Source organism: Chenopodium album, chromosome 22 (assembly GCF_948465745.1).
Source record: "Chenopodium album chromosome 22, dcCheAlbu1.1, whole genome shotgun sequence".
Classification (NCBI taxonomy): Eukaryota; Viridiplantae; Streptophyta; class Magnoliopsida; order Caryophyllales; family Amaranthaceae; genus Chenopodium; species Chenopodium album.
Genome location: NC_137855.1, coordinates 12,631,528 through 12,693,232, shown reverse-complemented (window position 1 = coordinate 12,693,232; position 61,705 = coordinate 12,631,528). Strand labels below are relative to the sequence as shown.

At 33.4% G+C, this 61,705-nt stretch overlaps 2 protein-coding genes and 1 pseudogene across 3 annotated transcripts; 1 reads left to right on the top strand and 2 right to left on the bottom strand.

Moving 5' to 3' along the window:
• Positions 1 to 9,772: 9,772 nt before the first annotated feature.
• LOC145603597 (eukaryotic translation initiation factor 3 subunit B-like) lies at positions 9,773 to 14,534 on the bottom strand. The gene is made up of 11 exons (XM_081659527.1): positions 14,304 to 14,534; positions 13,981 to 14,215; positions 13,747 to 13,893; positions 12,986 to 13,114; positions 12,693 to 12,821; positions 12,526 to 12,609; positions 12,300 to 12,424; positions 12,026 to 12,218; positions 11,346 to 11,878; positions 11,125 to 11,233; positions 9,773 to 10,411 (listed from the first exon to the last, which is right to left on the bottom strand). Exons 1-11 carry the CDS (start codon positions 14,408 to 14,410, stop codon positions 10,082 to 10,084), a joined length of 2,121 nt encoding a protein of 706 aa, XP_081515653.1. The 5' UTR covers positions 14,411 to 14,534; the 3' UTR covers positions 9,773 to 10,081.
• Positions 14,535 to 24,843: 10,309 nt separating this feature from the next.
• Positions 24,844 to 36,103, bottom strand: LOC145604488 (protein FAR1-RELATED SEQUENCE 5-like; annotated as a pseudogene).
• Positions 36,104 to 43,271: 7,168 nt separating this feature from the next.
• Positions 43,272 to 60,789, top strand: LOC145605507 (autophagy protein 5-like). Of its 2 annotated transcripts, XM_081661572.1 has the most exons (8): positions 43,272 to 43,509; positions 52,769 to 52,893; positions 53,970 to 54,036; positions 54,612 to 54,701; positions 55,767 to 55,854; positions 57,303 to 57,443; positions 59,268 to 59,399; positions 60,095 to 60,789. In XM_081661572.1, exons 1-8 carry the CDS (start codon positions 43,396 to 43,398, stop codon positions 60,418 to 60,420), a joined length of 1,083 nt encoding a protein of 360 aa, XP_081517698.1. In that variant the 5' UTR covers positions 43,272 to 43,395; the 3' UTR covers positions 60,421 to 60,789. The 2 variants fall into 2 exon arrangements, with proteins under 2 accessions (XP_081517698.1, XP_081517699.1); XM_081661573.1 differs by lacking the exon at positions 57,303 to 57,443 and having other exon boundaries at positions 43,274 to 43,509; positions 60,095 to 60,786.
• The last annotated feature ends 916 nt before the right edge of the window (positions 60,790 to 61,705 follow it).

Genomic DNA, 61,705 nt, shown 5'->3' with positions numbered 1-61,705 from the left:
ACACAAATATATAGGAATATAAGAAATGAACAAAGGACATAAGCAGGAACATAGCATAAATGTTGAGAAGTTAAGGTTGGTTGTTTTTTTTTTTTTTTGTTTGACATATGCTTAATCAACGGAATAAAAAATTATAGACTATGGAGTAAGATCGGTAAACTACTCAAAGAAGCCTTACTATCCCCTATGATACAAACATTATACATAAAACTACATAACATCTTCCTTGCAACAAACAACCGGTTTTGATAAATCAAGGAGTTGTCGTCGAACGTGCTTCATCAAGGGATACCCCAAACTTAGCTTACCATTGTTGGCTTCATATCCCATATGCCATTGAACTTGGAGAATGGAAGGAAGAGAAGAGAACACACGGTTATTGGCTAACAAAACCACGAGTTCAAAAGAACACCAGTAGTCCTGAACGTTAGGCAAGTGGGGTAGGAAAAATTGACGACCTGACAACACGCAATGAGTCACTTTTAAAAATGACTCGGTACCCTTAACTGTGGGTACCTTTGGCCTTTTCTCGAAGGAAATGTTCATTTCCATACTAAAAACTCCCAAAAGAACCTTAATGGAGCTCCCATATCATGTTGGTGAGCAGGGTTAAGATGGATTCGACGACTTCAGGACTAATATTATCGCACGAAAAGAGTGTGCGTGGTGATGATGGGAATGTTGGTGATGGGGATGACAATGGAGAGCGGAGGAGACGGTGTGGCTTCCGAAAGCCCGATGCATAAATTAGGCGGCTATGGATATTGTTCATGGCGTATGAATAATGTTGAATTTTACCTTGTTGCCTCGCCATGGTTAAAGTTCCAAATTAAAGCTTTTGGGTGGAGGCTGAGATGGGCTTTCCGCCATTGGAGAAGGTGCTTAAGAGGAATAGTGTTAATTGGAGTTAGGATTAGACTCATGGAGGAGCTCTAAGCCATGAACGGCTGGTTGAGGAGTTGGAGAAAAAAACAAGGAAAGAGGAAGGTCGTGGAGTAAATAGGGTTTTGATTGGTAGTTTTTTTACTTTTTATTTTTTTTATTTTTAAATATGTTAAAATAAAATCGAGCGTTTAACTATTGAGGGCGTTCTATATGGTAAATCTATAATTTAATTAAAAAAAAAATCAAACTTAATTGTTAACTAAGAGAGGCGTTTTATATGATTCAATATATACAATGTTCTTCTACCAAAGGCGTTCTATTTAATTCTAGAGAACGCATGTCCAACTTGGCAGTTGTGTATTGTGCGTTACTTTTTCTTCTTTTTGTGGTAGTGAACCTACCTCATAAATTGGGTTTGTGTATTTCAATAATACTCTTGTTGTGCTTGTTAATGAGTTGGAGTTTCATTGGGTAGTTCTAGTTATGGAAGCTTTCGAAGTGTTGTTGTTATTTGTGTTTGGCTGTATAGGGTTCCCCTTGGGTTTAGGGAATGTAAGTTTAGGCAGTGCGTGGCTTGTTGAGTTGGTGGTCCTATTAGTTGCCTTTTCAGGATTGGACTATGTTTCCTTGGGAATTAGAAGTTTTTGGGTGAATGGGAGCTTTAGGATTGGATAATGTGTGTTTTCCCTCGGTAGTTTGGTTGTGTGGAATTTTGTGTTTGTTTTCCAGAGGGTAAAGTTAATTGTACAAGTGAAGAGTTTAGCCTGCATTTGGAATTTGCAAGAGGAGAGTGGTTTGCAAGAAGAGGTTTGTTTGCTTTACCTACTACTGCTTTTAGGTTAAGGGATGATTTGAGTATTCATTCAGTTACCATCATCCCATTGTTGGTGTTGGTGATGCCAAAGTCAGTCATCGCGCACTGTAAATTTAAATCTTGAAGAAGACTCCCATCTTTAATGTTTAGGCTTTAGGGTAAGCAAAGTCCTCTATTTTCTTGCACTCTGTGCGGGTAGACATTGTCGTGCCATGACAAACAGTGCTTTGTCACAACAATTTCTTAAATCTATTTTATCTTTTTACGCATTTTGACTTTTTATAGTAATAAAATGTATTGTCACGTAGCGTCACATCTGACGTGCCATGAAATACTATAATGTGCCAAAACAATTTATTTTGCTGTGTCGCCTCGTTTCTAGGGCTCCAAACCTCACCCCGGCCCTTACATTTCGTCTGTAAATACGAGACTGATTTCACAGTCTTTGGGCACCGAATAATAATCTATTTCTCTCTTATACTTTAGCCTAAATACTTGCCTTTCCATCTCTAACAATTCCTCCTAGAAGCACTCCTTGGAGTTCGTTCTTTACTCGGAGTTCTACACTTAAACCAAGTCATGAAAGGTAGAACTCTTTTAGGGTTTGGCCCTAAATCAACTTTACTTTCATTTGAATTAATTTTCATTTTATTATTGATTTTCCTAGAAGTTACTACCGTCTATTCATGATGTAGCAATTTTAAAAAGCATGGAACGTGAGTAATTTTATTTACTTAATTACTCTTATTTTTATTGCTGGTATCATGATTAGGTTTATTATTATGCTTTGATTTGACTAACGATATTATGGTTAAATTGCTTCCAATGTTAATGATGATTTTATTATGTTATTGATCACCATATTGCATGTTAAAGGGAATATGTAATTGAATATAACGACTGATGAGATAATTTGGACAACAAATTTAGGTTCCTTCTTAATCTTGTTAATTCAAGCGATCACGATATTCAGAATTATATATGTGTAGACACCCATTTGTGTCTCCCCAAAACCAAACCCAGTGATGAAAACCTTTCGCGTCGAACCATAATCGAATGAGGTGAAAGTGTGAAAAGTCAATTGTTGCGGTTAGTTTTTATTAAAATTCTTTCTTTTGGTTTTCGAAAACAACTCTATTTTATAAAAATAGCTAACCCGGTTTAGTTTGGTCCGTGACAAGGGTCCAATAATAGTGTAGTTGGATGGGGTTTGCAAAGAGCTTTCCAATGATATATTATAAGCCCAATTTCGATGAATAATGAGGAAGTTATGGCCAAAATATTAAACTGGGCCCGGTTTGTTCTTTACATGCGGCCCAATGATCTAGAGGAGGGCCCAATGTTAATTATTATTCCTAAAATTATTAGGATTAATTATAGTCTTCTAGAATTCTCAAGAAGGTTCTTTTAAATTCTAATAGAGGTAGGATTAATAATTATATTATGATGAAATTTACTTGGAATAAAATATTATTATTTTATTATTTTATTAAAATACAATTTTAGCTTCTGTACGGATTCCATAGATCAAATTTGGTTAAAGATTGGATTCCGCGTGGAAAGCACGTGAAAGCTAGGCTGTCGCCACGCGACAAGCCTTGTCACCACGCGACAGACTCTGTCGCCACGCGACAGAGTGGTTTTGCGGCGACAGCTTGTAGTTTTGTTCCTTATCAAATTCTATGCTTTTCCGGACTATTTTTATTATAAATAGGGTCCCGAAGCTCCGTTTTTATTCATTCACAATCACCCAATTCTCTCTATTCTCTCTTGAGAAATACATGCTTTCTTTCTCTCTCTTTCTAAACTACCTTTTTACAAATACAATTTCGCACTCACAAGATTGTGAAACACCTAGCTAAGTTTGAAGTTGCCTTCTCCCTAGACATGAAAGGTTGATAATTTCTCAGGGTTTGGTCCCAAATCCAATCTAAACTTCTAAACTTTTACTTTCAATTATTTAATTTAATTCTTTGATTTAATATTTTCATTGAAGTTTATTAACGCGTATATTATGTTATTAGAAAGAGGTACGAGGCTTCAAAGTAAGTAAATTAGCTTACTCCCTATTTTATTTCAATGTAGAAAGCATGCTTAGATTCGTTTAATTCCTAGTATCATATTAGGATGTTTTTATTGCTTTCTAGAATCATGTTTAGGGTGCCTCTTATTTCTAATAGCATGTTAGTACCATGTTAGGTTTAAAGGTTTAATCTTTATTGTTTAGTGACATGCTAGGATTTGTTATTAATCTTGTTAGTATCTTGCCTAGGATCTTGCTATTATATTTAAGCTTTATTATTAACATGATTTTTATTATGATTATTATTATGTTGCTTGATATTTCATTATATATTGCTTGATCACGCCTTTTATGCATGTTTAAAGGGAATTTGTGTTTGAAATCACGCTTAATAAGATAATTAATAATTGGTTTAGGCTAATGTGATTTTAATTCAAGTGATCGCCAATAATAGTTTTATTTGTGCATTAATATTCACCCAACATAGATTAAACAGTTTAGGGTTAATATAATGTTTGCATGTTAGTCAGAAAGCGCACATGAATACGAGTAGAATAAAGTAGAGGCCTATTTTATAGGGCGAGTCCTTTCTTTTGTAGATTGGATTAGTACCCTTATCCCCGAACCCTGTTTGGTTCAAGACCTTATGGAGTTGACGATCTCATGGATCGTTAAGGGGTGTAACCTTCACCCTGTGAACGGTTTACAAGTTCCTAAAACTTGTTGGCGACTCTTTTGCTCTCTTTTCTTTCCCATTGGACGCCACTATATTTAAGTGTATGATTACAGTGGGGTTCAAGCTTGGGGTTATGATGCTTGAAATATTCCCTACAATATGTGCAATAATATTCAACCAACTTATAGTCTAATCTAGTTTGGAGAAAATTGAATCTTTGTATTATGTGCTTTTGAAATTGCAAGAATTACTTTTCACTATAAGAATTGAGTATAGGCCAATTCGGGCGAATGTGACTCCCTGACTCACTTCATACCATCATCCCCGATCCTCCTTTCGTGGTTCTGGACCCTATGGAGTTTGTAAACTCATGGATTATGAATGAGGTGTAATTTTCATGGGTCAATCGTTATTGCCTACCATTGTCCCTTATTCGTGGTTGCCTTAAATGATCCGTGAACGGTTTATGAGTTCTTAAATACTTGTTTGCGGCTCCCTACTTCTCTCATCCCTAATCATATAATGTCAATTCCCACTTCATATGATTGCCAAGCATATTCACAACATGCTTAGGTAGGTGCGCTTTGAATGACGCCTACAACGCTAGCTTAATGTCCATCTTGAGGTTTTTGGTCCATTTGGCAACTCTCAGTCCACAATAAGGTTTTGGTTGGTTCTTAAGGTTGTCCCTGAGTAAATGTTATGGTGCGAGGCTTTTCTAGTCTTGTCATATGCTTTATTCTTCCTCCACGAGATGTTTCTTTGTTATTTGTATGTTTAGTTTAATTTTTTTTTTTTTTTTTTTGAAAGAAGTCTCAAAGGACACTAAATTTCATTAATTAAAGTCATATGACATCTACAATCGACAATTAAAAATAATGAAAACGAATTTAACAAAATCAAACAAGAATTAATCGAATTAAAATACGTGAATATAATAATTCGGCACTTTCTCGATTCGTTATCTCATATAACTTTTTGATTGGATCCGTCGTCGCTTCGCAATTTTGGTAGAAAGTAAATTCTTGTGCTGATTCCGTAACCCAAATCCGAGCCATAATCAATCGTAGCCCCGCACAACCGGAGATCAAATTATACACACATAAAGCCCTGTCTTTCGAAGGAGTTCGAAAAACCTTATTATCGAAGGAGATCAAGGAAACCTTGTCTTCCGAAGGAGATAAATCCTTTCTTTCGAGGAAGATTGTAAACTAACAAAAAACTTAAACAAAAATAAAGATTGGGGCTTTCCACCAGTGAAATCCGATGGAAGTCCCTTTAAAATTGACAATGGAGGCTAGAGTTTAGGAGGTATGTTTAGTTTGATTTTAGTTTGTTTTTACTTAGCTATTAGGTTGTAATATGTCTTTGTTCTTTATTTATGAAGTTCTTTGTATCAAAACGAAAAATTAAATAAAAAATAATCACTTATCCGACTCTCCCTAGCTTAGACATTTGTTTAGGGGGTGTTAAATACCGCCAACAATTTTTATCAAAATCGCCAACATTTAAGGTGAATGGACATTGTAGACACCTAAAAATGTCTCCCCAAAACCAAATCCGATGATGAACACTTTTCACCGCCGTTATTGGTCGGGTTGAGTATGTAATCTTTAGAGTGCTTAAATCCATGTTTCTATCCAATCTAATATACATATATAAAGGGGAGTTTTTTCCCGAGATTTTAGAGCGCCAAGTAGGATTTTTATTTTTAAAAAATTATTAGAGCACCACATAGGATTAATATTTTTAAAATGCTACAATAGGATTATGCCACCTAAGATTAGTTAACGTGCCACGTAGGATTATAAATTATAGTTATATCCAATAAATAATTCAAGTGCCACATAAGCATAATTGACCAATGAGATTTTAATGGTTACATTAATTAAATACGAAATATTATCTTTTGAGATTAGGAATTTTATCTAATATTTTAAAACAAAGATGGAGAAAATGATATATTACGTATAACTAATAAAATAACAAATGTAATCACATAAATATGAAAAATATTTTTTTAAAAAAAATAGATCGACCCGTGCATCGCACGGGCTTCATCTAGTACATTTCATAAACCAATCCATTTCCTAGCTCATTTCCCTAAACCATAACTTACTTTCCACTTTCAGTATCCACATCTCAAAACCGAGCTGAACTGATTTTATGGCTACAATGAGCTTTCCAACCATATATCATAAGCCCGATTCCGATTTGAAACGAATAAGATATGAGCCAAACACTAAACTCGGTCCAAAACCGACACCCTTCTACTAAAACGGTCATATCATAAAATCTACAAATTATTTTGACCTGATTCTAATTGGGTTGGAAAGTAGACTTGATAATCTTTCCAATGATATATTACATGTCTTATGCCGAGTTACGGATCAAAAATTATGATGATTTTAAAAACGCGCAAAAAACTGGAATTACCACGCAGCAGCAAAAATGTCGCGATGCGGCAAATGCTGACGTGTCACGGGGCATATTGCCGTGACACGGTGCCCCCTTTATGTAATTCTGCCTTTTTCTTCACACCGTGCCACGGGAATATTGCCGCGCCACGGGATTTTGCACCGTGCTACGGTACAATTTCCCGTGTCACGGTGCTCAGGGACACGGAAATGTTTCGCGTACTTTTTTTTTCTACTGTGACACGGTGTACTGTACCGTGCCACGGTGGATACTGCCGTGTCACGGTACGTGTGCAGTGTCACAGAATCTTCTCGTGTCTTTTTCGCGTAAACCCTTCACGCGTTTTTACCCCCGTAGGTCAAATATTTCCCGCGTCACTCTAATTTTCCCCGCGTCACACTAATTTCCCCCATGACACGGTAGAACATGTCGTGTCGCGGTAGAATCTACCGTGTTGCGGTGCAATTTTTTAGGGTTTTTATCTTTTTAGGGTTTCGTGTGTTCCCCCAGCTCATTTTCCCTATAAATACCCCCCTCCTTTCTGCAGTTCGGGGCACTAAATCATTCTCTCTTACTCTCTTTTACACCAAAAATCATTCTCTCTTTCTCTCTCTCATATTCTAAGCCTTAAACTTATATTCTTAAAAGCTATTCTTCCCTTAAGCACTCCAAGGAGTCCATACTTATTACTTAACCCGAGGTTCCGTCCTTAAACCAAGGCGTGAAAGGTACAAATAACTGAGGGTTTGGACCAAATCAACTCTACTTTTATTTAATTTAATTATATCAATTTGATTTATTTTTTATTGAAGTTACTAACAATTTATTCATGATGTAGCAATTTAAGGGAACGCGCGGAATGTGAGTAATTAATTTAATTACTTATTGTCTTCAAAAAAAAAAATTTAATTACTTATTTTATTTTATATTGCTAGTATCATGATTAGGGTTATTATTTGATTTGACTAACGCTATTATTGTTGAATTGCTTCCAATATTAATGTTTATTCTATTACTCCCTCCGTCCCTTTATTACATGCCTATTTCTCATTTTGCACGGGAATTAAGAAAGCTAAAGATTCCTTAAAACTAAAAATTGAGATAAAAATATGCATGTGGGGTTAGAGAGAGATAGAGAGAAGGAAAAAAGTTGTTGAGAATTAGGAGAGAAAAAGTATTGGGAATTGATGTAAAGTACCAAAAAAAAAATGATGACAAATCATCAAAACAAGAATAATATTGGCAAAAAGTACAACCTATAAATAGAAATAGGCACTTAATTTTGGTCACCCCAAAAAGGAATACAGGCATGTAATAAAGGGACGGAGGGAGTATTATTTATTGATCACGATATTGCATGTTTAAAGGGAATATGTAATTGAAAATCACGCCTAATAAGATAATTTGGACAATCGGTTTAGATTCCTTTTTAATCTTGTTATTCAATCAAGTGATCACTAATATTTTATAATTATATGTTGCATTAATATTCAACCAATTTAGCTTAATAATAGTTTGGAGCAAATTGAATATTTTATTTGCATGCCTTTGAGATCGCAGGAATTACTTTTCACAATAAGAATCGAGTAGAGGCTAATACAGGCGAATGTGACTCCATGACTTACTTCGTACCATCATCCTCGATCCTCCTTTCGTGGTTCCGAACCATATGGAGTTAGTAATCTCATGGATTATGAATGGGGTGTAACCTTCACGGGTCAATCGTTGTTGCCTATCGTTGTCCCTTTTCGTGGTTGCCTTATAATGATCCGTGAACGGTTTACAAGTTCCTTAAAAACCTGTTGGCGGCTCCCTACTTTCCTTGTCCCTATTCGTTGTCCCTAATTGTATATGTCAATTCCCACTTCCTATGAGTGCCAAACATATTCACCACATGCTTAACGTAGGCGCGCTTCGAACGACGCCTACAGACATCAATACCCTTACTAAACACCCCACCACATCTTCCTCTTTCTCTTTTATTTTTTCTCTCATCACACATAAGGACCATGACCACCACTTTCCAACCACCATATATCAACCACAGCACTACAGCAGCCAACCGGAGGCAAAGAGAAGTGGCGGTCATACGTTGGTTGTGGAAGGACAACGGCAAAGAGGAATGCAGGTGATGAACCGGCATCACGGTAGTCGGGAAAACCAGTTCGTCACCTTGATTTGATCTTTTTTTTCCAATAATTTCCGGCGTAAATCACCGGAACGCAAAACCGATTGAACACCACGGTGACCGGTTTTGAACACCGGTCAACCGTGGACAATCGATGTGAAGAACTGGGCAGCTAGGATGGTAATCGGTTTTTGACGCCGGTTACCATGGTCAACCGACGCTGAAAAACGATTACCTTCCCTGGTGACCGATTTTGTGCGTCGGTTGTGCTGGTCGTCGGATTTTAAAGAAAATCACCACCTTCCCGGAAGGTGGTGGGTCGTTTTTCCGATGGTTGTTGATTGTATGTTGTTGGTTCTTTCGAGATTTCAGCAAAAAAAAAAAAATCTATTACCTCTTAATTGGTGGTTGTGGGCAGTGATGGTGGGTGGTGGTGGGCGTGGCCGTGCTGGCGAGTGGTGGTGGCAATGGTGGTTGCTTTAATTTTGTGGTGGTTAACAATTGATATGAGGATTGCTGCACTTAGGAAAGAGAAAGCAACGTGAGGATGAGTGAGGGTAATTTTGTCCATTTATTAATTTTGTTGACGGTTTGATAAAAAACGTCGGCTGTATTTAGCAATCCACTTTGTTTATCCTCAAGGAGGGTGAAGAATAGCTCAAGCGGTTAGAACTCCCCTCCCAGTGCCTTTGTGGCTCTCTAAACACCTATAGGGGCTTCTCCAACATTTATCAATTCTGAAGCCAGACATACTATAAACAACCCAGGCCAAAATCATTCAAACACCATGGAAAACGATTAATTTTCCAACAAAACTTTAGCAACGCATGACAAAATCATAAAGATTAGCACTAAAAACCCCAAAATATTGTTTTTCAGTAATAAGCATTACAAGGAGTAAAATTATCTCAATAAATCTTAAAACTCTTGCACATAAATAGGATTGACATATTTGACAAACAAATGCCAAATTAAGGCCTACTCTACTGATCCATACAACGAACATTTCAATTAATTAAAGCAGAAAAAAGAAAACAAAACTATCTGCCAAAAGTTGTCCTCTCAGCAGTAAGCAAGTTGCGCCTTCAAGTTATGGTGAAGCAGATGAAAAAATTGATGTGGTCGTACGCCCTGCAATTAATCAACGATTTCTTCTTCAACACCCACAACCTCTTCATATTCAACTTCTTTAGCTTCGTATTCCTCTTCTTCATCATCACTGACTTCACCGTCTCTAAGCTTTTCTCTCGCCAATTTCTCTTCTTCATGGTACTTCTTCCATTTGTTAACCCATGATTCCCATTCTTCCTTCAACAACCTCCTCTTCTCACGATCTTGTTCACTCAACAGCATGGACACATCTTGGTCTTCTGCTTCATATTTCTTGCTGTACTTCTTCAGGTTCTTTGAAATTTCCTCCTCCTTTTCTGGAGTCAACAAGGATGGTGGTCTGGGGCGCCATATAAACTGAGAAAGAAAATTAATTAGAAAGAAAATTAATTAGAAATAAAACTAAATAGTCCCAATATCTCATAATTAAGAATATACTAGTACACCTTATCACTAAAATAAACTTCATTGAAGTCTTATTTTTCATCCACTACCAAGCCCTCTATTAAATTGATAGTATGTTCAAAGATTTAAACATAATCAATATTAATAATTAAAAAACAGTAACAATTTTTTCTCCAGAGAGCAGATTTATAACAATCACAAAGAGAATTTGCAACAATGGTTGCGACCTATAGGCTAGACTTACAGTAGTCGTAATCTAGACATTGACACTGTAGCCTAGACTTATAGTAATAATCTGACTATACTCGAATTTCTACAAACCAGTCAAAACTACAAGACCAAAAGCATATATTCGATCCAAAGGAGCATCAAGACAGCACTAGCAATAATAACAAAACTTCCAAATCATATTTGGGGCCAAAGAGACAAAAGCAATATAACCATGCAATATTGACATACACAGCCTACGAGGCAACCAAACAACTCACACGTCTATCATGAATACATCACAATTCACAACCAAATATCACTAGATCAAGTGTTAACCAAGTTTTCACAGCCTATAGACAAGGCATCCTAATTTTCCGAACTGTCTAAATTTCAGAAGTCAATCTGTAATCTGAAGCAGGTCACTCAAGCTTTGTAATATTCAGCAGTTATCTTACCTGGAAGAAATGGTCCTTTAGGATTCTGTAAAGCAGTTTCCCATTGAACGACCATATATGAAAGCCATTCTCCATCTCATGAACTGATGTAACAACAGTTGCAACATACCTAGCAAAAATTTAAGAAACATTTGAATAATGCATGGAACAAAGCCTCAGATAAAAGTAAAGAAATGCAAGATATTATTGCTGATTTAAAAACTCAAATAAACAATTTTTACCTTCCAGTAGGATCCCACTCAACATCTGTACACATGAAATGCTCAGTTGTTGCCATAGTTTCAAGCTCATCAACATTAAAAAATTCAAGCTGCCCATTGAACCCCTTCAACCCTGCTAATATGATATATCGACCACTAGGTGACCAGTAAAGAGCATTTGCTTGCTTGCTTTTAAGAGTTGTCAGCTTAGAAACTCGGCTCGTGTGGTGAGCGGTCTTCATTGAGTAAAAACTTACATCGGGTCTAGGATTATCACCGTGGATTACAGCAAATCTATGGCCTTTGGGCTCCCATGCAAACGCAATGATTTTATCATTCTTATTTTCAAGCTCTAAGACTTCAATAGGTATGTCCCGTTCCTTGATCCGGAAAAGCTCAAAGCCAGTATATGTGCTTTTCTTGGTTTTTGTATACCTGTCAACTTTAACAGCAAGGTACTCTCCATTGCTTTGCCAATACATTTTGCAATCACTGACACTAAAAAGATTTTTCTGTCTGATTTCCACTTTGCTAGGTATCTGATACAGACACACCTGCAGAAAACAGAAACATTAGTAGATGACAACTGCCTAAACAACAAACTAATGATACATCTTAAGCTATCCAATACTGCCTATTCCCCTTCACATGGACACCAATTTACACAAGGCAACGGAAGCAGATAAAAACAAGGGACTTACCTTAGCTGGTTGGTTTCCAAGCTCTGGAACAAAAAGTGCCAAAATCGGATCTGTAGGAGACCAACTGAAGTCCATAACATTTTCTACTTTAATGGACTTCTTGTCTATTAGACTAAACGTCTCAGTTTCATACACAGACACAACATTCTTCCCAATTCTGGCAAAATATTTGTCATCCCTGCCACCAGCCCATCTGAACACACAAAAGAAACATCCATATAAGAAAATATATAATGACGTACGCTGGATTCCCATTGAAGTCAAAGGTCATTACTTGAATATAGGCCAATTGACCCCAGTCAAACCACCAGTTCCACCAACTGCAAACTCATCAGCACTTCCTTTGAAGTCTCTCCTCACCTTTCCCGTTCTTACATCAAAGATATTGATTACAACCCTCTGACACATGCACAAATTAGGTCAGTAACATCCATGTTTCAACATATTAAAGCTTAATAGTAAAGCAAAAATAGGGTTTGGTGAAATGCAAAGACACCTACATGTGTATCACGTGGGTTGCTTGGTTCCTGGCTGCTGTAAGTAACGAGGTAGTTTTCTCCAGGAGAAAAGTCAATAAACTTAACCTACAGTGGAATCAAAAATTAAAATCTGTAGGAAAATAATCAATAAACCTTAAGCACGATACAGCTATAGGTTAGAAGCAAACCATATTATGAGCATAACGTTGTATGCGATTAAAAGATGAGGCCCCACCCCAGACAGCAGCTCCTTGACGGTGGACAGTAGCCAAATAAGTTCCCAAAGGTGACCATTGAACAAAACCTTCGGTCCAACACTACATTTATATATTCAAATATGTTCAATAAACAAATCAAAACAAAGCTCATACATTTATATGTCAGTGAAAGAAAGTCAAGATAAAAACTATAGCTTCATAACAACTAGAGGGAAGAAATCAAGAAAATACAATTTGCATAGAGGAACAGGAAGAAAACATACAGGTCGCTTATAAACGGGATCAGGCTTCATGTGTCTAGCATCGTTCCATAAGACCTCAGTATCTTGGCCAGCACGAATAACAAACTGATCACGAGCTTTCGAATCAGTGAGCCAATGATGTAGGTTTTCCTGCAAGGTCATGGAAGCAGAGTAAGCATAAAAGTGGATCACACGAGTAACTCACTTCGTTCCAAATCATTAGTCTGAGAGTCACCAGAATGCATCACAACAACTTATTAGAAGTTTGGCATTCTAAGGAATCAGTGTAAAGACTAGAGAGTACCCAAGATGAACAAGACCAATACCCAGCTACCCAAGGTACAATAATAGAGATAGAGGAAGCAAACAACATCTCTAAAAGTAGACAACAAATATATGTCTATATACAAGAATCTCTGAAAAAATTTGAGTCAATTTTCAAACTTTTCATCCCAATTCTCCAAAACAACACTTCTTTTATTCGTACAGGTAATGCGGGATTAAGCATTAAGCAATCGTTCTACATTTACCAAAAACAGCTACTAAAATTTTGCTTGTCACATATTTGGAAGAGTTATCTGAATTCCTCATTAATAAACAGTAATATATCCCTCATAATCGAACTCAGATGACTATGCATTCGGCCACCATATTCTTTAACGAGTATAATTTAATACCAAAAAATTCACTAGCAAATCAATCACTAATAGTTTAGAGAACTAAATCACCCTACAATTTCAATACAAACACACGAAATCAATTTCAAAAGTAATCAAACTTACAGTAGGAGTATACGGCTTCGTTTCGGGAGGAGCCCACTCATCAGGAACATTCATAAACTTCTCAATTTCATCAAACAAATTGACTGCAAAGATATGAGACTTATCCAATTTATACCCATGAGTCTTCTCCTTCGCAAGTTCAGCTTCCTATCATAGAAAATCCCAAATAACACCATTATCAACCAAATTTCATCAATTACAACCAAATTAAAGAGAAAAATTAAATATATTAACCTGAGGTGTATTAAACTCAATGAAGCAGTAACCTAGGGTTTTCCCAGTTGGATCAACCGGCATCCAAAACCCATCATCCTTAATCACACCAATTTGACTGTAAATTTTACGAATAACACTTTCCAACTTATCGAATTTCTCCTTCGGAACTTGAGGAAGATGATCAACAACAATAATATTCGAAAACCCAATGTCGAAATCTGAGTTTTCTTCATCTCTAAGATCTTCATCATCACTGCTCCAAATTCAAAACCCAAAAAATTATAGAAATCGAATTCAAAAAAGGAAGAATCTTTACACCAAAAAAGAGGAAATTAAACAACCTTATGATGCCGAAATCTTCGCCGGGAGGAAGACGAACATTGTCCCAATCGATTTGGGAGAGATCGACGTTGAGTCGAGCTGCCATTGCATCAATTTCCACCGTCATGGTGGCTGAGTGCAGTTGTTGTTGTTCTCTGAATTCGCCCTTTTTCTCTTTCCTTTTCTGTTCTGCTTCTGTGTTATTCGTCTGATAAAATTAGGGTTTTTGTGTGCGAAGAAGACTAGCAGTGTAAATTGGGATTGGATGGAATTAGAGTTTTATTGGGCTTAGGCCTCTATGAGAGTATGAGTCGGTTCAACTTTGATATAGAATCGGATGCCCATACAAGTTTTATGTATCGCATTAGAAAATTCCTCTCGTGCGAGCGTTTCCTAATGTTTCATCTTTTTCTTACCTTATTTTATCTTTTCATCTTTTTTTTTTACCTATAATTGCAAATTTGATGTATCTTTTAAAATAAATATATTGACAACTATAAACTTAAGCAAAAAATATGAAAATATTATTCTTACACAACTTTTTGTATGTGGCTGGCCACATGGTGTGGCCAGCATACATAACGGGCCCATTCTATTAAGGCCCAAAAAAATAACGGACTTTGAATAAAAAAATAACGGGCCCATTTCGTTCCCCGTTATTTTACATATTCAACCGTTTTATTTGAATTTGTCAGTTTTTTTTCTTTTTTTTGAAACGACGCCAGTTTCCCACTTCCCCAAACCGCCATTATTATACATGGAAGTCTAATCAACCGCCATTTTTTCTTCGTTTGTTCTTAATTTTCTCTCTAAATTCTCTTTCTCATCTCTAAATTTTCTTTAAAATTATTACATTTTCGAATTATGGTTAAATTGAAGATTATTCATCCTAAGGGTAAGAAACGATCATCTTCTTGTCAGAAAGTTTCTAAATCAGGTAATTTTTAAACCCTAATTTTTATATTTTCATGAATTTTGACATTATTGTTGTAATTTTTTCATGAATTTTGACATTATTGTTGTTTTTGCGATTGTTGATTATATGTATTTCGCCCAATTTTTGATCGTCATATTTTGCTAGTGTTTAATTTGTTGATTATATGTATTTCGCCCAATTGTTTGAAGTGATACATGTTTAATTTGTTGGTTTATTTCTTTTTCTATTGTTTTATTTCTTTTTCTATTGTTTTATTTCTTTATTTATTGTTTTTTAAAGGTTACTTGTATTCTTATGATTGTTATTGTTGTTATTTTTTCGATTTTTAGGTTTAGACTTTGTTCTGTTGTTGGAGATGCTTAATTAAGTTGTTACTTTGTGAATGGTTCATTTTTTCGTAGTTGTTACTTGTTATATAAGAGTGAATATGTTGTGATTGATTAAATTCTTATATGAGTGTTACTTGATATGAGGGTTACTTGTAAATGATATATGTGTTACTTGTTATATGAGGGTTACTTGTAAATGTTACTCTTATAGTGTATGTATTATATATGTGTTACTTGTTATAGGGGTTATAATGGATGTATTTTATAGGTGTTACTTGTTATGTGTATTTTATATGTGTTACTTATGGATGTATTTTATATGTGTTACTTGTTATAGGGGTTATAACGGATGTTTTTTATAGGTGTTACTTGTTATACTGGTTATAGTGGATGTATTTTATAGGTGTTACTTTTTAGGTTGTTTGGTATATAGAGGATTACTTATATGATATGGTTTGATTGATAGTTTATTTTCAGTTGTTAGTTGTTTCTTGGAATTATTTATGAAGTGTTGCTGATATTATTTTGTTGATTCAACAGAAGAATTGAATGATACACAGGAAGAACAAAGTCAAGGTTTGAATAAACCTACTGAAGTAGTTATGGAGGAATCAAATGCTAATTTGAATGAACCATCTAGTGAAGTTGAAGTTGGTAGAGTTCTAAGGAAAAGGGGTAGGGATATTCTTAATGAAGATGATTTAGAAGAAGAGCAGGGTGTTGGTAAGGATCTGAATTTGGCTAGTGATGGTGAAGATTTGAATGTTGTGGATTTGAATGCTGAAATTACAAAAGAAGTTGATGAGAATGTTGGTCAGCCACCTTCTGATAATGTCAATCCTATGGATGATGTGGAAGAAGATAAACCTGATGTTGAGATTAAACCTGCAATTGTGAGTAGACGATCCCGCAGAGGTCGTAAACTTGCTGCAACTTCTAGTCAAGTTATCGAAGTTGTAAAAGTTGAAAGTAGCCAGAGGTATGAAATATTCTTCTTTAATTAATTGTGCTTTATTATATTTTTGAATTTGAGTTTTTTTATTTATTGTTTAATATATTTTTGAATTTGAGTTTATTTATTTGAATTTGAGTTTTTTTATTTATTATATTTTTGCCACCTTTTTTATTGCTTAATATTAGTTTATTGAATTAATTTTGTCTGAGTTTATTGTTATTTGTGAATGGTTACTTGTTTTATAGGTGTTACTTGTTGTATAGGAGTGATAAAGTATTAAATGAATGTTACTTGTTAGAGTGTTACTTGTTAGAGTGTTACATGTTGTATAGCAGTGATAAAAGTATTAAAGGTGTTACTATTTATTTGTAGATTGTGGTGGAGATCTTATATAAATTTTACTTGTTAGGGTTGTTTTATATGAAGATTACTTATTTGATTGTTACTTGTTTTATGGTTATATAAAATTTATTGATAGATTTTTTTAGGTGTTACTTGTTTGTATAATAAATATTGTATGTGTTACTTGTTATATAAAAGTAATAAAGGTATTACTTGTTAAGGTTAGTACTTTGTTAAGGTGTTTCATGTTAAGTACTCTGTTAAGGTGTTACTTGTTAAGGTTTTATTCTTTTATGGGTTACTTGTTTACTTTTTAAAGATTGTAGGTGTTACTTGTTATATAAAAGTGGGTGTTACTTGTTAAGGTTTTATTTTTTTTATGATGTTACTTATTCTGTCATTTTAATGTTACACTTTATTTTCATTTTTTTGTTTTAGGGATGATGAAATTGTTTTGCGTAGTAGACCTGCTGGTGTTATGGAGTTGTTTAAGAAATTAAGTGTTGATCAAGTTAATGCTGTAAAAGCTATTGGTTTTGGGAGTTTACAATTGATTAAATTGAATTCATTTCCAACGGAAATGGTTCGTTGGCTCTGCAGTTCATTTGATGCTGAAAATTGTAAGCTTGACTTGCCTAATGGACAGAGTTTTCAGCTTACAGCTGCTGATGTTCATGATGTATTTAAGATACCAATGGGAGCAACATCTGTTCCTATTTCTATTAAAAGGCAGCATTCTGATTTGAAGACAAATTGGAGGAAGTTATATGGGTCTAAATCATTAGATATATCTGTTCCTCTTTTGTTGAATAAGATGTTAAATGACAAGGAGATGCAAAAAGGGAATGATGAATTTAAAAAATGTTTTGTCATGTATGCAATGGTTACATTACTTGCTCCAACATCAAATAGATCAGCTGACTTCAAATTGGTTTTTGCTTTGGAGGATACTAAGCAGATCAAGGAGTACAACTGGTGTCAATATGTCTTGGATGATTTGTGTGACAAATTGGCAAATTGTTCTGCTACACAAAAGTATGTGCCTGGATGTATTTTGTTACTTCAGATTTGTTATTTTCATAAGATTCAAGTGGAAGGATTTTCTGTTAATAGCTCACTGCCCCTGATCAAGCATTGGAATGATGAAACATTTAGAGATAGGTTGGTAAAGGAAAATGGACTATATGGTCAAGGAATTCTTGATGAGGATACATATCCTATATCTGATTTTATTGCTGCAGATGAGCCTGTGAAAAAAGATGAAAAAGAAGAAAAAAAGAAGGAAAAAAAGAAGGGAAAAAAGATTGAGTCTGTTGAGAAGGTTAAGGTTGGGAAGCAAAAAGAAGAAAAAAAGAAGGGAAAAAAGAAAGAATCTGTTGACAAGAAAAAGGAAGAGAATAAAAAAGATTTGAAAGAAAAAAAGAGAGAAAGTCTGATTTCAAAAAAGAAAAATGAAGAGAAAAAGGAAGGAAAAAAAGATGGAGATGAAGAGAAAAAAGAAAAAAAGAAACAGAGTTTGAAAAGAAAAAATGATGTAGATGTTGCTGAACAAGGTGTTGCTGAACAGGAAGTAAAAGAAAAGCAATACAAAAGAAGGCGTTTCTTAAAGAAGGCTGATTTTTATATTGGTCATGCTAAGGAACAGTTGGCTGGGGATGAAAATGTGATTCAGAAAATCATTGAGAAGTACAATCCTTCTGTTATGGCTCAGGATGAGAATGATAGTGAGAATGTATTGAAAAAAAGACGAATGACTGTGAAGGATTCTGAATTTGAAAAGATAGTTGAGAAATATATGCCTTCTTCAGTTCAAGATGATCTTGATGATCAAGATGAAGATGATGAAGATGAAGGATTTGAAGATGTTGGAGCTGATGACGAAGTTGAAGATAGAGCAAGTCCTGATGCTGAGCAAAATTTAGATGCCGGAGTTGTTGATGGAGCGGTTTCTGCTAGTGTTGATGCTGTGCAAAATTTGGATATTGCTGGTTCTTCTCGTGTTGTTGCATTTCAAATTCCTTCAGAAATTCAGACAAATGAAGAAATTTGTCAAATTGCAAATAATGTGAGTTTTCTTACTAGTTTTTTAATTTGTTGTTACTTGATTTTATTACTAGTTTTTTTATTTGTTGTTACTTGTTTTTCTTACTAGTTTTTTTATTTGTTGTTACTTGTTTTTATTACTAGTTTTTTTAATTTTGTGTTACTTGTTTTTCTTACTAGTTTTTTTATTTGGAGTTACTTGTTTTTATTAATAGTTTTCTTACTTGTTGTTACTTGTTTTTATTACTAGTTTTTATATTTGTTGTTACTTGTTTTTATTACTAGTTTTTATATTTGATATTACTTGTTTTTCCTAATAGTTTTTTTTCTTTGGTGTTACTTGTTTTTATTAATAGTTTTCTTGCTAGTTTTTTTTTATAGAGGATTACTTAAATGTTGTGAATAGGTTACATGTTACTTTCATAATTTTTTGTGTTTTACTTGTTTTTTTGTTTAGGTATTACTTTTTATAGGTTACTTGTTTTTTTTATTTAGATATTACTTGTTATAGGTATTTTTTTTAATAGGTTACTTGTTCAGGCATTACTTGTTATAGGTTACTTGTTTAGGCATTACTTGTTATAGGTTACTTGTTATAGGTTATTTGTTTAGGCATTACTTGTTATAGGTTACTTGTTATAGGTTACTTGTTTAGGCATTACTTGTTATAGGTTACTTGTTTAGGTATTACATGTTACTTTTTAAAGTGTAGAAGGGTTACTTGTTTTATAATTACTTGTTACTTGTTATGTAATCAGGGGTTACTTATAATGGGTGCATAAGGGTTACATGTTTATAATTAGTTACTTGTTATGTAATAGGAGTTATTTATTATGCTTACAATATGTTTATTGTTACTTGTTTTTATATATGAGTGTTACTTTTTTTATGGTTATATAAAATGCATAGATATTTTATGGGTTACTTGTTTTGCTGTATAGTATTTTTATTGTTACTTGTTTTTGTGTTACTTGTATGATGTTATTTTGGTTACTTTGTTTTTTTTATTAATTTGTTATTATCATGTAATTGCAGGATGTGGAAAAGAATTACATGTTCATGCAGAGGGACATGAAGTTAATGTCCTATCAATTTGAGCGTTACATTGAATCAATGAAGCAAGAATTGAAACCTGCTAAAGTACATTCTCCACAACCTCAAAAGGAAAAATCTCCTGTGTTATCACAATTAGATCCAATATATAATGATCAGTCATTCTGGGATCAAATTGATAAGATTGTGAAACAAAACATTGAAATGAAGAAAGTTGTTGATGACATGCCTTCATTCAAATTGTTTGCTTGCCCTGAACCTGAAAATGAATCAATTGCAAGTCAGTAACCTGTTGGTGGGTTTCAGGATTTTATCAAAGATGTTGCTGCTCAACCAATTTCAGTTGAAGAAGTCCCTTGTTCAGATGATCCATTGGGTGCTTCTCGTGAAAGAAAAGTAGTTGAGGACATCGTTCATTCTATTAATCTAGAACAGATTAATGAAAATGCCCCTCATGATTCTGGAGAAGGAAGATCTGTTGCTGCTGATGTACAAATTGGGGTTCATGATTCTGAAGAAGGAAGAACTGTTGCTGCTGTGGTACAAGAAGGTTCTGGTGTTGGAGTTTCTGTTGATTCTGCTTCAAATGCAGAAGTTGGTAAAACAAATGACAAAGCTATTGTTGTTTACAGTCCTGTGGTTTCAAGTCAGGACATTGTTTTGACAAGTAGCCAAGGAAATTTTGGAGCTAAATCGAGCCAAGATATTGTTTTAATATCCAGTCAAGAGAATGTTGAAGTTGGAACAACTCAAGATATTTTTCAAAGTCTTGAAAGTTTGGCTATGATTTCAAGTCAAGAAATAGCTTCAACTGAGATTAATCCAACTGAGATTATTCTGGATCAAGGAGTTTTTGATGGTTCGTCTCATGATAACATTCATCAAAGTGTAATTAATCAAGATCCTCCTGAAGAAATAATTCATCTTTCAACCAAAGAATGGATTCATGAGCTTAGAGAGTTGCAAAGAAATGATATTAATGCCTCTGACAAAGTTGCGCCTCAACAAGAGACTTCTGTGAAAGATGCTACTTCTAATAAACAGGTTGTTGGTACCTCGTCCAAACAGCCTGTTGATACCTTAAAAGAATCATCTGATCCCAAAAAAAAAGCACCTCAGAAAAAGAATCCTGAGAAAAAAAATTCTGGAAAAAAAAGAAGGATTCTACTCAGCCAAAAGGAAAAAAGAAAGAAAAAAAAAGAAGTGTTGACATGTTTTGTTGCTGGTTGTACTCCTGAAGAATCTTACAAGATTCTTAGGAAATTTTGGGATGATGAAGGGAGGCCTGATGGTGAGAAGAATATAATTTCTGATGATAATGCTGTACAGTCTGCTGAATTTATAAGTTGTGATATTAACTGTGGTGCGTATGGTGGTTATAAATTACAGTTAATCTCAAAATTTATGAGGCTTAACTGCAAGAGAGTATCAAGAATGAGGAGTTTACGGCTGATGGTTGCTGATTATTATTTTCTTCAGAATTATTCAGAACTGTCTGATTCGTAAGTTTTTATTTTATTTTATTTTTATTTATGTAAGTATAACTTTATTTTAACTGTCTGACATGTTAATCTTTGGAACGGTCAAGATCTCATAATTTGTTTAATGGTTTTTTTTGTTGCATGTTCTGAAATTGTATCACTTATTGTGTTATTTGTTTGATATATGTTTTTGTTACATGGTGTTACTTGTTATTTATATGTGATTATTATTGTGTTGGGTTTATATTTGTTACTTTTTATATATTTGTTGTTTATGGAGTTACTTGTTTTTTATTTTGTTACTTGTTTGTATCTGTTACTATATGGTGTTACTTGTTTATTTAGTTACTTGTTTTAGGAGTTACTTGTTTTAGCAGGTACTTGTTTTAGCAGTTACTTGTTTCATTAGTTACTTGTTTCAGCATTTACTTGTGTCAGTAGTTACTTGTTTCAACAGTTACTTGTTTCAGCAGTTACTCGTTTCAGTATTTACTCGTTTCAACACTTACTTATGTTTGTTACTTATTTGATTATTTTTGAACAGGGAACTCCTAGTATATTTTAATGAGTTCTACAGTTTACCTCGAGAAGAATTTTTGACGTTGTTTCAGAAGGAAATGATGTCAAGCAGAATTTTGGATTGTTTTTTTATCCTATTGAATTATGTTGAGGTTTATAAACAAAATAATGACAATCCAAGACTCTTTTTGGTGGTGAATATATGGTAATTTGCTTACTACTTTTTTTATTTTTCAAAATTTAATTATATTTATTTATATTTACTATTTTTTATATTTTATACAGTGGCCTCTTTTATGCTGTTTATATAATGGAGAAGGATGCTTATATGAGAATGAAGTATTTGGAGCATGGGATATGTGGATGGAATCTGTGAAATGTTGTGAATTGTTTGATGCTGTGTTGGTAAGTGTTCTGTTCACTTAATTTTTAAGAGGTTAACTTGATAACTAGTTTGATTCTCTGTTTTTTTTTAATTCTCTGTTTTTTTTTCTTTTAGATTTTCATACCAATCTACTATGGACAACATTATTCTACTGTTGTCATAAATTTCATGTCTGAAACTGTTGACTATTTGGATAATCGAACTTATTCAATGCAAGTCCAAGTACAAGGCAAATCAAAAAAAGGGCAAGCTGCTGCAAAAAAATGGAAAATTTCAACAAATTTTGATGAATTTCACACAGAATATTATACCCTCACTTGGTACATAGTAAGTATTCAATATTGGATTCTCTATTTATTATTATTATATTCTATTTTGCTCCTTTATTTATTATTTTATTAAATGGATTACTTTTTTTAGTGTAACTAGTTCTGTGGTTACTTTTTGTATATTACTTGTTTTTTAGTTTTTCAATATGAGTTACTTGTTACTTGTTTTTTAGTTTTTCAATATGGGAATTACTTATTATGCGAATTACTTGCTATGGGAGTTACTTGTTATGGGAGTTACTTGTTATGGGAATTACTTGCTATGGGAGTTACTTGTTATGGGAGTTACTTATAGTTACTTGTTATGGGAGTTACTTGTTATGGGAGTTACTTGATATGGGAGTTACTTGTTATGGGAGTTACTTGCTATGGGAATTACTTGTTATGGGAGTTACTTATTACTTGTTATGGAATTACTTGCTATTGTTACTTGTTTTGGGAATTACTTATTATGAGTTACTTGTTTTATGGATTACTTGTTATATGGAATATATTTTATGAGTTACTTGTTTTTGGGATTACTTGTTATATGGATTACTTGTTTTATAGATTACTTGTTTTTGGGATTGAGGTTACTTGTCTTTGGGTTACTTGTTTTGGGGTTACTTGTTTTGGGTTGAGGTTACTTGTCTTTAGATTACTTGTTTTGTTGGCTGTTACTTGTTCTGTTTACTGATTTTTTTTTTTGCAGAGGCTGTATATGTCAAAATATTTGGTTCTTAAAGGCCATGATAATGGAGAAGCTGTGAAGAATTTTGACATTCGTATGATTCCACTAGACTCTCAAAAGTGTGATGTGGAGACATTTGATTGTGGAGTGTTTTGTTTGTACCATTCTGCTACATATGAAGGGAAACCTTTTAGATGTAAAGGTTTGACTGAGGTAAACATTTTTTTTATTTTTATTTATTTCTGTTTTTTATTTTTATGTTAATTACTTTAATTTTTTTTTATCATATATTATTTTATAGGCATTGGAGAGACGGCGTTTTAGAGCAGAAATATGTGCATCTCTGGTATTGTGCAATTTGAATCTAAGAAGAGAAGATGTTTTAGAAAGTTTGATTGATTTTGCTAATAAGAATGAAGAGATTTATTCTGAAGTCATTCTTAATGAAAAAATCGCAAAGGCTAATAAGGAAGCTAAAAAGGCTAGTCTGTCTAAAAGCAAAAAGAGAAGTCTAGGAAAGAAAAAAAATGTTAGTGAAGGAAAAAAATTGTTTTCTGAAAAAGAAGTAGATGATGCCATTGGGATAGAAAAAGAGGATAAGACAGAAGAAGACATACTGGTTGCTGCAACTATTGCTGTTGAGAAAATGGCAGAAGAGGCGAAGAAAAAGAAAGGTGCTATTCCTTTTAAGGAGGCTGCTCAAAGGCGTTCTTCAAGGAATAAGTAAGGAATTTGTAAATCATTTTAATTAGGAAACTTTTAGTCGAGTTTGTATTTACATTTTTATATATATACATTATTACAGTCCTTTTTTTTTAATATAGTGGTATGTAGTAATATGTAGGATATATACTGTTTTTATTCATTTTTATATATACATTATTACAGTTCTAGTACTTGTTATTTTACTTGTATTTATCAGAGTTACTTGTTTTACTTAGTAGTAAAAGTTACATATTAATGACATGCAGTTACTTGTTTGATATATGTTTTTAAGAAAGGTTATCAAATTATAAGATTTACTTGTTTTAGTTAGTAGTAAAAGTTAGCTTACTTATAAATGTTCTTATACTTGTATTTTTATGAATAATAGGAGGGAGGAGGGTTACTTGTAATTTGATGAATAAAAGGATTGAGTAGGGTTACTTGTATTTGTTACTTGTAGTAAGAGTTACTTGTATTTTTATGAATAATAGGAGGGGGGAGCAGGGTTACTTGTATTTGTTAGGTTACTTGTATTATATGAATAATCTAAGGGAGGAAAGTTACTTGTTACTTATATGTATAATAGGAAGGTTAATTATATACTAGTGAATACTTGTATGTTACTTGTTTTGGTGGTTACTTGTTTTTACTAGTTATTTGAAAATGACTATTACTTGTATTATAAAACATGTTTAATTGCAGTATATATATATATATGATCAAAAAGAGTCTGATTGCAGTATGTATATTTAAAAAATAGTCTAATTACTGTAATCTAGAATTACAGTATGTATCAATCACATAGTTAAAACTTAAAATAATTTTGGGTTTGAAACTGGAGTTATTGTTCCAAATTCTCTGGAATTTCCTTTGGCTTGCATTGCTTTTGTTTTCTTTGCTTTAGGTTGCTTCCCTTTCTCAAAGTGCCCTTTTATTCTTTTGCTTCTTCCTTTTGTGTTTGCTTTTTCTGGATCCATGACTGCAGGGATTTCTGTTTCTGGTGATTCTTCCTGGTGATTAGTTGAAGTTTGCTGTTGATTACTTGTAGCTTCCTGTTGATCAGATGAGGTTTCCTTCTCCTTATTCTTTTGCAATTCCTTCTTGAATTCATCTGCCTTCTCTTGTATAATTTTGAAATGTTCTTTTACCAAATTTCTTGTCTCTTTGTGCTCTTGACATTTTATAAGTAGATTGTAGCTTCTTCTTGCCATTGTGTGACGCCAAGGCATTAATTTGTCAGCCTGAGATTCTTTTTTAGCTGCATCATCTTTCTTTTTCCAGACATGTGCTTTTGCCATTTTAGACCATCTTGATGAAATGTAGAAGCTAGGAATTCTTGTCACATTATGATGATGCAAGATCTTTATGCAATGATAACAAAGCCAACCAATTTCTTCAAAATTCTTGCAAGAACATGCTATTCTATTTAGAGCTTTGTTATATGTAACCTTCTGTCTGCTACTTTCATCATACTCTATCTGAACCTGATAAAAGTATAAATCTCCCACAGTAGCATGATGATAGGTTATGCATCCTATTGAGTACATGAATTCTGTTTCAAAATATCTGAAAATGGTTTGAGTGTATACTTCTGAAGCATGTTTAAGTAATCCAATAAAAGGAATACTTGAAGTTGGGTTTGAATTTGAACATTTAAAATCAGCATCTGATTCATTCTTTCTCCACCTCTTCACTGTTTGATTGAAAATTTTGAAGAAATTTGTCAGGCTTGTGTTTTTGTTCGCCTTAAACCCAACTGCATTATTTGTACTTTCACTTCTTTGTGATGATAGTATATTCCAGCAGAAAAAAAGTCTTTACTTAATGCTGTACACCATTTTTGTCTCAAACCATACAACCTTTTGAACCATTTATTGTTTTCAAGTTTGTATTTTGCAATCATTGAATCCCAGCATGTCTGTAATTTTATATTTTGAAATAATAGTTAGTCTTTGATTAAAAATACAAATAATTAAAAATAAAAATAAAGTAATGGTTACTTGTATTAAATTATAAGTAATAGTTACTTGTTAACTATACATGTAACATTATACAAGTAACCATTGGTCCATTACAAGTAACCTCATACTTGTAATGGTTACCTGTATTATATTACATGTAATGGTTACTTGTAATATGATACATGTAATAGTTACTTGTATTAGGGAGAAGGTTACTAGGTTACTTTTTATCATATGGTTACTTGTTTTGAGATTAATTGAAATATATGCCTGAATCTAATGTATTATATTACATGTAATGTTTACTTGTTAACTATACATGTAACATTATACAAGTAACCATAGATCCATTACAAGTAACCTCATACTTGTAAATTTGTAATGGTTACCTGTATTATATTACATGTAATGGTTACTTGTATTATGCATGTAATAGTTACTTGTATTTGAGTGAAGGTAACTAGGTTACTTATATTATATGGTTACTTGTTTTGATGTTACTTGTATTATATGTGTTACTTAAAAGTGTCTAACACCCACTCAAAAGTAGGTTGTCAAGGGAGTTACTTGTTAGTTATTAATAAAATTATCAGAGGTTACTTGTTATAGTGAACCAGGGTTACTTGTATATACTAGTATATAAACAGGGGTTACTTGTCTTTACTATTATATTATAGAGGTTACTTGTTTTTACTAGTATATTATAGGTGTTACTTGTTAGAAACCACTAGGGTTACTGAAGGAATTGTGTCTTCGATAAGTGCAATTACTAGATATATCAAGGATCACTATTATGGAGATAATAAGTTCATTCTATTGGGGCGTCATCATCTGTTGCTAGACTATGAGAGATGATCTTTGGGCTAGTCAAATAGCCCAAAGCCCTTTAGAATGGATCCTATGTTGGTCACACACAAGGGTATTGGGTTAAGCAAGTAAGAGGCCCATTAATGGGCCTCATGAGCAATTAACTAATCATGAATTGGATTGGGCTAGCATAGTTAGATTGGAATTAGGTTTTGGGCTTCTGACATGGGCTCTTATTTAGAGATGAGATCTATAAATAAGAACCATGCCTAGGGTTTGGTGTAAGAAGTCATAATTCACACACTGTGAATTTTGACATCAAGGCAACCAATCCCAAAACCCTAATCCTCTCTCTAACTCACGGCTACCTCTCTCCACACCTCTCACCCACGGCCGGCCACCCCTAGTGGCCACGTGGTGTTGCGCGGTGGTTCTTGTCTAGTTGATCGTTCGTCCATCTCCGTAGAAGGTCGATAGAAGTGTTCTCTCGCGACTAACTAGCATTAGTGGAGGTCTTAACTTGTGCCCGTGGACTGAATAGAGGAATCTCGCTTGGGGTTCTTTATCTCCCTTTGTTCTTGCTCGATCGCACGTGGAATCACGCTTCAAAGGTACGATTATTTGTGCTTTATGTGTTATGCATTAGATCCTTGGATTAGGTACTATATGAATATGATTCATGTTATTTCCGCTGCGTAGTACCTATAAAACCCTACAGTGGTATCAGTTAGCCTATTGCATTTACGCATATTGCCAATAATTCTTTGATAATCCACAATTTTAATTCAATTAGGAGGGAGAATATTTAATTAGGGGTCAATTATTATATTAAATGTGATTTAACTCTTGGAATTGATTAAATGTGATTTAATAATGCTCAAAATAGCCATGATGTGATCCGATTTTTGCCCTATTATGCTCGAATATTTTTCGAACCCTAACCCTATTTTTCCGAAAATTTTGAAACCATAAACCCGAATTTGTGAAATTTGTGTTTTAATTTTGATTTATTTCGATGGTAATATGTCTAAGGAATTTAATCTATTTGATTACATGTTAAAATTATGAATTTTTCATGATCAAATTATTTAATTTAAGTGTTAAATTAAATTGGGGATTAATTTCATCAAGAACCCTAATTTCAAAATTGAATATGATTTAATTTTGAAATTAAAAGGACCACATTAAGTTAATTTAATTTTAACAAAATGTTTTGTTTTAATTAAAATCACAAAAAATTAAAAAAAAAAATTTTAGCAGCGGCAACCGCGGCTGGGTGGCGCAGCCACGGCGGCTGCCGCTGCAGGTGGTCCGGAGGGAGGGGCGAGGAGGGGCAGCAGGTGGATCAGAAAGGTGCAGCAACAGCAGCACCGTGCAACAGTTGCGCGGCACTGCTGCTGCTGTGCGTCGCTGCCTATAGCAGCGTACACCTCACGGTGTACGGCCACCGTGGCTAGCTTCGGCTGGCCACACCACGGTGGCTGGCGCATTTTAAAAAAAAAAAAAAAAAAAAAAAAAAAAAACAGTTTTTTGAAAATTTATTTCAAGATAATTATGAATTATTTTGGGATAAAATCAGTTTTATTTTGGATAAGTTAAAATATTTTGAAAATATGATCTTTTATTTTAAAAGATAAAATTGGTTTTATTTGGATAAAATCTTTTATTTTAGGATAAAATCAAATATTCAAAAGTTGTTATATTTGATATTATCCATATTTAAGTTGTTAAATTGGTAATTATCCTAAATTAAAGTGGTTAATTTTGGATAAGATTTGTTAGGATATTCTGAGCATATTCCAAAAGGATAATAATTGATTTAAATAATGTGATTATCCCATAACTATTTTTGGATATAATTGATTTAAAATATGTGATTGGCAAGTAATTAGGATAGAATTCCTAAATTATTTAGGATAAACATGGAAAATAAATATGATTTATATTCCATAATTTCAAATAAGATTTGATTCTATCTCATACCTAAATTAAAATATATGATATTTTATAATTGGTCATGATTAATATATGATATTATCTAATTACGGTAATTAATTAAAATATGAGATATTTATAGCCATGCACCTTTATTATGAACATTCGATGTTGTAGTTTAGGAAAGCATGATGAGTGATTTATTATATGGCACTTTATAATATATGATATTGTTTATTGCTATATATAGACTAGTATGGCCCATAGATTCTAAAATACGATCTGCGCATCGTGAAGTATTTTTGTAATCTAAATACGGTCTGCGTACCGTTGAGTATTTTTGTAATTTATTTTATTTTATTTAAGTAGTAGATAGAATAGAATAAATTTACAGGTTGCAGTTGATCCAAAACCAATGAAGTGAAGGCCCAATGGAGCAACATGGATGAGATCCATGATGTTTCAAGTGGGAGCATTTTGCTTAATTAGTTTTCTTAGGATTAAGGGGCCATACTATGTCATGTTTTATTGCATTAGTAGATCATGCATGTTTAGGTTTATTTATGTTGCTTGATGATGCGTTAGAGTTCACTATAAAATCACAACATAATAAATCTAGATCCCAGAAATATTGATGCAGCTTTTCCAATTAAAAACCCGATGAAAACCTTGATCGTTTGTGATGGGTCAGCACTCAGCAGAGCATCATAATATATCTTGGGGAAGTGGGGGTAGAACCGCATATCTACACTTTTAATTGGTTATATTCAACAAGGTTACCTAAATCGTTTAGAACCTTGAAGCTAAGAGTAATAATTAAACATGCGATGGTTAATTATTCAACCAAGAATTACAAGAGTTGTAATCAGTAAAGAGTTTACTCACCTTGAAAATGTAATGGTTGATGCGGAGCTTCACTCTGGTTAATTATTGCACAAATAAAGGATCTTGGAATCATTTTATTCAATAGGGGTCAATTTAAAATTGAATAAAATGCTTTAAAGTCACCAATAAATTCTAAAATTACTTATGGTACTTTAAATTTAATAAACATAATTGAATTTTGCGTTTACTTATTAGTAACATGTCGTTCTAATTTTATTATTATATATAATCTCCTCGATTGAAAATAAAGTTGAGAAACGTTCTCAAAAGAGTTTAAAAGATAATCCACAAACCTATATTCCAATTTTGCTAAGATTGTTCTAAAAGGCAAGTTTTAGAAATTCATGTCACATGTCTAAGGTTGGTTTTATTCAAAATGTTTGAGTAAAATAACAACACATCTTCATTTTGAAAAATGTTTCAAGGGATATAATGAGATGAGAGGAACAATCCCTCAAAAGACAAGTGTGCAAGTCCAATAAAATCTCTTATCTTCAATATGATTGAATATAAGAAAATGATTGGAAATCTCTATGATCAAAAGTTGATCAAATAACAGTATTCTTCATCTATTTTATATAGAGTTTAATACTTGATTAAACTCAAATATAAATAATGATAGAATAGACTTAGCAAAATCATGAAAAATGCTTAAAGTAGTTGAGCAAGGTATCATTTTGAACCTAAGAGAAATGTTCTAAGTGGCTCAAAGGGAAAGGTTTAGAAATATATGAGGATTGCATTAAGAAGTTATAGGCCAAGAAATGCAAACAAGTTGCTACTTCTCAAACCTAAAACTACTTACATGCTAAAAGTTGTTGTGAACAACAAATGTTTCAAATTAAATGGACCAATTCCAATTGATTAGATACTACCTCATATAGTTGGAAGGTAAAGAATGGAAATGTTCTAATTTAAGAATTATATCATAGAAATTGATTTAGCATATTGCTACTTCTTGGACATATGATGTCTTGTTTAGATCACTCATTGCACAATGTGATTGAACTAAAGGAAGAAGTTATTGCTAAAGGAGAGATAAATCTACAAGTTTAGAAGCAAATGTTGCAACTTCACAAGTAGAATCTACAAGTCTGGAAGCAAAAGTTGCAACTTTACAAATAGAACCAGTATTTCACCAATAATGGCTAGAGTTAAATAAAGGTTATCTACTCTTGTCATTATCAAAACACCATTCAATGTTAGTAATGACTAAGCATCGAAGATTCAAAAACGTGGAATAAATGTTATTCTATGCTTCATTGAGTCATAATGTGTTTTGAATTGCTAAATAGGTTTAAAGTTCTATATGATAGAAATAGTTAAACCATTTCTATATATATAAGTTGTCTCTAACATGTCAATTAATTCGAATGAGAATGAAAATTGCATGCGGAAGATCCAAAGGGATGGACTTTCAATATCATTAGATTATGAATCTATTGATATATGTAATTATCATTCTAATTTGAAATTTTGACTAAGTCACCATTTAGAGAAATGATGATGAGAACTCAAGGTCGAATACATATCGATGTAAGAAGACCAAAGGTTCAAGGCTAGAGACGGACAGTGAAACTTCATTTGTGATATGATCACTACTTATGCTTAGTTGAAGCATGGAAGTGAAGATTTTGAAAAGTTCAAAAATGTTCAGTATGAAGTTCAGTATCAACTTGACAAGAAAATGATTACATTACAATATGATTGTAATTGTGAAAATTTAAGTCAAGACATGTACTTGGCTACACATTCAAAGTATTGCGATATGATCGTAATAATGAGAATTTAAGCCAAGACCTTGATAAACATCCAAGAGTTGTGAAATCGTTTTACAACAAACTCCGAAAGAAAACCTTGTGAAGTGTTTATGAAGGGAGTTATCAATCTATATGAGATACATTTTGATAATGGATGTAAGTTACCTATCTTCCAACCATTGTTCTAGGGATATACTTTTAAGAAAAGCTACAAAACTAAACAAACTACATACGTCAAATCAAATGTAGCAAAGGCTTCATATGTGATATGGATAAGAGAAGTTCTTATATAGTCTTTCTACAAAGCAAGGAATAAAAGTTGTATTGAAACGTTTAATGCACATTCGATTCCTAAATAAAGCACGGGGTACTACTACACAACCATGCTTAGCACAAAATGTTTGTTGCTCAAGTAGATGCCCTTATGGAAATTGTTCCAAAAGGTCAAGTGGGAGTAGTGTAAATCTCAAAAGAGTTTGAGAAAAGCAACAAACAAATTAAACATGGTTCAAACCATGATTGGTTCACCCTATGCAAAATATGCCTCCTCAAAAGGCAAGTGGGAGTATAAGAATCTCGAAAAGTTCGAAAGCCTTGAAAGAGTTCAAGAAAAGTGATTTCGAAAATCTTGAAGAAATTTGAGAAGTTATCGAATAATAGCAACAATATGAGCATGATTCACCTCATGATACAAATGACAACGCGTGGTCTCATTAAGTATAATGGGATTAATAACCATGTGTCGAAGGTAGTACATTCCAAGTGCACATCCTCTATTGTCATTTCTCATTGAAAGCTAAACAAAGTTGTTGTATGAGTTTCAATTGTTGCATAAAAACCCACAATGATGACTAGCACACGTAAAACTTAGCCAAAGAAATATGATTTCACATTGACTAAGAGTTCTAAAACATTTATTTTGGAACATTATGATTATGCGAGTAATAAAGATGATTTGACAAGTTATAACTCCAATTGGTTTAAAACCAGGAAATCTGAAATAGATTCTAAGTCTGTAAGCAAGTGTATGACACTTGAATAATTTGCCTAAATTGGGTGAAACCCATTGTAAGCAAAGCAGACAAGAAAGAAAAATGTTTTCTAACTAAAGCAAAGACTTGTTAAAGGATTCAACTAATTCATAGTATGACTATGATTATGATGAAACCTTTACATGTTGCAAAGATCTATTAAAGATATTTTAGTGATTTCTACCTTATGAGATTTGGTAGATGGATATCTAAACGCTTTCTTGAAATTGTTCATGAAATAAGATTTGTATATGATACAATCAAAAGTTTGAAGATCCAATAATCCTAGGGATGCCTAAAAGATCCATAATGGATTGAAGTTAGCATCAGGGAGTTAATGTTCTTAATTTTATGAGTTAATCAAATCGTTTGATGTTCTTGTAAAATGAAGAAAAGGTCTTGTATGTACAAGATGTTTAGTGGGAGCTATGAAGTCTTCTTGGCCCAGTACAAAGAGCAATTAATGAAGGATCAAGTAATGGCTATTGCATTTTGTATGAAAACCTTGAAGAAGAAGATGAGTACATTTGGGATTCAAGATCTATATAGATAGGTCTCGAAGGATGTTTGAGTTTGGTTAAGAAGCTTATATTGATAAGATTCTTATAGGGTTCAACATTATATTGAAAAGAGTTTCAATCCCATGTAACATGGCACATTGCTTAATGATTCAATACTTTAAGAAAGGTTGATGAAATTAAGACTTTGAGTGATGATCCTTATGCAATTTGCAAAGGACGCATCATGCATGTCATGGACTATACTTATCCATTTGATTCACGTGTTTTAAAGAACAAGTGAAGATAGATTTCAATCGAAATCCAATGTGATGTTGGAATACAAATTAGAAATTCCAAAGTTCCTTGCGAAAGGGCGAAGGAAAATTATTAGTGTATGGAGATGAAAATGATTATAAGATTTAGAAATTGCAAAGTTCATGTTTATGAGAATGTCTCATGAACTCTACTTACAAAACCCCTTCCATGACCAAGGTATGAAAGTCATGCTAAGGTTCTTGGATTGAAGCAAGTTATGTAATTTTAGTTGTGTATGTTTTGAGAAAGCATATTACAAAAGTAAATACATTAGCTTGCAGAATTATGTTTATCAATTGAAACAAAGTTTCAATCTTATTTGATCGTGGTTTCAAAATTAAATGAAATGTCCAAAAATAATTGTGGATTGATGGGCTCATCAGGTTGTGCATTCGATGCAGACCTGGTGTATGAAACCCCACAGGTGAACAGATCCATATATTATTTAAGTTCCTAGTTCGAAATCATTAAAGTGGACATAAATGATTTCAATGAATGGACTAGCATGTAAGATTGATTGGATAGCTCGGTTTCATGGGCTATAGGAGCATAGTGATAAGGCTCGGTCAATCACATGGATATGCATGAATGATGCAGGATCGAACTATAGACCAAACTTTGAAGTTCAAGTATAAGACTTCCGGATATATTAGTGGATTCCTTTGACATGAGTGGAACATTGATTTCATTCAATGGATGATGTAACTGTGGTACATTCAAACGTCTGCCCGTAACTGGAGATTATAAAGGGTGTTTCCTGGTTATTTCAGAAGTTGAGTGGGAGCTTTGGTTGCCACAAGATTGGATAGAGTCTACCTATTAAATTAGGAATGTGTCATGTTTTGGCCTCTTGAAGAGGGAGAATTCAGAAAATGCATGGCCGTGCTCAAATGTGTTACATAGTAAACATTTGTTTTGTAATTCTAACTCAGATTTCAAGAAACGATTTGTGGATTAATATGGATTAGCATGAGATGCAATCATATTATCAAATCGACACAAAGTGACTTAAGGAATTTGAATATTGCGCACTTGTCTCAGACAAGTGGGAGATTGAAGGAATTGTGTCTTCGATAAGTGCAATTACTAGATATATCAAGGATCACTATTATGGAGATAATAAGTTCATTCTATTGGGGCGTCATCATCTGTTGCTAGACTATGAGAGATGATCTTTGGGCTAGTCAAATAGCCCAAAGCCCTTTAGAATGGATCCTATGTTGGTCACACACAAGGGTATTGGGTTAAGCAAGTAAGAGGCCCATTAATGGGCCTCATGAGCAATTAACTAATCATGAATTGGATTGGGCTAGCATAGTTAGATTGGAATTAGGTTTTGGGCTTCTGACATGGGCTCTTATTTAGAGATGAGATCTATAAATAAGAACCATGCCTAGGGTTTGGTGTAAGAAGTCATAATTCACACACTGTGAATTTTGACATCAAGGCAACCAATCCCAAAACCCTAATCCTCTCTCTAACTCACGGCTACCTCTCTCCACACCTCTCACCCACGGCCGGCCACCCCTAGTGGCCACGTGGTGTTGCGCGGTGGTTCTTGTCTAGTTGATCGTTCGTCCATCTCCGTAGAAGGTCGATAGAAGTGTTCTCTCGCGACTAACTAGCATTAGTGGAGGTCTTAACTTGTGCCCGTGGACTGAATAGAGGAATCTCGCTTGGGGTTCTTTATCTCCCTTTGTTCTTGCTCGATCGCACGTGGAATCACGCTTCAAAGGTACGATTATTTGTGCTTTATGTGTTATGCATTAGATCCTTGGATTAGGTACTATATGAATATGATTCATGTTATTTCCGCTGCGTAGTACCTATAAAACCCTACAGTTACTTGTTATAGTGAATCAGGGGTTACTTGTTAGAAATCACTAGATTTACTTATAAGAGATTACTTGTTAGAAATCACTAAAGTTACTTATATTATATGGTTACTTGTTTTGTGGTTACTTGTATTATATGTGTTACTTGTATTAATAAGATAGTTATAGAGGTTACCTGAAATTCTTCCTCATTCACACATCCTGAAAGACATTTGTTGAATGCATCTTTGAATGATGTATCTCTTTTCAGTGCTCCAAACCTTGATACATCATTCTTTATAAGATGCCAAATACATAATCTGTGTCTTGAGTGAGGATAGACCTACAAGAGTGAAAATATATTATACTTTATTCTTGAAATAATTTATTTTACTGAGATTATAAGTTCAGAGATTACTTTTTCAATTGCTTTAGACATTGCCAAGTCTTGATCTGTGAATATTAAAGCAGGTTGACTACCACCCATAGACTTCTTAAAAGTGTCTAACACCCACTCAAAAGTTTCTTTTTTCTCATCAGCAATAAAAGCACAGGCAAACATTACATTCAGCCAGTGATTGTTGAGACCAACAATAGGAGCACAAATAAGATTATATTTGTTTGTCCTATATGTGGTATCAAATACAACAACATCTCCATAAATTTGAAAATCTTCCTTCATTTCAGAATTTCTCCAAAAAATAGCAGTCACTTTGTTTTCATTTTCACCACCTCCTAACTTAAATCTGAAAAAAAAAATTCAGAGGTTACTTGTTTTGGTGATAAGAGTAACTGAAAGTAGTAAATTCTTGTTTCAAAAGAAGGACTTTAGTTACTGGTATTAAATGTATGAGTTACCTGAAAAAGAAATCTTCATCTTCTGCTTGCTTTTTGTATAATTTATCTATTACAGTTTGTGCATCACCTCCCTGAATTTCTTTCATCTTCTTCCTTGAAATGTAATTATAGTGGTCTGTCAGAGTATGTCCTACAATTTCTTCTCCACCAGCTTCACTACTTATTAATCTATATGCATCTGCTGGTCTTAACCCACTGTCTGCCATTAAATTAATGACTTTTGCCTTTTCTTCTGTTATCTTTCTCTCTGATCTATGTAAATGCTGCCAAACACTTCTTGTCAACTCATGGTTATGTGCTATAACATGCTGTTCAACTACAAACATTCCTTCTTTTTTTTTTTTTGCCCTAATGAATGCATGACAACCTGTCCTAGTTTCAGGCACTTGATGTGTTCTTTTTTTTTTGTTTTCAATTTGTGGAGGGTGTGTTTTTTTAGCTTTTGGTACACATCTGAATCCTTCTTTAGAACAAACAAAATCCTTTCCTTTGATTTCTCTGTGTTTTCCTTGTGTATATCTTGTTGTTGAATGTCTTATACTAAATCCTACAACCATAGCATGAAGCCTATATTGCTCATATATTTCATCCAAAGTTGAGGCCGTAAAATCTAGTAAACTTCCTGCAATATCATCCAATTGTATTTCACCTTGATTTCCACTTTCTTCTGTCAATGTACTATGACTTGTTTCTCCTGGACTTGTATTCAATTCTGCATATTGTAAGTTAAAGTTAAGAATATACAATATGTTATATACAGGATTACTTGTTGCACTAGGGTTACTTGTATAATTTTTTCTTGTATAATATGAGGTTTACTTGTTATGGTGCAGTTGGGTTACCTGTAAACTTTTATAAGTAGTAGATTACTTGTTTTGGAAAAGTTACTTGATAGAAAGTACTAGGGTTACTTAGAAGTTTAAAAGTAGATTTACTTGTTGTTAGTTATTGATGATATTATATGAAATTACTTGTTAGAGTACAATAGGGTTACTTGTAAGCTTTTTAATTTAGAGTTACTTGTTGTTACAATTTTTGTCAAGGGAGTTACTTGTTAGTTATTAATGATATAAACAGGGGTTACTTGTTATAGTGAACCAGGGTTACTTGTATTTACTAGTATATAAACAGGGGTTACTTGTCTTTACTAGTATATTATAGAGGTTACATGTTACTTGTTTTTACTTATATATTATAGGTGTTACTTGTTAGAAACCACTAGGGTTACTTGTTATAGTGAATCAGGGTTACTTGTAACACTAGTATATAATAAGGGGTTACTTTTTAGAAATCAGTAGGGTTACTTATAAGATTTTAAAGTAGATTTTCTTGTTGTTAGTTATTGATGAAATTATATGCAGTTACTTGTTAGAGTACAATAGGGTTACTTGTAAGCTTTTTAAATTAGAGTTACTTGTTAAAATTTTTGTCTTAATAATGATATAATCAGGGGTTACTTGTTATAGTGAATAATGGTTACTTGTAATCCTAGTATATTAACAGGGGTTACTTGTCTTTACTAGTATATTATAGAGGTTACTTGTTTTTACTAGTATATTATAGGTGTTACTTGTTAGAAACCACTAGGGTTAGTAGTTATAGTGAATCAGGGTTACTTGTAATCATAGTATATAATCAGGGGTTACTTGTTTTTACTAGTATATTATAGAGATTACTTGTTTTTACCAGTATATTATAGGGGTTACTTGTTTTTTTCTAGTATATTATAAGGGACTAAGGGTTACTGGTAATCGTAGTATATTATACTGGTTACTAGTAATCATAATGTTTATATAGGTTACTTGTTTTTTGTCTTAGAGTTACTTGTTATAGTGAATCAGGGTTACTCGTAATCATAGTATATAATTAGGGGTTACTTGTTTTTACTAGTATATTATAGAGATTACTTGTTTTTAGTAGTATAATATAGGGGTTACTTGTTTTTTCTAGTATATTATAAGGGACTATGGGTTACTGGTAATTGTAGTATATTATACTGGTTACTGGTAATCATAATGTTTATATAGGTTACTTGTTTTTTGTTATTACACATTTATTATAGGGGTTACTTGTAATCCTAGTATATTATAGAGGTTTATTATGGTGTATTTGTATTACTTGTAACCACACAATATTATATTGGTTACTTGTTAAACCCTATTTTATTTCCGGGTTACTTGTTCATAGAATTACTTGTTCATTCATATTTTTTACTTATTAAATGATAAATACAATGTAGATTTTACCTTGTATGTCATTGTTGACATCAAATTCTTCAATGTGTTCATCTTCCAGATCCAATACCTTATTATTGGTTTGGATTTTGAGATTCATCAATGAATCTTCAATTTCCTCTATCTCTATTGATTCTTGCGAATCAGGTAATTCTTCTGCCATTGTTCTTCTTGAATTTCTGGAAAAAAAATATGTTTGAATTTCAGATCGAATTTTCTTCGTTTTTGTCACCCTTCTGGAAGAATGGGTTTCGCCGCAATAAATGAGCGATCTGGGTTTTAGGGTTTTGGGATTTTTGCGCGTCTTTTTTGTACTCATTTAGTTTAGGTAGCGCGTGATTTTCAATCTCGTTTTGCGCGAGTTGGACTCCGTTATTTTCGCTGACATGGCAGCAGGCCGCACCATGTGGCCTGCTGCACCAAAAAGGCGCCGTTATTCTTAACATCATTTGCTATGGACTATTTCCCTTGGAAGATATAAATATGTACAATATACTTTTATTACAACAAGAGTATACGAAGTATAATTTTTTTTCCTGATTTTTTTTCATTATGTAATAGAAGTTACAAGCTTAAATAATGGAATGTGAATATTAAATCAACAAATGATACTTTTGTTATTTTCTTGAATAATTTATGAATTTCAATCAATTAGCACTCTATGAAAACTTCAATAATACTTGCTAAAGACGACACATGTTAATGGTTCTTAGTGTGATTTTTTCTTGCCAAGCATTCAATTGATATGAATGTATGTAACATACGAAAATATTATAATGTTAATTTTATAATTTTAAATATAGTTATTGAAAATTACCGTGCATGGCATGGGACCTAACCTAGTGCTAATCTAGAGAAGATACATCAAATATGATTTTGTTAGATTCTTAACAATGTGCATTTAGTGACTTTACCACTGAGCTCGGGGGCGTCATAAGAGATTTTACAGGGGACATTATGGCTACCACTTGCATCTTGCTTCAAGGAAGCTTCGAGGTTGACATTGCGGAAGCTATGGCTGCCAGACACACTCTCCGCATCGCCATGGAGTCCGGTTTCAATCGAGTCATATTGGAAGTGGATAACCTCAAATTGTTTAACCATCTATCCAAGGACATTTGTGACTTTACCTGTTTTCGGTCTGATTGTTAAAGATATTGTTCATCTTGCTTCTCTTTGTTTTTCTTGTAGTTTTTCTCATGTGGGAAGGAGGGGAAATAGGGTGACACATGTGTTTAGCCAATTGTAGTAGAGACTATGATGTTATGAGGGTATGGATGGAAGATATCCCTCCATGTGCCTCTGCCGCTGTTTCTTGTGATCGTGCTTTGCTCAATTAATCAAATTTCTTGCAACCTGTAAATAAAAAAAAAAATTAAAAAAAAAATAAACAATGTGTATTTTATTGATATGTAATTTTCGTAATTTTTTTTATTATGAAATTAAAGATACTTAGCGATAAAAAAATCGCACATAAAACGATAAAGTATGTTCATAATTTATTTTTTCTGATCTGATCTGTTTTGAACTTATTTTTTCAGATCTGAAATAAGTTATAATGTGTTGAAATAAGGTAAATTAAACATGGTCTAACTTGATTGTTTTAATGAAAAGGGGCAATGTGATAAGTTTTATAAAAGCATTTTATTCACCATCACTCTATGAATTTTAATTTTTCTTTACTTTTTTTTTTAAGGACAATAGAGCATTTTTTGAGGGAATTTCTCTTTACTTACATAATAGAACTTTGTCAATAGAGCATTATATACAAGTATAATATTTATTTTTTACCAGAAGAAAAAGGATTTCATTAATAAAATATAGTTAAATGACACTTTCATATAATTCCTAAGAAATTAAAAATTCCACCACAAGTACACACTTTAAAACTAAATACATCGCAGATTTGATTAACAATTGCCTTAATAAAAACTAAATTTAATCTTTGATCATTTTAAGATATTATCGGATATATAATGTTTAATATACATTCGATTATTTAAAAAGTTTGTGTTTTGGTTTTAAAGTATTGTACTTTCAATTGTGGCAAACTAGTCTATTTTAATGTTATTACTCATAAGATCTCTCTCCGATCTCATGCTCCTCACTTAGGCTCGGTCATGTTCACGTCAAAAATAATAAAACAAAGTATTGCCTCACCCAAACATTGGTCAGTCCACCTTAACCCTTTCGCAAACACTCTCTCATCTTCTTCCGCATTTTCTCTCTCCTCTTTCTATTTTTAGCACACTTGATAATTAAACCTTAACAATGGTTAGATTGGTATCGTCGACGGCGAGAAACTCATCGGGATAAAAGATGTCATCCATGGAGGAAGAGAGAAAGTTTAAGAGAATTAAAGAGGATAGAGAAAATAAAGATTGTTGATTATATTTGTCCATGATTTATGCTTAAATTGGCTTGATAATTGCTTGAAATTTTTGGATTTTTCAAAAAATGCCCAAAAAAAATCAATTTTGGGCTTTCTTGTGTTGTGTATAATTGTTGAGATCAATTCTCCTATGTGATTGTATGTTGAATTGTGAGCGTTTTGATAACAAATGCATGTATTTTGGTTGAGAAATGAGCATATTATGTAATACCCATGAGCTTAGTAGGGGACCTTCAATGGTGGTTCCTCTATTATTGACCTTTTAATTATTTTTATAAAATAAATTATATTGTCTAGATTATATCATGTATAATAATTTGGATGATATACTCTATAATTTGGATAATAGCATCCATTGTCTGGATGATATCTCATATTAGTTCAATGATATCCTCTATGAGTTCAATGATATCCTTTAATATATAGGTTCATGATATTATGTATATCCTCTATTGGTTCTATGATGTCATCTATAAGTTGGATGATATCATCCATCGCATAGATAATATCATTTATAAACTAGATGATATCCTTTATAGGTTGGATGATATATATCCTCTAATGGTTATGTGATATCATTTGTAGGCTAGATGATATCCTCTATTAGTTTGTTAGATGCATGATATCCTTTATTGGTTATATGATATCATCTATTGTATCTATGATAATCCTATATTGATTCTATGATATCCTCTATTGGTTCCATGATATTATCCTTGATAATATCATCTACTGTGTATATATATAATATCATATAAAGATGATATCATCTGTTTGTTCAATGATATCCTCTATTGGTTCCATGATATCATGTATAGGCTTAATGAAATCCTATATTGGTTATAAGATATCATCTACAAACAGGGATTGTTGTTTTTGAAAGCTTGACTCACCAAACTATTGGTGAGTAGGAATGACAACAGATCGGATTCGAGTCGGATGTAGCTAAATCTGAATTCGATCCGTTTAGTAAACGGACCCTGGACTCGCGTTTGAAAAAACCGAGTCTGAATCCGATCCGACTCGTAATTTTCGAATCTGAATCCGCTCCGTTTATACGAACCTCCAAAATGAGCCGAATATTTTTTTTTTTTATAATTTTTTTTATAATGTCATATACCTATAATTGTTTGTATTGTCATACCAAGTAAAGTATAAACATAACATATTTAAATTATAAACTTAGTTACATAACAAAATTTTACTACAAACACAAGCAAACAATTGTCCCTAGTTATAAAGCATATGTTCATACTCTCGGATTCGGACTCGGATCGGACTCTACCGGACTTTGCGTAGGGTCCAAGTCCGATCCGCCTCCTATTCGGATTCGGATCTATTTTATCGGATTCGGACTCGGTCCAATTTTAAACGGATTCGGATCAGACTTTTTCCTTCGAATCGGATCGGATTCGAATTGAACTTGGATTAAATTGCCATCCCTATTGGTGAGGCAAGCCTCACACAATACCTTCTCAAATAATAATATGGAGTATGCACTAAAAATAATGTTAGTTTAGTAAAAATTAGATCAATTCAATAAAAAAAAAACAAATTCAGTTCAGTAAAAATCATTAACTTTTTTTTTAAAAAAAATACATAATAGAGAATTAGTAGAAAAAAAAAATTCAAAGAAATATTAATTTAAGTCTAAAAATAATTTCAGTTTCGTAAATTAAATTTCAGTTTTGAAAAAATAAGGCGAAATGAATAGGCCTTAATCACTTTTTTTTTGTTTGTTTGTACTTGGGTATTAATTTTTTCCCTCTCACATATCTTTTTTTCAATAAAATTTTGCACCTATTAATATTATCTTTGCGAAAAAAAAACTTCTCTCTTACATCTCTTACTTATCAATAAAATAAGTTGGAAATCGTTCGGAGGTGTGTAAATGCTCCAAAAATAACAAGGCTATTTTTGGTTGCATGCTTGTCTGCTTGCCCAATCGAGCATGGATCAAATTGTCCAGTATACATTCCTTGAATTTTCAACTTCTACAACATGGTAAACAAGAAAGGAGTGTGCTATTCGATTCATGTTGTTAATACTTTATTATTGAGGTCTTGCTTCAGTGGTTAAGATTGAGGGTCTATGTACGATAGGTTACATGTTCAAATCCCCTCATCCCCCATTTGTAATTTGTTAATGGTGAAGATTGAGGTCACAGGTTAAGATCCCCTCGCCCCACATTTGTATTTTACTAGTGGCTAAGTACTTTGCTAGTGGGTAAGAATGATAGGTCACAAGTTCAAATTCCCTCATTCCCATTTGTAATTTGCTATTGGTTAATGCTAGGGCTTACGTACAAATATACGATAGGTTACTGGTTCAAATCTCTCTCCATTTGTAATATGCATTGCCCTTAGGGTTTATTTGAGCCAAATAAAATGTTCTTAATACTTCACCTATGTTCTTTCAAATAGTGAGACACTCGTATTGTACACAAGTTAAAGTTGTCAATTACTGACCTATCCCGATCCAAACCTGACATGGTTATTGGTTACTAAGAAAGAACTCGACCCAACCCAAACTCAACCTGATTTGACCCATTTATCATATTTTGAGTTACAATTTTTTTTTATTTTTTATTTTGACTTGACTGAACCTGACCCGTTAACTCAAATGGACTGCACGGCTGCGCACACATTGCTAATTGAACCGTCGTTAGCAATTTTTTATTTTTTATTTTGACTTGACTGAACCTGACCCGTTAACTCAAATGGACTGCACGGCTGCACGCACATTGCTAATTCCCCCATCATAAGCAATTTTATAATTTTCATTTTCTCAACGGGAGATCAATCGCAATCTTTTCGTGTTTGCGGTATAATTGGGGCAATTGAGAAATTCCGAAATTGAGTCAAACAGAAAGATGGGTAATGAAGGAACAGAAGCACTCAAGTATGTTTGGAAAGGAGCAATTCCCCTTCAAATTCATCTCCATGATTCTGAAGTCGCCACTCTTCCTCCTCCTCCCCCAGTTCTGGTTTGCATTCTTCTTCATTTCTTTCATTATTCACTTATAATTTCTTCTGGGTTTTTTGTTTTTAGTTTGATTTTGGGTTTTCTTTTTGCAATTTTATTCATATGATCGCATTAATTCCAAGTTATGTTCTTGTTGGGTTTAGTTCTAGTTGTTAGTTTGATTGTAATTTGAATCTTGGTTTTGTTTGTTGTAAAATTTATTAATGCAATTGTTGCTTGTTTGGTCTTGTTGGGTCTATGCTAGAATTGTTGATACTAATTTGTGCAAAACAAATCGATGTTAATAAGTTGTTGCCAGTTATGGTAGGCTGGGCATTCTCATTTGGTGATTTTATGTTGTGGCGTCGACTCGAATACAGACTTAAACTGTTTCTTACTTCGTATAAGGCAATGCTTGGAGTGAGGAAAATCATTTAGGGGTAATCATAATTTACAATTGTGGCGCTACTTTAGTAGGCAAACTACTATGTCGATTATGTTTGAAAGGGTTTAATAGGCTTTCTTATCTCATGATCTAGCAGTAATGTACTCCCAAATAGGAGGATTTCTAAACCTACTTGATACCACTTTGGTCTCTACCAAGTGGGGACCAAGTGTACTTTTACCGACACTTTTGTCTTTAGTGGTTTGGTTCTGGTTTCAAAGTGGATGGTATACCAACAATAGCCAAGGTAGGCTTAGATGGTATTCATTTTTGATACCTACGAACTCTTAGATGGTATTACTTTTGATACTATCTAACACCTTTTTAATACCAACGAACACCTTACTGGTACTTACAAACTTATATATAGTATGATATCAACTAATGTTTACTTGTTTCTTGATTAATGACTTTTAACGGTACTAGTTATCACTAGTCTACTACTTATACATCAAAATAAGTTATTTTAACAGTTTAATAGCCCACCATGCTTCGCAATAATTATTATTTAACTAGAGAGCTTTGACCAATACCTGAACCTAGTCGACAATGGAACCTCCGGCGTTCTGAGCTTCCGGCTTTACCAAGGTAGCTAACCCCAACCCTGTCTTCCTTAGATCATGCTCACCACAGATCTATTTCGTTTCCTACCTTAGACCGTAATATCTAACTAAACAATCCTTACCGTGTTTATGATGGATATATTTAAACAGAAAGGTAACTCATTTGATATATAAGGTTCAAGGGGATAACGTTCCCTTCTTGAACGAAACTTTTATTTAAATTGAAAAGATTACAACACTCATATCTTACAACGCACACACAAACTGAAAGCTTAAACAGATATAAGCTGAACTAGAGTTTTCTCTACTTTAAGAGAAATGGAGAACCAATCTGTCTCTTAAGGTGAATATTTTTCTCTAGAGGACTCTCTATTATTTTCAGAGTAATTCTCTAGCTAACTCTTCCAACTCTGCCTTCACTTCTTTGCCTAAGTCCCTTTATATAGGGAAACAAAGTTACATAGGATTCCTACCAAGCAATTCTACACCATTACTTTTTACAGAGATATTTTGAAACAGAAACCATTAGTAAAACGTGGCTACAGTGAAGATTCCTTGCATTATTGCTGGTGTGGGCTCAAGCCTTTATAATTTCATCCATCATTATTTCTTGTAGGCCTCCCTCACTATCTTTACTGTCTTCATACATAGGATTCTCTCTGCAAAGGTCTGCAACACATTTGGCTGCATACTCCTCATCCCAACTCATGAATGCTTCAAACAGATACTCATGGCCTTCAAATGACAGAAACTTTCCACTTTCAATATCTTCTAAATATTTGTAGATTGACTCGGTGTTGTTTATGCCATCTACTAAATATTCTTTCATCTCGTTTGGCGCCACAATTGTAGTGTTACCAACATGAAACATGACAAGAGGAATTCCTTTCCTTTTTATAAAATCGTTAAGATATTGTGAAATGTAGAAAAATCCCAGTGCTCTGGCTTCAGTTGGATTTCTAACAGTCTTCTGACGAATTAGTATGGGATCTTTGCAACACCTTATTCTTCCAAACATTATCAAGTAATGCGGAGGACTAACTTTTCCTTCCTTAACTTCGATATTAGCACATTGCACCTTTACACTTAGCTGAAACTCATCCTTTTTGTCACCACAATATTTTCGAACCCTGTTGAACGCATACTGTTGGAACTTCGTGAGTCTTTGGAAGAAAGAGTCATTAGGAGTAGGGAATTCATAGAAATCGTGTACCATCCCATAATCCCAAGCCTTGTAATGTATATCAATGAATGGAGCATTCTTATCAAGAGGATATGGATAGAGTCGCACTGATGCAACTTTAGAGTTTTTGGAAAACTCTATCCTATCTCCCCATAGATCTCGAACATCAAAGAATTTACTGGACCTTGTGACCACCAACTCGTACCATGTCCTAAAATCGTTATCTCTTATTTTATTTAATATTATATTTCGTACATCAGGAATGAGCTGAAATAACATAATTGTTATTTCGAACATCAATAACCTCTGGACTGCCGATGGCAACCCTTAATTAAACCATCTCGTGAGCGTTGTTTTGCTGATATGATTAAGCCTTGCATTAAGGCCCAACTGGAGGGTGAAACCCGCTCCATTGCCTTTTCGGTCTCATCAATGAGAGTTTTCCTCTCTACATCCATCTTTTGAAGTTGGTATGCAGGAGGTTTTTGTGTAGTCTTGAGCTTCTTGGACGACATTAGCTAACTCTCTGGTCAAGCTGTCTGCTAAAGAATTCTTTGTTCCCTGTATATGTTCAACAGTAAAAGAGAATTGGTTAAGCCATAATTGCCAACGCAGGAGTCTCCCTTGCGCTTGCATATTAGACAAATTCTTTTTAACAAAACCGAGTATGCCTTTGCAATCTGTTCTTATTAAGAACTGTTTAGGGGCTAAGAAGATTAAGAACTTCTCGATCCCTCTAATAACTGCAAGGATTTCCTTTTGCATTGGAGGATAATTTAACTCAGCTTTATTAAAACTTCCACTGCTATATCTGCAAAGTTTTTCTCCTTCTTTTATTTTTAACACAGCGCTCCAGTGCTCATTACTAGCATCTGTTTCAAGGATTAAATCATCTTCACTGATAGGTAGTGTTAGTACAGGAAGATCTTTACACATAGCTTTTAAATTTTGAACAATTTTAGAATCACAATCCTTCCAGCTCCAAGTTAATTCTTTCTTGAGTTTTTGTTGTAATGGTTTTCTTAATAGAGCAAGATTTTCTATGAAATCAGAAGCATAAGTTAAACATCCAAGAAATCTTTCTAGTTGTTTTCTATCTTCAATTTTATCAGGAAATTTTTCAATCTTTTCTAGGATATGCTTTTGCAATATTATTTGTCCTGCTTTAATTTCTAATCCTAGAAACTCAATTTCTTGTTTAGCATATACACATTTATCTTTTCCAAGAATTATTCCATGTTCAGCACATTTTTGAGTTACAGCTTTAAGATCATTCTTATGCTGTTCTAAATCCTTTGAGAAGATTAAAATATCATCTATGTAAACCAAGCAACAATGATTAAGTTTTCTAAAAATATTATCCATTCTTCTCTGAAATATTTGTGGAGCATTTTTTAATCCAAAAGGCATTACTAACCATTCGTAATGCCCTTGAGGGGCACTAAATGCAGTTAATGGAATGCTTTCTTCTTCCATTTTAATTTGCCAATAACCGCTCTTACAATCCATTTTAGAAAACCATGTGGCTCCTTGTATTCTATTAAATAACACAGTTTTATTGGGAATATAGTAGCCATCAAAAACAGTATTGTCATTTAGTTGTTTATAATTAATGACTATTCTAGCTTTACCTCGTTTTTCTTCTGCATGGTTTCTAACCATGAACGCTGGACTGTTATGAGGACTCTTGCTATTCCTAATTAACTTCTTATTCAACAATTCTTTTATTTTCTTATCGAATTCTAATATATCTTGGTAGGTATAAACCATTTGTCTTACTCTGATAATCTTATTAGGATTTGTTAAAGTTATCTTAGCAAATGCTTTATCCCTTTCCCAATGCTCTAAAGGATTTGTTGAATATAATTTTTCACATAACTTTTCTTGTTGCTTATTAATTTGATCTATTAATGATGATTCACACTCAGAAATTCTAAGTGCAACCTCTCGTTGTGTAGGTGTAACCCTATCACCACGCTCGCTGATGGGTATAAGCCTTTGATATTTTTTGTATAGGAACAGAATGACCATTAATAGTAAAGATTATCTGATCAATAGTTTGAGTGCATGGGGAGTATAACCTTTGAAAGTTATTTCCTATTATCATATCATGACTTGGCTGATCAGTTGCCCATAAAATAGGAATAACACATTGAACTCCTCCAATTTCTATTTTTAAATCTTCAATTATCTCCGTATGCATCATGACACTATTATTAGCGATTCTAACTTGCATAGGATTTTTAGCCTTTTTCCATAAGAATTCTGGAAATAATGATCTTTTTCCAAAACATGTAGAGCAACCACTATCAATATACGCACATAATTTATATTTATTATAATCTTCAATGCATATATCAATTGGAATATAAATGCTATTAGGATTAGTACTGGTTACTTCATTACAAGCTTCCATTTGCATATTAACTTCATCTTCATATACTGGTTCACTCACAGTTTTAGTCTTATATCCAATTACTTTCCTTTTATCAATAGGATTATTTAAATCTTCATTTAACTCAAAACTAGAACATGATCCCATATCAATGCTATGCCTTGCAGGTTATTTTAAAGCCTTTTTACTCTCATATTTTTCATTTAGTTTCTTTAGTAGAACTAATATTTCTTCTTCATCTTCTTCTGGCTTCTCATCACATTGTTTTTTCAATTTTATAATCGTTGAGTTTTGTCTACTTAGACTTGGTGTTCTAAGACTCATATTTCTCTGTATCTTAGGTTTCATAGCTACTCCAATATGAAGTAACCCTGATTCATCAATTAACATTTTACTTGATCTATTACTAACTGCAGGATTCATAAAGAATTCTTCCTAAGTTTTTTCAATTTCGATTTCATTAGGATTTACTTTTATAGGTGTAATTTTCTTCTTAGGGCCTCCTCCTTGCTCATACTTCTGAGCATCGACTATTTGTTTTTTAAAAGATGAGTCTATAGTGTTTACCAACTTATAAACCACCTTCCATCTTAATTGTATGGGTCGTGTTCCTTTATGCATTTTTACTCCTTCTGTTAGTAGTTTGATAGCTAAAAACTTAGACGCAAATGAGTCTTCTAAGCTCACATAATATCTAGGTTCACATATGTAGCTTACCGTTCCTTGACTTAAATTACATGTGATACCACTGATTATTTGATCATAAAATTCTTGATGTCTAATATCACAAATAAAACTTAAGCACTTAACATCTTTGCCAAAGTCTTGTAAAGGAGTTATGTATACTTGTACTACACCAATACAAATGTAACTATAATTTCCTTTTTCTTTATGTTTTTTAATACTTTTCCAGTTTATGATGTTAATTTCAGCTGCTTTTTGTTCACAATCTTCGATTACTATACTTCCTTCCATTTCTTCACATACATATTTAGTTCTTGTTTTAAAGAAAGAAGTTTAAATATTTTATCCTTAGTAATCTGAGGAAAATTCCAGCTTTCTTTGTTTTTCTGGTCTAGGTCATTATCTTCAAATGAGTATTCAGCTCTTTTTAATTGACCTATAGTCATTTTGCTTTTTTCCTCATCACTGTCATCTGATTCTGAGTTTTCTACTTCTTCTCCTTCCATCATATTATTTATTTCTTCGTAATTTTCATCTTCAAACTCACTGTCTTCAGGTTCTTCATTATACTCATTTTCTTCTTCTATTATTTCAACTATTCCTTTATTATTACTTAAAGCCAATTCTAAAGCCTCGTCTTCTGGTATTTCTATGTAATCCCAACTACCTAAAGCTTCCATTAATTTATGATTAGCTTTCTTACATTCATTAGCATAATGTCCTAATTCTCCACAAGACCAACACTTGCATGTTTTCTTTTTCTCAGGACAATATGTTGCTTTTCTGAAAAACCTACTTGGTTTTCTATATTTATGTTTATAGTACTTCTTTTTATAGGTTTCTCCTCTTGATTTGTCAAATTTATTTTTCTTATAGTTCCTTCTCTTATTATAGTTTTTTCTTTCACATCCATAGTTATTTGGGAAATCCCAACAAGTGAGAAATTGTCTCTTCATTTGTTGAGTTCATGCAACTTCTCTACATTTCTTTTCAATCCATTTTCTTAAAAAGACAATTCTATTTCCTAGGGCATCCCTAGCTAAAAATTTTTCTTTCCATTCTTGATATTTTTCACTAATTTCTTCATTCAGGGGACTTGGTAATTTATCATAGAACATTCCAAGATTTGTCTCATTTTCTCCAATTTTATAATAATATGTCTCAAACTCCATAATGTAACTCTCAACATATTTCATATTACAGATGGACAAATTACTTAACTTTCTTTGATATTCTATTCGTTTTTCATTAGGATCAGCTCTTGGACCAATGAATTCTAACTCAATGAATTGACATAACTGCCTAAACATTCTAGTAGGAGATTCACTAGTTCTTAATGTAGCTTTGACTTCTTCATCTATACCATCATACCAATCTTCTACACAACCATAAAAACTATGTTCGATATAATTTAAGAAATTCTCAGAAGTCCAGTCAGTGTTTAGGTTGAGTACACTACTCATGCTCTTTTTGCACTGATCTAAAACATTTTGTCTATCTCTTACTCCGTCTAACTTAAGCTTATATTCAGTTTGACTTATGGGTTCAAGAGTTACTTCTTCTTGTTTAGGAATTTGGTTTGGCATAACCTTGACACTAAACCGGGTAGTTTTCCCTGGTATGTATCTTGGTCATGTGCAACTTCCTTCTCCTTGATATCTAGGTCTTTGGATAACATTATTTACGTTAATGTTTTCATCAATAATTTCTTCTCCCACATCATTATTATCCATTACTCTTTTACCTAGTTTATTTTCAATCTTTTGTTGGACTACTTCTATGGGTAGAAAATCCAGATCATTTAACTTCATTAATCCCATTTGTTGATATAGGTCTTCTTCTAAAGTAACATAATTATTTTCTTCTATAGAAGAAATCCCTTTTTTAGAAATTAAATTCATGATTTCGTTAAGCTTATTAGGGTCTTCTTCCTTATCGAATAAGACTTGTAATTCTTCAAGTGTTTTCTCCTGAAGATGATGGCTCATCTTTAGTCTCTTGGTTCTTTTCTTGATTACTAATAGGTCTTTTAGGAAGTGATACAGTAAACTTCTTATTTTTATCTAGATTTTGAAAAGGATATTTATATTTATATGGAACAATCTTTTCCTTACTAGGTGATACTTCTTTGTTAAACTGATGTCTAACCTCGTTTGTTAAAGCAAGTTGTACTTGTTTAACTTGTTCTTTTAGCTCACTTAAATTTTTATTAATCTCTGATATTTCTGTTAATAGCTTATGCTCACTGCTCATGCAACGACAATGTACGCTACCAACTTCTACTTTAAGCTCACCAATTTGATCTACAATATAATTAAGAACTGGCCAAGATTATTAGAATTTTCTGGAATATGATAGTAATGCTTAAAATTAGGCTTTTTACACTCAGTAGAAGGTCTAGTATTCTCCAGTTTTACTTAATTAATTACAACCTAATTTTAGCTTTTAATAGTATGGCTCTGATACCAATCGAACGCAGCTAGATACCAACAAAGTTTTAATTAGGATCCCAACTATAAAGCCACTTATACCAACAATAATATTTGTTTAATATGATACCAACCGCAGTACTATGATGATACCAACACGTTGTAGGATGGTATTTTGAAATTACTCGGGATGGTATTATCTATATATATATCGTTGGTACTCACAGATAAGGTTTTTTTTTTTTTTTTTTTTTTTTTTTTTTTTGTCTTTTTTACTTTTCGTTAAATTACGAAAATAACCTTACTAGAGACCACCTTGGTCTCTACCTACTTGAGACCAAGAATTCCTCCCCAAATAGGGGCATTATATTCTTCCATTTTCTGCTAACCACACTCTGAGCACGACACCACTACTAGCTCCACCTTTGCCCTTTGACCACCTATATTAGTTTTTATTGATTTATGTTGCCTCCTTATTCATAACTCTCATACTAGCATAGCCTAAGTAGAAAATTGATGTTGGTGCTACCTCATTGATTAATTTTGCTATGGAATGAACGACAGGCATTGAACCATCAAGTATTTGAATGCTAGTTTGTGATGTTAGTTTTCCTTAGTTGTGACTCGGTGCTCAACTAATTTTAATTTGATCTCTTCTATAATAAGATGTTAATTTGGTCTCAAGAGCAGGGATGCTTGTTTTGTGAAGTAACTAAGGCTTCATGTGTGAAGTAATAAAGTTTTTAGTATATGCGATCAACCTTAGAAATAGCTCCAGCAGCTGATTTTTTTTTAATTTTTTTTTTTTTTTTTTTTTTTTTTTTTTTTTTTTTTTGGTGTAGAGAGAAATTCTGATAATGGTATCATCACAATCACAAGAAGAGTAGCTATGACTTAATATCATCAAATTCTAGGACTCAATGTTTATTTGTTTGATTAATTTAAGGTAAGGGTATGTTGCAACTGCAAAAAGATGAGAATGTAGTATGCCTTTTGCATGTGATATGGTTACTTTTAGGTATCACGTGGAGAATCTTCTTTAGATTTTGAAATGGGAAAGCAATGAAAATTAAGATCAGTCTCCTGGAGCTTATATGAAATTAGAATTTTGTTTTAATTTGAGGACTTAAGGAAGGAAATAGGATCAATGGAGCAAAAAGTATGTTTTATTCCCACCATTTGCTTCTTCCTCACAAAGATCAATGTCTTGTTATTTTGTATTGAATATATTTCTTTTTCCATCTCCCATATGTTAGATTCCACAATAATTAAAAGTGAGGCTCTATTGAGATAGAGTGACTGAGTGAGTGTCAGAGTATGTATAGTGAAGGGAATGTTTGATGTGTCAAAATTCACAAATTTTATTCCTTGTAATTTTTCTTTTTCTTACGGAGTGAGCTTCCAAGAGCTATTTCTTTTCTTTCCTTTTTTTTTTTTTAATATAATTTTTAAATTTCTTTTATTTTCCTTAACAGGGCTCTCTTCGTTTTAAACATAACAGCAGATTTCCTTTTTTTTTTTTTTTTTTTTTTTTTTTCCGTGAAGGGACTATTGATGTATGCTGGTTGTTTTGGTATTACAGTTGTTAGCGCCACGAATAGGTTATCTTCCACTGCTAGCATCTCAAATTAAACCCCTCTTCAGCAGCTCACTTCCTCCAGGGGATGATACAATTTGGTTCGAGTACAAAGGATTGCCCCTGAAATGGTAAAGTTCTGGTCTTGCTGTGAATGCTAGATTTTTACGTTGAATAGCATAATCATTATACTCATGAATTCAAGCTCTGATGGATCTGTTTTACGTGTTTTCTTATACCCTGCTTTCTTTTATTCCTGAAGGAGATGTTTTAAACAATGTTATGCTTGGCAAAAAAAAAAGCACCCCTAATCCACTTGAACAATTGCAAGAAATGGATGAAATCTAAATTCTTGAACTGTCAACCAGCTTAAGTGTTTCAGCTATCTCTAGTCTCTACAAGTCTACAACTCACGAGTTATTAATTAATTTTCTACATTATGGCTCAAATAAATAAACATACCTCAACTTTAATTAAGTCTTTTGTATGTTAGTAAATAAATTACACAATCATGTTGACACAGCACTTGCGCAGCTTAAAAATTGCAAGAGTGAGCACATGAATTTCATCGTAATCAAGCTACCAAACATGAAAGATGCAGCGACATCTTAAGATATGAGGTATAGTCATTTATAAAACACCTGTTATGGGTTGAGGGTAGTTCACTGTAGCTGCATATCATCATTCAAGCATTACCGAATACTTTCCTAAAAACTGGAGGATCCATTATTAAATGCTTCTAATGAGTGTTAATTAGTTAGGGAGTGTGAAAGTGTGAAACATGACTTCTCCCTTGTGTGCCTTAATTATCAAATTGTCAATGCTAAAAGTGATGTGCTTTCTCATATCCTTGGAATTTTTCATTGCTGTATATGTTCCCATGTTTTGCTATCAGTATACCATGAGACTAGCATATCTGACACCCTAGCCTGTATTTGCAGTGATGTATGACATAACTCACATAAGGTACACCCTACCAAGATCAGTATGAGATGTCGAGTCAACTGGAATATAGTTGTGGGCTACATTGTCCCCCTTGTTTTTGCAGTGACTATGTTCATTGATCGAATTTTCTGGAGTCTAAACGTTTTTAGGGCATTTATGACCTATATTTGTACATAGGGGGCATTTTTAAAATCATCTTTTCTTGTATTCATCTTTCTATATCAAATTTGGATTTTTCACCATGGTTGTGTTTCTTGTACAGGTATATACCAACGGGCGTTCTTTTCGATCTTTTGTGTGCGGAGCCTGAGAGACCTTGGAACCTTACGGTATAAGTGTTGGTTGATCTTCTTAAAATTATGAATGCAACTGAACATGTCGTGTTATTTGTTAATTTTGGCTGTATTTAGTATGTATAATGCTAAGTGTATCTGTTGGAAATCAAGGAATATATATGTGATGTTTTCAATTAGGGAAGCATAAGTTGCATTTGGTCATTATTGTGTCATAGTTTTAACTGATGAATGGTATGTTTCATATTCTACACTTGTCTGCTGTCACCTCGAGCACTTTTTGTAAGGATTTATTGTCTTCTAGTAACTTATTGAAATGTTTAGTCTGTGGCTAAATTCTGCAGGGAAAATTTTGTAGAGAGGTTAAATGATGACTTATGAGTTTATGATGGCATGTTGATGACATTAGTTTTGCTTATGGCCTGAATTTAGCTTTTTTTAACAAAGAAACAAAGAGTCCTTATCAATCACATGTTTTTCTACCTTATTAGGTCATTTTCTGTATACTTGTATGTTCAAATGGAATGCCTACTAAGTAATGTTGTGTATCTTTTTTGCATTGTAGTGAATCACTTCTTTACTTAGCATTTAACTTTATGTACTATATACAGGTTCATTTTAGAGGTTATCCGAGTAATACACTAACTCCTTGTGAAGGTGAAGATGCTGTTAAGTGGAGCTTTATCAATTCTCTGAAAGAGGTAAATTGCACGGACCAAAAACTACATTTTGCGGCTATATGACATGTATATTCTATGTACATGTCTCCTTGTGAAGGTCATCTTCTGTTATTGTCACTTGTGCTTGTTGACTGGAAATAATGCATGTTGACTATCACTGCTGGTATCATTTGCAGTGTACTTGTGCTATCTTATTAATGCTCCCTTCTCCACTTCCACTGGTTGTGCTCACAATCTTCTTATCTGTCACCAATGCAAGTCAATAAAGCTTGATGACCTCTAGCATGTGTTACCCTAGTGGTTCAACAAGTTCCATATGGTCCAATATATACCTATGAAATTATTGAACAAACAACAAAGGCATATCAAACATAACCTTCTCTGATCATGAATTGTCTCTTCCATTTACAATTCATATCTTATTTCTTTTCAAATGTATGAAATAATCTGCCGGAACCATGTATCCTCTCGGACACTGAATTGAGGGATGTTCAGCAGCCTTGCATATGGCAAAAATATACTTCCCCGTTCTTTTATTATCACAACAATTGAATTTTGACACTATTCACATACAATCGTATGACTTTATATTTTGATATCTTTGTAAGTGAAAATACAATCTTGTGGGGTCTTGTTAGATTAATCTTGATGTTTATTTTCATAATATCAAATCTTTATAATTATTAATTTACTTAAAGATTTTAATAGTTAAAGTTGTGCATGTATGCGTGAAACTCCAATTATCGCAATTATAAAAGAATGAAGAAATTATTATGTATTTGCCTAGCTGGCTCTTGCATGCCAATTTGACAAGGCAATAGCTATCTGATTGAAATCCTTGATTCATTGGTGCTTAAGTGTAATAATATTAATGTCAAGGGTTTTGCAATATGCCAACCTAAGATTTTTAATTTTACTGACTGAAAAGCTCACAGGTATTGTATTGTAAATTCACTCTCCAGGTTTAGACTTTAGATTGGCAACACCTTCTGTTTTCTATTTCTACCTCTACATTTGAAATTTCATTGTTGTTAAGCTTGATTGCTGTAAGTACATCATATAATTGATGTCTGTCTGTCTTTTCAGGCTGCCTACATAATTAATGGAAACTGCAAGAATGTAATGAACATGTCACAGTCCGATCAGTTGGATTTATGGCGCTCTGTTTCAAATGGTGAGATTGCTTATTCATTAAATTTAGACAAACATCTATATAGCTGCATATGGATTTAAATCTTTTGTGGGAGCACATTAGAAAAGATGTTGTCAGATTGTGGTAGCAGTGATATATAATAGATGAGTATCATGAGCAAAGCTTACCGTAGGCTGTTGTTTTTGAAAACAAGTTAGCTACCTATAGTCTTCCACATTTACATAGAAGAGAGGCACCTCATCTTAAATTGTTAGTTCTATGCTCCAGCATTGTCCAGACCAACTTTTGCACTTTTCCACCCACTTTTAGCCTTCTTCACTGTGAGAGCATTTTCATTTGTGGCAGAATAAAACATTCAATTTCCTGAATTGGAAAAAAAGTATTGTTCTTTCCTGCACAGGCTTGTAGTGATCTGTAGATTTTTTTCATGGCCTTTGTAGTATCCAAAATCCCATATGAATCTATTTGTACAAAGAAATGGACTGATGATGAGTTTTAGGTGTTTACTGTGTAAATTTACAAGTGAGTAGGCTTCTTCTGCTGTGCCACAATGTTCATATTATTACTGCTGCTATTACAATTGAGACATAGGTGAGTGATTGGTCCCATGGATATGTCCCCTTTCTCATTTACCATTACCGGTAAGCAACAGTCCTGATGATCTAACCCTAATATCATCTAGGGCTATTTCGACTTAAAAGCTACCTTTTTTTTATTTTTTATTTTTTATTTTTTTTTAAAAAATTATGATCTGGTAAGCTCAACATATTGTTTGAATTGGGCTTGTCGATCCTTATGATTGGGGATGGGGTCATTTTTATTACTGTCTTTAGATTTTTTATTTGTATGTGTTTCTGCGCCATGTCTTTTCCAGCATCTTTGCCGCTGGCCTGGATATTTATCTAAAAATTGTAGGCAAATCTAATTGGTTCATTTAGAAATAAATTTGGTGAAAGTTGTAATTGTAATTATGTGGTTAGGACTTAGGATTCTAGTGTGAACAAATGCGATAATTTTAGGATTTAGATTGAATGTTTCTCATTTTAGGATTTTCTTGGAAGTTATATCTCTCTTCTCTGCTGAAAGCTACTTTAAGTGGCTTTTTTGCACTTGCTACCTCCCAGGGCATGGAAATTTATGTCAAAAATTTAAACACCATACTTAAATGCTGTCTCAAGAGCTGATCTGCTGATGCTAGATGCAGACTGTACAAGGGACTTGTGGCTTTTTGACTTTGACTGGGACCCCTCCTCTCTGTTTTTCATTAGATTTCATACCTGAAAGGTTTTTTAGAACTCAATCAAAGAACAATTTTTATAATAGGCCCTTCTTCTGATCGCTTTTATCTCCGGATTTTGCTTTTTTTTTTTTTTTTTTTTTTTTTTTTTTTCTCTTTTGAGCTTATTGTCTTCTAACTCATTCAGAATTTGTGCTTGTGCATCAATAGTTTACCTATCTGGTTGTATCAGGCAATCTGGAGTCCTTCCTCAAGGTGACATTAAAGCTGAAGCTAGGAGCCATTGAAGATGATTACACAGCAAAACTGTATCCATCATTAAAATCCTCATCTGATACTGGTTATACAGATAATCCCGGACTTGCCAAAACAGGTAGTTCTATACTTCAAGCCTGCCTATAATTTTCAAATTGTATTATCTATACACAAACTCTTACGACTCCATAAGGGATCATCCCTACTTTCCTAGTGCATCATATAACTTTCCTGAACTTACTTGCATGACTTCTGCTTTTGACCCTCTGTAGTTAAACAGAGAGCCAAACAAACTTGTCAAGGAAGTTGGATCTCCTTTCTTATATTTTCCACCTTTTAGACATAGCTAAGTTAGGAGGAAAAAAAAAAACAGTTATCACTGACAACTTTGGAGACAAATGATGATGGTCATTCATGAGCCTACAGATGATTATTAAATGAACACAAAATCATATTCACCAAGGATTCTCTACCAAAATTTCACGCTTACTGTCCAGAGCAATGTCCTAAACATCAATTTTTTTTTTTGGTAATTATCTAAGAAAATGGCAGTAATTGATGCATGTTGGTAGGCAAGTGGATGCTTTTAACATGGTCAGAGCAGATATTTCAGCCCAGATTTAGCTGTATAGTTACTTCCATGAAGACTTAGTTCTCTTTACCTTGTTCTTATTACTTATTCTTGTTGAAACCAGATTAGATCAGGCTAGATCAGAAAATTTCAGAGAGATTATACAATATTAGGAAAATGAGTTAGATCATAAATATAAATCAGACCTGAGCTTAGAAAATTCAGATGAGGAAAACCTGAAAGTGAACAGAACGATTTCTTAGACCCATGTTCAAATATACATGCTAACAACCATTCAAGACTTGAAAGTCTTAACATTATCCATTGATGCCGGCTGTGGTTTCTGAGTAGGTTTAATTAAGAAACTGTTGCTGTTTACAAATGAGGGATCACATAAAGTGACCCACAACTTGTTTATGAACTGACATAATTTGACCTATTTAGGGCCTGTTCTCTTACGTTGAAATTCAATTCAATTCAATTCAGTTCAGTTCAATTCAGCTCAGCTCCTACTTTCCTTCTCTTATAAAATATTCATTTCAGCTCAGCTCAGCTCAGCTCAGCTCAGTTCAGTTGAGTTCAACTGAGTTCAGTCAATGAGAACAGGCCCTTAGTGATGTTGATTTAATGCATAATGACGGTGCTTATGATTAATGATCTGAAAATGTGAATAAGTAACCGTATAACCGATGAGCATAAGCGTTCGAGAGACTTTCACCCTTCCAAAATACAAATTAAAACTTAACGAGAAGTCTCATCAACGTTCATCATGATTCTCTCTTGTCTTCAAGCTTATTAAGTTATTACCCAAGCCACTAGATCATACTGCAACTAAGTTGACCCTCCCTTAAATATCATAGCACACATTGAGAAATGACTAATACACTCATGTTCCATAGGAAACTGTTTTACTAAAGTACTTTTCTTCATTAAAGGCTGCTTCAAAATCTTCATTGAGATTTCTGTGCCCTTGTTTGGGCAATTGGTATATGTTATGCTAACTTCAAGTAATTTGAAATTTGTCCTTTTCAGGGTAAATTCCCTTTCACCAAGTTCTACATTTTGCATTCCCTTAAAAGAGTCTTAGAGGCTACACACATGTATAATGTGGATAATTGTTGCATTAATGTTAAAAACTGGCAAAAGTATTGCATAAATTGCAGGAAATGTTGCATTGATATACATAACATACTATATTGAGTATAAATTGTTCTAGTGCCAGATAGTATGAAAACGGATGAATTGAGATTTATGGTACCTTTTGGATAAATTTCTCTTTTCTTTGTTCCTTCTGTCTGAATTTTTTTGTTGTTAGTCACTATTTACCTCTCTGGTACAATTTCAAAAGCCATGTTTGACCTATTATGGCAGGTAGGATTCCAGTGCGGTTGTATGTTAGGATTTTCACCGAGATGTTTGATGACATGGAAAAGGCTCCTGAGATTGACAGCTGGGACAAAATTTCTTACATAAACAGACCCGTTGGACTCAATAAAGATGAAGGTCAGTATAAATTTCATGTCTTTAAATTAAGGACATTACTAGTAGATCAGATTCTTGAATCCTGACCAGCCCCTTTCCTTTTAAGTTTAAATACCTGTTATTCTCTTAAGACGATAAAACTCTAATTGTCTGGTGATGTGGTCATTTAGGATGTCTAATAAGTTAATGCTACAAGTTGTACTGCATGCTCTCAGACAGTTTATTTTCTGTTTCTGTTTCCCATGTCATGTTTGGCAACTCTGTGATATTACCAGCAAATGACAATATCATTCATTTGATACTATTAGGTTGAGTTCTCCTTTGAATTATGAAGAGAGCATTTGAGCTTTCTTGCATTTTTACTGAACATAAAAATGTTACAATGGTTTTGAATATTTTATTTGTGCTGATATTGAAATCACGCAGTTCTTGACAAAGTCTGATTAAGCACTTAATGGGGAACTGTTGACTTGGTTGTTCACCATGGTTCTGCATTTGACTATATAGACGCCAATTGCTATGCAATATACTTGGAGTATAACTGAAAACTGACTACCATCAGACATTGCTGAGATGCTTAGAGACTTTCTTTGATGGGCCTTTGCTTGGTTTTCTGATCTTTTATATCAGTAGAATAATTTATAGTCGTGTATGTAATGGCTACTGAGATGTCCTTTTTCCTGGAGACGAAATACTCAAAATGTGAATCATTGCAGGAAAATGCTTTACTTTAACTGATGCTATGAAGACTCTCCTGCCAGAGTATTTTGGAGAAGGGACACTCAACGGTGAGAAAACAATTAAAGAGGAGGTTCAAGACGTGCATCCAGAAGATGCTGGTGACACAAAAATTACAGAAGAGGTGACTATATCAGTCAGTGAACGTACTGAGGCCAAACAATCATCAGAAAGTGCTGAGATCAAGCTCATTCGAATTCAAGGTATCAAGCCAAAACCCGAGATCCCTTTCTCTTGGGTAGTCAACAATCTAATGAACCCAGATCACTACCTTCACATATGTGTGTATTTGATCCATCACTAGCCTTTGCCATACAAGCGTTGCTTTACATAGACTGGTTAGCTTCTGTATATGTCACTTAGCTGGCCTGGTGGTTTTCCACGTTGGTTTATTTAGTTTGCGCACCCTTGCATTCTTTGTTTACGTATGCAATCTGTAAAGCACAATAGTCTGTACATAACAAAGTAACCTTCTTTTACTTAGATGGTTTCCCGTTAAAGACTTCCCTTTCTTCCATGTATCGTTTGCATGATGCACTTGAGAAAACGAGGGTTGAATCAAATGACAAGGTTAAGAACTGAAGGTGCTATACGAGCCGACCTTGTATAGCTCTCTGATTCGTATACGTGTTTGCTAAATATAGCCAGTTAACCGTACAAGTTGTGTATTGTATAGCTATACATTAAGAGTCCTTTTTTTTTTTTTTTTTTTTTTTTTTTTTTTTTTTTTGTGCAGTGTGATTTTCAAGATATTTACATCCCACTAAAATTCTCTGCGTGAAATGGTCCTACCCCTTACTAAAAAAAATTACAGGGAAAAGAATTATCTCAAGGTGTTTCTTTAATAAAGCTGAAAGAGGCATTGAAACACTTACTTACGGCTTGCTTGGGAAAGCAATTAAACAGATGAGCAATTAACTCTCCCCTCGTCCTCTCCTGGAAATTATCTCATACGACGGTTGTACCACCAGGCAATACAACCCTCTCATTTCTTCCCTGGCTCCCCGCCAAAAAAAAAAACACCCACGTTAATCAAACAAATGTGCTTTCTCAATTCTGATCTCTTACAAAAAACAATTACCAAATACTTTATCATACAAATGTTATATACTTCGTACTATTGTCTTATTTTTTTTTTAATTTTATACTTCACAGGCAATATATATGCAACTAGCATGAATTAGAAACATTGCAAGTGAGAATAATGAATTGTTCATGACTTATATAATCAAAATCAAATTTTAACCAAGTTAAACTTCGAAATCAATCCGAAAATGTCCAAAACTCGACTTGAGTTCAATTTGAATTAAACGTAAGACCATAACCAAATGCAACAAAATCCTGAATCATGTACATGTTAGGAAATACATAACCCCAAACTTAGTGTGGGTAGGTTGTTATGTGTTCTTGTTTTAGTTTGTGTTTGTTGTAATACTGTTTTTCTTTAATAGTATCCGATAGATTTTATAGTTTACGATAATATTTGTCGCAGAGTTAGGATATATTTGTATATTATTGAAGGAAGAACCAGGCCAATTACATTATGATTACATGCATTCGTAAGACGTAAGCTATACAAGCATATATCA

What these genes read in the sequence shown, in the direction of transcription:
- LOC145603597 (XM_081659527.1), bottom strand. Translation starts at nt 14,410, where the DNA reads ATGACGGTGGAAATTGATGCAATGGCAGCTCGACTCAACGTCGATCTC. An exon ending in GAGTGGGATCCTACTGGAAG is followed by an intron (nt 11,234 to 11,345) that starts GTAAAAATTGTT and finishes AATTTTTGCTAG; the next exon opens with GTATGTTGCAACTGTTGTTA. An exon ending in TAAAGGACCATTTCTTCCAG is followed by an intron (nt 10,412 to 11,124) that starts GTAAGATAACTG and finishes TTTCTTTCTCAG; the next exon opens with TTTATATGGCGCCCCAGACC.
- LOC145605507 (XM_081661572.1), top strand. Translation starts at nt 43,396, where the DNA reads ATGGGTAATGAAGGAACAGAAGCACTCAAGTATGTTTGGAAAGGAGCA. An exon ending in AGAGACCTTGGAACCTTACG is followed by an intron (nt 54,037 to 54,611) that starts GTATAAGTGTTG and finishes TACTATATACAG; the next exon opens with GTTCATTTTAGAGGTTATCC. An exon ending in ATGGCGCTCTGTTTCAAATG is followed by an intron (nt 55,855 to 57,302) that starts GTGAGATTGCTT and finishes TGGTTGTATCAG; the next exon opens with GCAATCTGGAGTCCTTCCTC.